The sequence below is a fragment of the Diadema antillarum genome, unplaced genomic scaffold (genome assembly GCF_040938485.1).
Source record: "Diadema antillarum isolate AM-2024a unplaced genomic scaffold, OU_Dant_1.0 seq00000563_RagTag, whole genome shotgun sequence".
In the NCBI taxonomy this organism is placed as follows: Eukaryota; Metazoa; Echinodermata; class Echinoidea; order Diadematoida; family Diadematidae; genus Diadema; species Diadema antillarum.
Window position 1 is genome coordinate 604,975 of NW_027271502.1, and position 72,089 is coordinate 677,063.

The following is a 72,089-nucleotide window of genomic DNA, read 5'->3' on the forward strand; positions in this document are numbered from 1 at the left end:
TTCTTGATCTATCAGCTTTTGCTTTTCTTGCCCGATTGTACAATCTCACTACGCACTTGGTATGGTACTTTGCATGAAGGGCTATCAGATCCCCAGAACTTAGTTTTGCAAGCAGTTCTGTATCTTCCAGAAGAGCAGCACATGTCCGTACTCGTTTGTCCATTTGCAATGTGGCTACATGGTGGAGACCACCACTACCTGAAGGCAATCCGCAGAAGAAACATTTGTCCGTTTCATCATTGGCGAGTACATTTTTTGATCGTGTGTGCTTGCTCTCAACGCTTTCGTGACATTCTCCATCAGTATACAGTGCTCTCTTCTCTGCTCTCTGTAGTTTTGTGTTGTTGTATTTCAGCTTGCAGGATTGATGATACTGAGCAGTATTGGCGGTTAGGGATTCTTCAATTCCATTACCATCATTTAGTCTCTCCAATCGGAATGGTAAATCCCCAAGCTCATGAAATCTAACCAAATTTTCTGCAAGTGTTGAATAGCCACAAGTAGAGTCTCTCCTTTTCGATTTTTGTGGACATGTCAATGGCTCTTCGGTCTCCTCTTGGCAAATAATGCACAAAGTCCAGTCAGTTTTACTTGAAAGAAGGAAATGCTGATATTGATCTTGTCCGGCTTCTCTGAGTCTGAAACTTTTTGACATTTTGTTTTTTATTACATTATTACTATCCCTGCATCTCTTTAGTTTTCAAACCTCACCGTGGCTGAAGACAACACTTTCATCCTCAAGGAGATCCTAAGAAAAAATCATAAGAATCTAAATTTGAATCAGATGTCTATACGTACACTACATGTGTATGTAATACAGTCAAACATGTCTTAGCAGCCACCTTTTCATATTTGCTACATGCTTAAAGCGGCTACTGAAAAATCCTCCTCAAAAATTGCGTATTACATACCGTTTATACATGAATATGGTGGTCATCTGCCTAACGCAGCCAGCGTCTGCTCATTTTGAATATCTAACTGCGTAAAGCGGCCACGAAAATAAAGCTGCACTGTTAAATCAGCCATGGATATGTTGCCTTTTATGCTCGCTCATTGTGTGAATTTTAATGAGTCCCAGATCAGTCACAATCATGCAGACATGATTGACAAACACCGCTCTTTGCCACAAAGTACCATATCACCACTAACTTGTATGCTTTAGTTATGCTACCCTGAATAGATGCTGTAAAGGCAAAGACAGCTCCTAATAACATTTGATTATTTTACCAAAAATGCCGACTAGTGGTTAATCCCTTCAAATATTAAACTGCAATGGGATACTTGTATGGGTTTGTGTTTGTAGCCTACGTCAGCTCCGCCGTTATTGATTCCCTCAAACTCGCTCTTGAACCTCATTCATGCAAAACTAATACCTCAGGCTCAGGCTTGGAAATGTTATTTTTACACAATCAAAACAATGGAAGTACATTGTAATTTAAAAGAAAATTTGATAGGAAGTATTTTAAAAAAAATCTGCATCTATTTGCTCTTCATGCAAACTTATTTCGCGGTTGTTGTTGTTGTTTTTTGTCTTAGAATAAGGTGCGGTATTTAATGCTATACAATGCAAAGTGTGTTGATATTCACCATTTGTTTACAGTCACCACCTGTCAATAGTGGCCATTTTTATCATTTTTCTTGAGTAGATGCTATAGACAGGCTTGACTGTATACTGCAACTAGTTGTATCTATTACTACGACAAACACTACCACAACCACAATTACTAACAAACACATGTGTATTAAATACTACACGCCTAATCCCGAATATACTATCATTACAATGTATCCATTTCCAATAGATTCAATAGATGATTTTTTTTTGACAAACGTTTCCATAATAGATGTATGACACACACACAAAAACCAAATCATTTTCAGTCTGTGTAAAGTAGAATTAATGAATAAGAGGTTTATTTATGAGTACAAGTCTGTGCAGGCGAGGTAAAAGTGAAAGAAACTGCAACAAATGTACTAAGTAATTTACTGACCGCGTGTTAACTGTTAAAATATCCTGGTCAGGTCTGAACTATATTTTGATGCAAGCTAGATCCATACTATAAGTTTACCTCAACTAGATAGACCTCGTGCCCTTGCCTTTGTTTTCACCACTTGTGACCAGTCCTAGCTAGTTTTTACACTGATCTAGAGTGCTTAGTCGAGACAAATAAATCCATGCTGCAACTAGAATCTTATTTCAAATGCTAACACTACACTAATGTATGTAGGCTACATGTCCATGTATGATGTAGATATCTCAAAACACCTGCATACAAACTGACACACACTCACGTGCACACACATACATGCACACACACATACACACACACACACATGCATGACAGAAAATAACAATTAACTTAGATGACTCACTTCAGTTTGATATTGACTGCAGATTTGTGCTGACGTAAAGACAATGCAATTCAATATCGATATACAGGGGCGGATCCAGGAATTCTGTAAAGGGGGGGGCGTGACTCATATTTCTGATCGCACTTCCGGGTTTCATTTCATTTTTTTTCTTTTTATTTCTTTTGTTTTTCACGAAAAAAACAAGGGGGGGGGGGGGCGTGCGCCGGTTGCGCCCCCCCCCTCGATCCGCCACTGATATAGACTAGTCTAACCAGTTAGTGGTTTCCGATAACTGATAAGCTTCAAGTTCTAGTTAATGTGAGATATTGAAAAGAATATATCGAGTATTGCCTGTGAATTCTTAAATAGATATAGATTTTTTCTTATTGACTTTAAGATAAGCCCTACACCAGGAAAGTATGTTAGCACTTAAATGCAGCTAGGCCTAGTTTGGCTACCAAAACAGTAATCCTACCTAGACAATGTGTGCTATGGATGGCTATGCATAAGATTTTCACACAAAATTACAAATATCAGAAGATATTTTAAGCTCAAATTTAAGCCATCCATAAGTTCACATTATCAAGGATGATTATCTTGACTTTTAAAACTATAACATTTTCTTGTAGACCTAGGCATGCTACGTATCCATTGCTTATAGAAATAAATCTAGATGACTTCAAATGTAGTGCCTACTCTATACAGACTGCTGAGCACCTCCATACACAGAATGCAATGTATGGGACTTATCTAGACTACTCTAACATCTTGTAGAGCAAATTGCTTTTAACAGGGCAAAAAAGCAGTCTTGAAGATAAATCTAACTAAATTTCTTGGAAAAGTTAGACTGTACATTGGAATTTAACTTACATGAGATGTTCTCATGTCCACAAAGGGGAAGAATGCAGTAGTACCAGACCGTATCAGTCCAATCCTGTCTAGCTTCATCTGAGTTAGATGTTGAAGTTCTCTATGTTCTCAAATTTCAACCACAGAGGGCGCTCTTTTATATATTTTTTTTTCTTATTTCAAAAGGGACATTCAGTTACTTTTTGGCATTTAAACACAAAAATCAATTAGAGAAATGCCTAAAACCTGAACAGAGGTAACAAGGACAAATTAGACAATGAGAAAAAGGAAATATAGTTGAAAATAATGCATGTATCTTAATATTATTCAGCATAAAAGGAGCATGTTTATTACCCCTGGTAAAAATTCTGGTCTCATATGGGCAAAAATCTATTAGAAATCAATGATTCTTCATTTCAAAAATTATGATTTTTGGTATTCAAAATAACCTGATATCCCATGAAAATAAAAAATAATGTTTGGACATTCAAGTTTCATAAAATATCACAGAATTGATCTAAAAGTGAAGGACAAAAAGTTCATATGGCGGCCATTTTGAAAATGGCTGCCACGGCCGTTGAGGGCGGTATTCGCGATGGCCCAATATCTGAATTTGTTCAGAATGACTTGGTCTACATGCATGCCAAATTTGGTGCTTTTATCATAAAATGCACAATTCTTTGGTTTTTTCAAGCTATGCCTCTCCACTATATTGGGAGAATCATGCATTATGGCGGAGGCATGCCAGTCGCCTTAGCGACATTTCTAGTTTAAATACTGAAATATTACTTAGATTTAGAACAGTTTACAGCAAACTACCTTAAATATTTCATACCATTAGCATTTCAATAATTTAGAATAAAACTGAAAATCAAGGTGCACATGTAATTGTACATACCAGGAGTTTGACAGTCCTGACAGTCCTGCTTGGCTTCCAAGCAGTCTAGCAGCCTTTCTTGGAGGCAACGATTCAGATTTCTGAGGCTCTTCACCTCGGTGCGCAGAGACACCAGTTCTATCTTGAGGCGCTTGTTCACCTTCACAAGTGGGTTAAGGGCATCCTGCTCAGCCTCAGGCACAGGTCGTACGGCTGCATGCAGCTGTTGGCATCACCACTGGAGCCCACTTCTCCATCTTCTTTGCCATGATCTTCTTAAGTTGGGTATTCCTTGTCACTCCGAGGGTGATGGTCTTCTCCTTCTTTTATAATCAAAGTCATATGGACAATGAAAACTTATATTTCGTCATTTAGCATGCTTGTATTTCGTCATTTAGCATGCTTGATCCGTTCAGGATCCAAGGGCACCTTCACAGGACTATCCTTGAATTGAGGGCAAACTTTGCCCTCTATGGAGCTGACCCTGAGCACCTCTGAACCAAAGAGGAGAACACCTAGCTCCTTCACAACAGAGAGTTCTTCTGTTCTGAAGAAACAAGGTGGAACTTGTCCTTATCCACTTCGATGTTGTTGCCAATTACCACCTGCACTATGACAAAATATGACAAGGCAAGGAGGATGAAATGTGCATGATACCTATCCTGTATATGCAGCATAAGACTTTATACATTCTTTTTTAAATACTGAAATATTACTTAGATTTTAGAACAGTTTACAGCAAACTACCTTAAATATTTCATACCATTAGCATTTCAATAATTTAGAATAAAAATGAAAATCAAGGTGCACGTGTAATTGTACATACCAGGAGTCTGACAGTCCTGCTTGGCTTCCAAGGGGTCTAGCAGCCTTTCTTGGAGGCAACGATTCAGATTTCTGAGGTTCTTCACCTCGGTGCACAGAGACGCCAGTTCTATCTTGTGGCACTTGTTCGCCTTCACAAGTGGGTTAGGGGCATCCTGCTCAGCCTCGGGCACAGGTCGTACGGCTGCATGCAGCTGTTGGCATCACCACTGGAACCCACTTCTCCATCTTCTTTGCCATGATCTTCTTAAGTTGGGTATTCCTTGCCACTCCGAGGGTGATGGTCTTCTCCTTCTTTTATAATCAAAGTCATATGGACAACGAAAACTTATATTTCATCATTTAGCATGCTTCATCCGTTCAAGATCCAAGGGCACCTTCACAGGACGATCCTTGAATCGAAGGCAAACTTTGCCTTTTATGGAGCTGGACCTTAACACCTCTGAACCGAAGAGGAGCACACCTAGCTCCTTCACGAACCGTGAGTTCTTCTGTTCTGAAGATACAAGGTGGAACTTGTCCTTATCCACTTCGATGTTGTTGCCAATTACCACATGCACTATGACAGAATATGACAAGGAAAGAAGGATGAAATGTGCATGATATCTATCCCGTATATGCAGCATAAGTTGTTATACATTTTTGTTAGAATATTGAAATATTTTCACCACTGGAGCCCACTTTCTCCATCTTCTTTGCCATGATCTTCTAAAGTTGGGTATTCCTCGCCACTCCGAGGGTGACGGTCTTCTCCTTCTTTTATAATCAACGTCATATGGACAATGAAAACTTATATTTCGTCATTTACCATGCTGTAATATAACTTCACATAAATTAGGTGTCAGTGTCACAGTGCCCTGTTGCCATGAAATTTGTAATTGAATATAAATTTGTCTGCTTCGATTCACTGTCGACCTAATTGCTCCTGCAATTTGAGGCAGGTGCTCATCCCAGCGGTTCTGGGTTTTGCCCACAAAGCATCTCACGGCATGCATCAATGTGCAATTGCACCGCTCCACCTGTCCATTGGAAGCAGGACGATAGGTAGTGGTCTTCGCCTTGTGGATATGGAGAATCTGACAGAAACTACTGAAAAGTCTCCTCTCAAAATTTCGTCCTTGATCCGTGAACACTTCCAAAGGGCAGCCGAACCCGCAGAAAAACTTGTTCATCGCTGCGCGAGCTGTGACTTCTGCGGTCTAGGACGGCAGCGGGACACACTCCACCCACTTAGAGAAATGGTTGATCATCACACATGCTCATTGCCCAATTTCGTCTTTGGCAAGGGTCCAGGGAAGTCCAAATGAACTCTTTCCATCGGTACTCCTGCTTGGAAATTCGTCATAGGGCAACGGGCATGCCGTGTAGGTCTCTTGTTTCGATTGCAAGTAGGACACTCGCATACGTACTGGCGGATGTCCCTCCCTCTATGGTACCAGAAATACCGGGGTTTGATTTTAGCCAGTGTGTGATCGATACCCACCTGATTGTGGTGGGAATATCGTGATTGAGCCGCAGCACCTCTGACACCAACAAGCTTGGGACCACCACCTGCATATTCTCTCCTTCCTGATGACAGATAACTCATCACGAAGGGAGAACCTGTCTTTGTTGATCCAATAGTACTTTTCAGCACTTCCCCACAGCATCTGCGTGCCCTCACACGGAGCAATTTTGGATTTCAGCCACTCCCTCAATGGAGCAAGCTGTTTGTCCGCCCTTTGCTCTCGGGCGAGAACCGCTGATGGTAATAGGATGGGATCCTCCGTGACCAGGTGTACCCACTCGACACTGGCCAATACCACTTCCGCAACCACTTGCAAGCCCGTGGATGTTACCATCAAGTCGACGTGCGTACTAGGACACTCAGAAACCATGCCCGTTGGAGGGGACTTCTGCGACACGCTCCTGATGGTAGTCTGGTTCTTGCTTACTCACCAGGGGTATCGCATCATCCACTTTCTCCACGAATGCAGCCCAATCCTTGTGCGCCTTCAGGCAATACCGGCACCCTCGGCATGGTAGATCCAATGGGGAGAAGTTCAGCTGGAAACTCCTACACCCATCTGGTTCGGGTGGGATGCAAGACAACGCGTCTGTGTTGGCATGCTTCCGGCCCGACCTGTGCTCTATCTGCATATCGTACTGGCTTAACTCCTCGATCCACCTAGCGATCTGGCCCTTTATGGTTTATGACGACTTCGGTGGGGAGCTGGTTCCAAGCCAGAGTTGGAGTTCCAATCCAAAGTTGTTTTCACAATCTCTTGGTAGACAACTTCGTTTAGACTAGAACTAGTACTACGAGTCCATACAAATGTTTAAAATGCTGTGTGGTTGTCAGCAGGTTATCTCTTTAAAAAACCCCAACAGAAAACAAAGAGAAAACAAATAAATAGAATTTGCCAATATTGCGTGTTTGAAGTAAATCTACATTGTATGCTTGATAAACACTCACTGCAAAAAGGCCAACAGACTATATACAATTCTAATACATGTATTTTGGTGACGTTAATTTTCCCCATTTTTGGTATAGTACACATGATATCTGTGTAGTGGAACCAGCTCAAAATACAATTAAGATCTAGATATGAAATTCTTAATACTTCCACAGAAACATATATAAAAAACATAACTAACAGAAACATTATAGGTACCTTCTTTTCCCCATTTTTGGTCTAGTACACATGATATCTGTGTAGTGGAACCAGCTCAAAATACAATTAAGATCTACATATGAAATTCTTGATACTTCCACAGAAACATATATAAAAAAACATAACTAACAGAAACATTATAGGTGCCTTCTCTTGGTGTCATGAACCCAGTCGTGTGACGGTCCTCCTCATCCATTGCTACTTGATATCCCGATAGCAAGTCTAGGGAGGGGAACCACCTAGTGATGTATCTCCGTGGAGAGCATCCATGGACTCATCGATCCTTGGAATTGGGTAAGCATCCTTTCTCAACTTTTGGTTCAGCTTGCGATAATCGATGCATAGTCGCAAGGTGCCGTCAGCTTTCCGAACCAAGGCGATAGGGGACGCCTAGGGGCTGGTAATTTCCTTTATTATTTTCTTCTCAAGCAGTTGTTGGATAAGCTCCCTCTCCTCCTCTAGCTGTGATGGGGGAATCCTTTGGTATGGGAGTCAGATTGGCTCGTCATCCACCATTTGAATTTTGTTGGTAACTATCTCTGTATATAAACCAAGATCATTGTCTGAACAAGCGAAGACATCAGCATTTTCTGTTCCTGGGTTAAGCCATCCCACATCATACCAGTAGTGTTGAGGATATGGTCCCCCGGGGAATTTCCCTGGTGAGCTGTCTGAACCTCCACTTGTTCACACATAATGCTATTATCATCGATCATGATGGCTTGTTGGATGCATCCGACGGGAGTTGAGCCGGTATGAAAATGTCCTCTGCAGTAGAATTAACCAACTGTACTGACATTCGACCTTTGGTAGAGAATGTTACCGTGGGGTTGAGAGTGAGGCCCTTTGGAGTTTGCACAATCCCGTCAATCACTATGGCCGTTTTATCCGGGCATGTAGGACCCGTCACCTCTATGACAGGTGAGGGCTGGAACTCATGCCTTTCCTATTCCAGCGACACGAACAAGGCCTAATATATGGCGGCTCCCTGGTAATACCTCTGCTTGGATTTGTGAGACACTGGAGCCTATTATAGCTGACAATGTCTCAGTCGGCAACTCTTGAAGGACATTCATTACGAGCAGTACTGGATACTTTGGACTGCGCGCTGTTTTGGTGACAAGAACTCCTCTCTTCTCTGCTTTACTGCTGGCTATCACCACATCGGTCTCAAAATATCCAGAATATGGGATTTCCATTCCATTGGCTGCACTGAGGGTAATAGCCAGTTGATTTTTTCCAAGGCTGACTGTGGAAAAGATTGCCGAAAGCACTCCGTTGTGACAGTGGTCACTTGTGATCCGGTATCTATCACAGCCAAGAGTTCTACTCCACCAAGTGTTATTCTTGCTGTGGGGCACTTTCCGACGATCTGCTCCGGTCCCTCATTTCTTGAGCCATCTTCCCTTCTCTCTGAATCCACACCCAGTGCTTGGCTCTCAGCCCTGGGCAAAGTTAGTTTCCCTGATGGGAAGGTTGATGGCGCCCTGGCAGGTTATAGCAATGGGCACTGCTGTTTTATCTACCAAATAAAATATATGCTCATAAATAGACCATACGTTACTTGGTCCCAATGCAGGAAGGGTATTATTAATTGTTGCTGTACATCATTCATGTTCAACGGTCTGGTGACACTTAGTTGAATTAAAAGGTGACATTTTCTTCCATAAACCAACATTTGAATTTTCCTGGCGATCTGACAGCGCAGATTTTATTCATTTTGACCATAAGGCATTTATAGAGCCGATACAAGTATTACCAGAGTGCGCAAAACACTTGACATCATCATTACTATACTACTCTGAATAACCCTTTTTAATGCCAGTTAAGTTGGGGGGGGGGGTGGGGACACATGTATGACAGAGCTCTCTGTGGATCTAAATGTTCATTTCAAGTCAAGTTTGAAAGAACCCTTTTTTTCAGAAGCGCACAAGGTAGTGCACTCAATTTGGCAGTTTATACAGATTAAGAAGTCTGTTTTCCCACAACCAGAAATAAATTTCTGATTCAAAAATTAACTCTTACAACAAGCATGTAATTTGCCTGGTTCACCCCCATTTTCTTGTCCTTTATTGTCATTCAAACAACTCAGAGTTATATGGACTCAACTAATGCGACAAACTATGTGTACATGCACCGGAAAGGTTGTGATCTGTTTAGGCTATATCTTCTTCTCTGCCCATCTCTTTTGAAAAAAAAAAAAATCGCATGTAGACTATGTATACATGTATTTGCTGATGTTAATTTTCCCCATTTTTGGTGTAGTACACATGATATCTGTGTTGTGCATCCAGCTCAAAATACAATAAAGATCTCGATATGAACATAACTAACAGAAACATTATAGGTACCTTCTCCTTTGCTGTGTTCTCAAGTGCTCTCTTGGTTCGGCTCTGAGCCCTCACTGCAGCGAGATTCTCGTCATCACTGGACTCCATGCTGATCCTGGGGTCTAAAATCTTAGGAATCTTGATGCGTCCCACCTTTCCTTCAATGTGCTTTTCCAGCTCTTCCTATAGGGCTTTGATTCTACAGAGTCCAAAATTCAGTAACAAAAGCAAGTGTACATGCAAATATCTTTAGTTACATAAACTAAGAGTTTAAAAAAGGGTCTTGGCTGTGGTAGAACCTCCACTCACTACAATCTCTCATTCGTAATCTAGATCTGGGTCTGGATCTAGGTGTAGCACAATGCAGGATCTTTCGGTAAAAGGCACCGGGTGAGAGAGGGCGTGTGGTACTTTAGTCGAATCGAAGATGACTTTTCTCAATTTTTGCTTTGAAAACTTCTTGTGATATGCAATCCATTTGCAAATTAACACAGGTTAGACTGTCTACTGAGATTCTCAGTGAGGAATAGAAGCAAAGTTAGAATTGTCTAGAGTTTATCTACTTACTTTTGCTCTGATCTGATTCTAACAATAGATCACATAATAAAATTTCACTGCTTACCTGAAAGAAGCGAAATCTGGGCCTTGTAAAACTGGTCGTCAACGTCCATCCCATCTTCCTCTCCACGATCAACACCTTCACCATCGCTTGATTTCTGGACCCATTTGGTCCAATATAGTTTGCTCGGATTATGTGTCACCTGACACCAATAATTGATAGCTTATGTCTTTCGTTTCCACAATCGCCAGTTCGTGGTCATCCCAAAATTTCACGTAGGCATAACGAAACTTCATGTTGTCGACGTCGGTCCTCAATGTGGCCGTGATGGCGAGAATGGATCAAAAATACCGGTAATGAATTGATCTGATCTGATGCTAATAATAGATCGCATTATGGAATCGCACTGCCTACCTGAAAGAAGCAAAATCTGGGCCTTGTAAAACTGGTCGTCAACGTCCATCCCATTTGCATCTCCGTGATCAACACCTTCACCATCGCTTGATTTCTGGACCCATTTGGTCCAATATTGCTTGCTCGGATTATGTGTCGCCTGACACCAATAATTGATTGCTTATGTCTTTCGTTTCCACAATCGCTAGTTCGTGGTCATCCCGAAATTTCACGTAGGCATAACGAAATTTCATGTTGTCGACGTCGGTCCTCTATGTGGCCGTGATGGCAAGAATGGATCAAAAATACCGGTAATGAAATTGTGCGAAAAGTGAACGAGACAGAATAGAAGATTGACAATTAAGGCAATAAAGAGAAGCTCGGTTGTAGACAGTCGATCAAGTATGCCTGTTCATTTAATCAATGTGTAAGCCAAAACGAATGAGCTTGCTTAAAATGTTGCTCTTTTAGCTGATCTTTTACTTCGTTGTGCAGGAGAATATCCTGAATTTGAGTGACAGGGTATCTCATGCATACACAGTCCATTCTGAGGTGGTAAATAGGTCGGAACAAGACTCTGACTTCTCCTCAATTCTCCACTATTCTTGTCTATCCACTCACGGAAATCTATAGCTTCATACATTCATTTCTTCCTCAAATTTTGTCTTGCATCCATAACATCGGCATATGAGACCCACCTTCCTAGCCACAGAAAATGGCTGGGCGGTACAAGGTGTTCTGATTACTTTTGTTACTCCACAACCGCTTGTATTATCAACACCCCTGCCTTTAGTTGCCTGTTTTCTCCCGCTGTTTGCACACTGCCTCTGCAAGGCCTTGTTTACAAGAAACAAGAAATTCTGCAAGAAGGCCTTTTGTTTCAGCTACTGCTCACTCGTTCTTACAAATTTTTAAAGGCAATAATAGATACCGTGACCACAACAAGTCTTACCACCATTAACCACGCCGCCTAAGTACGTTTGACAGTTTTTTATTGTTTGTTTTGGTACTTTTTTTTGTTTTGTTTTTTGGATTAGAAGCAAATGCAACACAATTTGATAAATGATTCAGCAAATTACATGGGACGTTTAGATCCCATGACTGACATAAATTTGCATAAATTGACATAATTAATTCAGAATTCTGTGTAGACGTTTAATAGCTCCTTCAATGCCCTATCAGATAAAACAAATAGAATGAAAATCCACTGTAAAATGTCTTGAAAAGTAGCATTTTCATATTTTTGGAGAAATTTTCATAAGGCCTAATGAATTTTAGAATTATGTAAAATTTGGTAGCTCCCAACAAGCCCTATCAGATAAAACAATCGATTAGAAGTAGCATTTGTGTGTGTGTGTGTGTGTGTTTGAAGAAATTGCCACACACGTGTCTGCGTACGGAGCCTGTTTCATATAGTCCCCTCACGAACTATGACGGGACAAAAAGTCTGGCCTCTAAGACTAGCTTACGTGTACATTGGAGACCAGCTTCCCCCAAATGGGTGCAGTAATCGAACATACTCCGCCCAAAGCGTAGTCCCAATACGGGACTCATTGTTTTTTTCTCACTCTCTCATACGCCCTCATTGGTGGTAGCGCGAAGTCTTCTCGATTGCGACACGCATCGCGCGAGTCCACAAACTGCTGCCCCCCGATGTGTTTTCATTTTCCATTAGCACCCCAAGGTTGACCTGGCATTTTAAAAAAAGAGCAAAGAGATTCCAAGAAAATACATGTCAATTTAGTTTTATTTTCACGCTAAATTATCAAAGAAAGTGAGGCTCTAATGTAGCATGTGTAGATCGCTGAAAAAAATAGATGGAAATTTACTCTGATATGAATCTTAAACAAATCGTTTTAATTCTTTGTGCAACAATTCCAGATATTCATGATAAAAGTGAAAAAAGATTTAAACACTGTTTACTATAGTATGATTTTCATGATTATTATAAATTCAAACTCTACTCTTTAAATAATTTAATCAAACATTTTTTGTGCAACTCCAGATATTCATGGCTTCCATGTTAAATGTTAACAAAATAATAATTATAAAAGCAATTTGACATTATAAAAGGCCAGGGTATGCAACTTATTTCCTGATATATAATTCATACAGTCAGGTCTACATTTCATTAATTCCATCTGTCACCACTTAACAAATAAAGACAAATTTTTACCACTTTTGATATTTCCTTCATCTCAGTCATGTGGTCATGAACTATAACTAGTGGCAGCAGATCCATCATGGACTTCAGAGATGGTATGTGCTCTGCAATCATTCTTGCTGATAAAACCATCCAGTCATGTTTCAACTGTGCATTGTCTTGCATGTTTGGTAACAAGTCTTTGTTATCGAATGAATCCAAAGTGGCAACTGGATGTGTATTGGGAAGATGCCATGCAGAAACTCGGTGCTGCACTGCCATCAGCTGAACCATGTGATAGTCTTTCCCATAGTTCTCTCTTGTAGGGTGTCTTGCTCTAACCACCATGTCAACATTATCCATCACAAGTTGGTAACAGCTTGTTCGGGTAGCATTCAACTCATCTATCTTTTCTGTGTCACACATTGTTTTGAAGACTCTATATTTTTTCACTGTCTTCATGAACCTCCAGAGTCCTCTGCTTACGGGGTACATCATAGTCTTTGCCGCATTCTGTTGGAATTCTAAGTGTTGTATCTTACGACGAGCTAATTCCTTTGGCATTCAATCTTCTGAAAGTAGATTTTTTTTGCAGCACCTTCCTTCAAAATCAGGGCATTCAGAGCTTGATGAGCATTCATGTTACGGCTTCTGCAATTCAGCAGTACACTCGCAGCAATTACCACTCTTGGCTGCAGGCTTTCTATGGTTTTTCTGACATTTCTCTCAGCAGTCTCTAAAGCTGCAAAAAATGTGGGTGCAGTCTCTTTTAATTCCTGCTCCCGCTCATTGTAATCAAATGAAAGCATATATCATCCACAGATGAGCCCCTAAATGCAGATTTTGTTGTTGCCCTACGCATCTCAGTCACCTCATTTTTAATTCTTACAGATATTGCATTGTCCACTTCTTTTTGTGCAACATCCATGGCAACCACCTATTTTATTGCTGACATTTCATCCTCATGTGCTTTTCGCGAACAAGAACTATGGGGCTTGCAAAGCTGCTTTTAGAAGGTCTGATTATTTTTCTGCTCTAACATCTCCTACAGCGTTTTCGTCCACCAGGGGATCACAGTTGGGTGTAATATGCGTTACGACAGGCTAATCAAAGCTCCGTCCTGGAGTGATACCACATCTGCCAACATCAAAATGTCCCCTTATAGATAAACTGTCTCATGCTTCTCTAGCAGCTGTCTTACTTTTTATTCCTCCAGTTGAGGAAATCCTTCCATTTATTGTATACCTGGTGGCAGGGGCAAACTTCCCATCACTGGCTTGGCCTCTTGTTCCTCATGAGGCAGCAACCTCTTTACTACAACTGTACCTCATGTTCCTCTTGGCAACTTTCACATAAGGACTCAATGATATTGTCCTCCTCTAAATCAAGCACTACCTCAGATTTTTCCTCCTGGGTGAAGCTTCAGCTACAGTCATCCCTGGTGTGATCTGCACCTCCTTTGTTGTATCATTGACTAACAGCTCATCCAACCATTCACCTGCTTTGAGTTGGTGCAACCCCTCGTACACTGTAATGTTTGCCTTCTGAGTTGCTGAAGTATAGCTGTAGTGTACAACAAAATCACTACTGGAGGGTAGAGCAGTATCATCAGCACTCCATTCCCAGACAATCCGTCTCACTGAGAAAGGCGGGTGTTATGTAAGCGTTAATACTTAGGTACAGATAAGAGAATAGTTGGACAACTTAATGACACATGTGCACGCCAAGAAGTACCTTTCCGAAGCTGCTGTCTTTTTTCGCAATGCGCATGTGCAGCATAAAAGACGTGTCAGTGCGTGGCACGTGATCTGTTCTTCATAATGTAACAGCGGGAGAACCTCATCATGCATTGGGTGAATTTTGATGGGGCCAACTTTAATACTGGCTTCCTCCAGTTCTCCATCTTTATTTGGCTCAGCAGTTGTGAAATCTCCGAGGATGGACACGTCCGTAAGATGTTTCAGAATATTACACCTGAGTAGAAGTGGGCAACTAGAATGCTGCGTAGAACATGCTTGGTTAATTGCTTGGTCCACCACCACCAAGAAGCTACCCTAAAGCTGTCTCTCCCAAACCAAAATGGGTCTCTCTTCACAGCCTGCTATTGGTATTTAGATACATTTGACAATGCCCACAACATTAAGAAAGAGGCCAGTGGTGTCCTTCAGCTCTTTAAGTTTGCACTTTCAGCTTTTGATGATACAGGTATGATGAGGCAGGAATGATAGATGCTTCAGCTCCCGTGTCTACAATGCAACCGACTTCCATCCCCCAATCAGTGCAGTACAAGGAAGGGCTCTTTGCCACGAGACGTTCAGCTCATTTCCTCGTAGATGCTATTTTCTCCGTCACCACACCTCCTGGGTTGGCTTCGGGACGAGTTGATGGTGTTGGTGTTCCAGAGGTGGCTCCCGTATCTTTCTTTGGACCTGTTTTGTTTGCATGCCTGCAGTACACTTTAGTGGCAAATCATTTCCTTTGTACACGTCAACCTTATGTGTCCCTTCTTCAGACAATTGCAGCAGGTAAGCTCTGGTCCATCTGTCCCAGCAGATGGTCTTGCACTGGAAGACTGAGCTTGGATCAAATCCTGATTACTTTTTGTCAGTTGGGCAACATCTTTCTTTAGATCTAACTCCTAGTTCCCTCTGGCAGTCCAGACCGTTCCTTTCCTGCTGCTGAGTAGGACCCATGTCAACTCGCTTTGAAAAGACTTCTTGTACACGAGGTCTGCAAACTGGTTCTTGATCTTCGAAGAAGTTCAAGACCTCCTTTCTCATTTCCAAGAAAGCTTTGTTCTTGAAGCTCATTTCGATGCTCCTCAATTCTCGTTGAACCCACTGTTGTCGGGCTCCTCGAACAAATCTCTCCTTCAGGGACCTATTCTTGACTGCGTCCTCTCTCGTCGATAACCAAAGGTTGCAATGCCCCATTAACTCCTCAGAAACTTGTTACTTCACAGCCCTTTCTCTCCCTCTTTGTGCTCAACATATATCATTCCAGCTTACACTAAGTGATCCCTCTCTCAGTCCACAACTTTTATACTCTGTATGTTGTAAGTCATATTCAATGAAACATTCACTTAAAATTATTGTTTCTTCAAAGATTTCAACAATTTACCAATTCTCACGGCACTACGTTTTACCCCCTCCCTGGTTTTACAGGGCGATGTAACATCATGTAGTTAGTCCTCCTCCATAGAGCAAGCAGAATCTGCCACATCATCAGGGGTGTGCCTACTCCTGACCTGCCACATCATCAGGAGTATGCACACTATTGACTTAACCCTTCCAGCTGGTCCCTATCAGTGCGACCTCCCTGCACTTCCCAGACATTGCTCAGACCTTTTTCTATGTTTATCTAAAGCATATCGTCAGTGATATCCACCGTAGAGCCCGGTCCATGTCTATGTATTCCACTCCCATTGTAAGGTGAATATCGAGAAATGGCCAAACTGAGGTCCCATATTGTTCAACTGATTAGAACAAAGACACAAACATTAAATTCTGTCCCCTGATATCAAGGAAAGTTCATTCACCTTTTAAACTTTGGCCTCCTCGGATTTACTCATATTCGAACGCGACCTGCACTTTTAGGTTGTGTACTTGTGGTGTGAGTTTGATAGTCCTTACAACTCAAACCAGTGGAAAGTTATTGAGAGTACACCACATTGTGGAAGATGCCGTCACCAATGAAGACGACGGAAAAGGACGCCTACGCAGGCGAGACATAATGACTTTGGAAAATGATAATGAAATAACGTAACATCGAATTGAATTTTATCACAATGTAACTATTAAAATAATCATAATCATGGCTTCAAAACATGGATATATACTTGAAATGACATACACTACATTATTAAAATTGTGTGAGCATAACAAAACACACATGATAAAGACGCAAGGAGAGTGATGGAGACATAAAAATATCCACTTTAATTCTGAATCGACGTATTTTGTATATCAAGATAAAAACGCACCAATTATCACATTTATGTGATCCTTTTAGCCTGCATATAAACACAAAACTAAGTTACCATATCTTACGATACCTCTCTTGAGTGCACATTTAAAGAGTTACATAAATATTGAGGGTGGTACTATAACATGTTGTGCAATAACGAAATTGAATGATGTACACTTTTGTTTCCAATATGTTGATTGTATTAAAAATAAGGTAATACTTAGGTACAATTTTAAAAAGCTGTTATATAATGTGTAGAACCTGTTCACATTTGAGATGATAAATGGTGAAGCACGTCTTGGTGCCCTGTATAAAAATATACATGTACATGTAGTTTGATTGGATTAAAAACCCATTAGAATACATACGACACACGTCTCTTCTCGTCTGTTTTCTTGTCTTGTCTGTGGCCATTGCTCCTGCTACAATGTTATAACTACATGTACAATGTTACTGTAGTACAATGTATATACATGCACTATATATATATAATATATATATACATATATATTATATTATATATATATAATATATTTATATATACTTTATGTACATATGTATATTATATATATATATATATATATATATATTCATGTTATATATATATATATACTACGATTATTTCCTTGATTTTCGACGTAGTGACCACGTGAATGAAAGAGCGACCAGCAAGCCTCCCAGAATGTCGATGACACCTAGCACACTGAAGGACACGTCGTGTGACTGAGTTGCATCGAATACAGACCCTGTAAAGGGGGAAGGGGATAAGAGCAATATTTTGCAGTACTGTAATAATGTTGAAACTCCGAGGAACTTAAAAAGAGGCAGGGAAAGACCAATTTTGTTGCCTTATCTTTTCAGTTGCATTCAACAAATCACTGACCCCAAGAATATAGAAATAATAATGATAATGATAATAATAACAAATAATAATGATAACAATAATAATGATAATAATAATGATAACAAATAATAATAATGATAATGATAATAATAATAATAATAATAATACGTGAAATTGGGTCTTGGTTACTTGTCATGGTGATAACAGAAACGTGGAGAGATACCAGGGTACCCTTTGCAGAGTAAGTAATGCCCTCGCAGATCGCTTGTCATGTACTATAACCCTAATATTTTTCAGATGTCAGTTTAGCAAAAAAAGCTGCTGAAAACTGCTTATCCAATGAAGGCGAGCCAATGAAGTAAAATGGAGTCAAAAGGGGCCTGAGCTTTCGATCCTAGCAGAATCTTCGTCAGAGGCAAAATGACAAACAGGCAGGGAAAGCAATCACATATAAGGACTTCACACAACAAGAACAGACAGGGACAGGCTGGGTACACAAAACAAAGAAAACAAAGGAGAGGGTGGGAAGTCATGGGCAAGGAGCCCAACAGGTAAAGGGAGGGGGATTAGAGCGAGCAGGAGGGTGGACAGACAAAAGGCAGAGGAGAGCGGACAGACAAAAGGCGGAGGAGGGTCAGTAATGATCATGAGGATCAAGGAGGCAACCATTGAAGGAAAGGATGAATAGGGAGGCAACATCAAAGAAGATAAGGAACACCAGAAGGATATGGAAAGGGAAAGAGTGAAAAAAGCAACAGCAAGGGAAGGGGGGGGGGGGGGGCTGAACCAACAGGGAGCCCTAAAGGTGTACCAGGAGGAGGCAACAAAAGGAAGTAATCAAACATATCAAAGTATATACACATATAGTAATGGCAAAAGTGACAATGGAATAACAGTAATGAAAAAAATAATTAATATATATATATATATACAGATAGATAGATAAAAGAAATAAAATAAAGCACATGTGAAAACTGTATACATGTATGTAGATAAGCAGGCAGGGCAAAATAAGCACAAGTATGTATAAACAAACAAACCTAGTGTGTGTATGTGTAGGCGGAAAAGGCTGTATAAAAAAGACTCGGGCTATAGGAAGGAATAAATTGGGGAAAAAAAGGATCTGCAAATGAAAAAAGCGCAATGAAAGAACAAAATGAAATTAAAAAATGAAAAAGAGAAAAATAATAATGGTGGTAATAATAATGGAAAAATAAAGGTGGTTAGTCATTTCCCTCCTGGATGTTGAGGCCATGGGGTTGGATGGTGTGAAGTCGTCTCATCCAGAGCTTCTCTCTGCTGGTTCTGACTGTGTCTGGACGAGTGCCTAAAGATTCAATGCCCTGTAGAGTCATATCAGTGATGGAATGATCGGGTAGATTGAAATGGTGGCCCACTGGAGTGTCGAGCTTGGGCTCCTTGCCCATGACTTCCCACCCTCTCCTTTGTTTTCTTTGTTTTGTGTACCCAGCCTGTCCCTGTCTGTTCTTGTTGTGTGAAGTCCTTATATGTGATTGCTTTCCCTGCCTGTTTGTCATTTTGCCTCTGACGAAGATTCTGCTAGGATCGAAAGCTCAGGCCCCTTTTGACTCCATTTTACTTCATTGGCTCGCCTTCATTGGATAAGCAGTTTTCAGCAGCTTTTTTTGCTACATTTAGTTCCTTTTCTGCTGTTGCATCACGCCCACGTGATCCTCCTTATCCTCTTTGTCTTCTCTGTTCTGTTTTAATTGTTTTATTGCTTTGTTCCAGTTCAGTCTCCTTCCTTGCCCTGTTTCCCTCCCACTTCTCGACTTGTAGTATCTTTGTTTCCACAGTGTTATATTTGTTTGTTTGTATCGTATTTGTTACTTTCTTTTCAGGTGTTTGTCTCCGTTCCTGGTACTTTTCTCTTCAGTTCCGTGCCTTTATCTCTGAGCTTGTCTCATTGCCCTTTATCATTTCTCTGCACTCACTTTTCTGCTTAGCACAGGTTGGCCTAGCTGTACATTGACCGACTGTACTTACCCTTTTCCCTTTGATTTATCCGCCTTACAGGTCAATCTTGCTCCCCTTTTTGAATTTCCCTCAATTCTGACAGGCTATGTATTTCTCCTTCCCTTGTTTGGCTATCATTGTTCTTCTCTGTCCCATGCTTACCATGGCTAACCATCTATCTCTTTTTCATCAACTGAGGAAAACCAAGCTCAAGGCCCTCAGATTCTCATTTCACCAGGATAATTACAGATTCTACTCCCTCAACCGCATGATACCCACAGGTCTCCAACTCCACTGCACTCCAGCTCTTGGAACACTCTCGCCTGAACTACGGAAACGCTGGAACCAGACTCTACATGGAGCTTCCATCCGTTTGATTAACATTCTCTCCGAACAGTGTGCTGCCTCTCTCACTTCCTTTTCAGCTGACATCGACAGATTGGAGACTGAACTTCGCTCTTGCTGCACCGACACCCAGTGGCTCAAATACAATGATGAAATTGAATCTTGTCTCTCAAAACATATGTCTGACCTCACTGCTCGCAGGAACAAGAAAATAGGCAACTTCACGAAGAAACGTCAAAGGTCCAACAGATTCAGGCGATACACCACATCCACTGATGCATCCTCCACTTCTGTCGTTAACCTTTCTTCTTCTCCCCTATCTCAAGCAGAAACGTCTCTTCTCACAAAAGGTCTCAAGTTTTGCCCCACTCCACCCAAGGTCGATCAGATAGCACTCAGCCAAGACCTCTCCACTTTCTACCGCAGGTTACGCCTCAAAGAGTTTTTTCTCGATGAACCCCCTTCTGCTCCTGAGCCCTTTCATCCTAAAAGCTCATGGATTCCCCCCAAGAACAGAGTTCCCTCCCTGGAAACGTACATCGAAGCTGTCTCATCTCAAGTCCACTCCGCAGATACGCTCGACATTGCATCACATGACAATCTCCCAAAGGAAGAACGCCAGGCTCTCTCATCTCTCAAAAACAGGCCTGACATCATCATCAAGCCCGCAGACAAAGGATCAGCTGTTGTAGTAATGGACCGCCAGCAGTACATCGATGAAGCCATGAAACATCTCCGCAATCCTTCCCACTACACACTTCTTGACTTTGATCCCACCGATAATTTCTCCCAACAGATCCAGTCGACACTCGATGACATGAAGGAACATGAACACCTCACCAAGAAGGCTCACAAATTTCTCTCCCCCGTTAATGCCAAACCTGCCCGATTCTATCTCCTCCCCAAGATCCACAAACCTGGCAATCCCGGTCGTCCCATCCTCTCTGGAAATGGTTCCCCAACAGAGAACATCTCCCTCTTTGTTGATCACCACATTAAACCTCTTGTCTCACTCGCACCCTCCTACATTCATGACACACCAGACTTTCTCAGGAAACTCGATGACATCAAGGACCAGATACCCGAGACAGCAATCATCGGTACTTTCGACGTCTCCTCTCTCTACACCAATATTCCCCACGATGAAGGTATTCTAGCCTCCTGTGAGGCTTTGACTTGCAGCGGCCATTCCAACCCCCCCATATCTGACATCAAATCCCTCATGTCACATGTACTGACGAAAAACAACTTCACATTCATGAACAAGCACTACTTACAGGTATCTGGCACAGCTATGGGTACCAGGATGGCTCCCTCCTTCGCCTGTCTCTTCATGACCAAGCTAGAGCAGCAGATGTTAGATTCAGCCCCCTGTCGTCCATGGATCTGGTGGCGCTACATCGATGACATTTTCTTCATCTGGACCAGGGAGGAAGAAAGCCTCCATACTTTCATTGACCACATCAATTCTTTCCACAGAACCATCAAATTCACTTCTGATTTCTCCCAAGAAAAGACCAACTTCCTCGATGTCACCGTTAGGAAGGAGTCTAACCATGTCACCACCACTCTCTACACTAAACCCACAGACACCCATCAGTACCTCCACTCAGCCAGCTGCCACCCCCGCCACTGCAAAACCAGTATCCCTTACAGTCAAGCCCTCAGACTTCGCCGTATCTGCTCTGAGGATTCTGAGTTTTCTTTCCATGCCAGGAACCTGAAGAGACATCTCGCAGCCAGGGGCTATGGTACCAGGAGAATTCAACAAGCCATCAACAAAGTTCGTTCTCTCCCCAGATCTGAAGTTCTCAAACCGAAAACCAACAAGCAGGACATCACTGACAGAATACCCCTTGTGACCACTTTCCATCCCAATCTACCCTCTCTCCACAATATCCTTCGTGATAATCACCATATCCTTCACACCTCTGATCGTCTCTTACAGGCCGTCCCAGATACTCCCATCCTGGCATACCGACGCCCCCACAACCTTAAGGATCTCATCGTCCGTGCTGAAGTACCCTCCCTCACTGACAATTCTTCTCCTTTACAGCATGGCACATTCAAATGTTCAGCCAGTAGGTGCATCATTTGTAGCATACACATCCATGAGAGTGACTCTTTCACCAGCAACTCTACCGGCCTCTCTCACCACACAAAGGGAAACATCACTTGTACTACCACTAATGTTGTGTATCTCATCACTTGCAGAGTTTGTAGAATCCAGTATGTTGGGGAAACCAAGACTACACTCAAAAGACGCTTCTATGGACACAGATCTACTGTCAACACAGCCAAGCTCGACACTCCAGTGGGCCACCATTTCAATCTACCCGATCATTCCATCACTGATATGACTCTACAGGGCATTGAATCTTTAGGCACTCGTCCAGACACAGTCAGAACCAGCAGAGAGAAGCTCTGGATGAGACGACTTCACACCATCCAACCCCATGGCCTCAACATCCAGGAGGGAAATGACTAACCACCTTTATTTTTCCATTATTATTACCACCATTATTATTTTTCTCTTTTTCATTTTTTAATTTCATTTTGTTCTTTCATTGCGCTTTTTTCATTTGCAGATCCTTTTTTCCCCAATTTATTCCTTCCTATAGCCCGAGTCTTTTTTATACAGCCTTTTCCGCCTACACATACACACACTAGGTTTGTTTGTTTATACATACTTGTGCTTATTTTGCCCTGCCTGCTTATCTACATACATGTATACAGTTTTCACATGTGCTTTATTTTATTTCTTTTATCTATCTATCTGTATATATATATATATATTAATTATTTTTTTCATTACTGTTATTCCATTGTCACTTTTGCCATTACTATATGTGTATATACTTTGATATGTTTGATTACTTCCTTTTGTTGCCTCCTCCTGGTACACCTTTAGGGCTCCCTGTTTGTTCAGCCCCCCCCCCCCCCTTCCCTTGCTGTTGCTTTTTTCACTCTTTCCCTTTCCATATCCTTCTGGTGTTCCTTATCTTCTTTGATGTTGCCTCCCTATTCATCCTTTCCTTCAATGGTTGCCTCCTTGATCCTCATGATCATTACTGACCCTCCTCCGCCTTTTGTCTGTCCGCTCTCCTCTGCCTTTTGTCTGTCCACCCTCCTGCTCGCTCTAATCCCCCTCCCTTTACCTGTTGGGCTCCTTGCCCATGACTTCCCACCCTCTCCTTTGTTTTCTTTGTTTTGTGTACCCAGCCTGTCCCTGTCTGTTCTTGTTGTGTGAAGTCCTTATATGTGATTGCTTTCCCTGCCTGTTTGTCATTTTGCCTCTGACGAAGATTCTGCTAGGATCGAAAGCTCAGGCCCCTTTTGACTCCAGATGTCAGTTTAGTCAGGTACGCAATAAAGTACAATATTCTTTTAACAATCAGGGTGATTATGATAATGATAATCATAATAATATTATCAAGCATATCGAATCTGCTTCGAATTTTTTCCATCTGCATAAAGAGATATCTTGAACATTCTGTACACCACATTCATTAGAATGTCTGTTGTTATTTCTTTTTTTTATTGCTTTGTTTTGTTTTTGTTTGTTTGTTTGTTTACTTTTCATTGATAGGTTCAACCGTGATCAACGAGTCTCTATGCAGGATTTAGGATTACCTGCATGTTTGTACTTGTCGGTTCTAGTCGAGCAGTAATTTGATTTACGTTGCTTTCATCTTTCATGTTTCATACACTTCAACAACTGATTTTAAACAACGTACGTAGCAGTTATGATAATGCCTGGACACTGCCCACGTGGCACAGGGTTACCAATGTCGACATTATTTGTAAAGCAAATTCTAGAATGATTCTAAAGTCCAGTGGACGCAGTTGGCAGGTACATGTACTTGTCAGCTGTTTGACAGCTTTTCCAGAAGTGATTAATATATATATACAATAAAACAATGAAATTAAGAATAAAGACAAGAAAAGGAGTACACAATGAATGAAATTACGTGCTCATGGACAGTATGATGTTTGATAGTTATGAAATAATTATGCTTTTTCGTATTGGCCAACGATAATAGAAGAGTGTGGAATTTACATCATAGGCCCATGTAGAAATTATTTAAACCTCTAATTTTGATGTATTTTTTCCTATTTTTTTCATTTTTTGAATGCAGATGGCACTGCCGATAGTTTTGATTCTCCTTATACAAAGCATGCACTGTAATTGCACAAAATAAATTCCGGCTTTATGTATTATGACATGCATGTACAACATGTCGTTGAATGACCTACCTACACTCACCTAGAATGGCTCCGCCGATTGGTGAGCCAATGCCCACAGTGAAATATATCAACGCTGCTGCGGCCTTGTAATGATCAATCCCCACAGCTTCTTTCAGAAGGATGAGTACAGAGGAGAGCTTACCTCCAAGGGTCAATCCGTTGACGAAGGCCAAGATTGTTAGGAGCCAAAACGACTCAGCCAAGAGATTGGCAAAGAAGGCACCAGCAGAAAGCAGGCAGAAGATCAAGTTAAGTTGTTCAATATGCATCCATCGCCGAGATGCGAGCAATCCAAACCCCACCCTCCCCAAAGCGTCCCCGATACCACCAGCAAGAGATACATAGACCGACTTTTCTCCCAGGCCCTTTGCCTGAACGTTTGGTATGGCGAACTGGATGAGGCCGTTATAGGTCATTCCGAAGAAGACTGAATAGATGCACAAGACAATAAGAAGGGGGTGCTTTCGGAATAGCTGCAGCTCAAATGTCTTGACAATAAAGGTGAAGACACGACAGAGGACAAATGTAGATGATTTGTCTTCATCTTGTTCGCTGTGTGAAGAGGTTCTCAAGTTGACGTCTTCTGTGCATTTACATTCTGATGGATCGTCAAGGCCTGGCCCGCACACTTCCTCTCTCATGCTTATACTATCGTCAGGAGTTTCCGACAAGTTACAGATATCAAAGACGTTTTGCTGCTTCTCACTCTGATCAGCATCAACCAGAGAGGGTTGGTTCTCCCTTATTATTTCTGCATTAGTCGCATTATTTTCTACTTGTTCGTCATCTTCGAACCCAATATTTGTGTGCTCCCTGTTGTCCTCCATTGTGTCGAAAGTTTCGTCATCTGTTGGCGTTGCAGTCTGACTCGAGGTGACATTTGATCCAGCTTCTGTATTTGGTTCGAAATCATTCGAATCCAGTTTCACTTCTGTTAAACTTTCCTCGGCCGCTTGGTTCGCGGGTCGAAGCAGGGCGCCGACCACGACCGAGTGCACGGTGAGCGCCCCGAGGAGGAGGACAGCTCCTCGCCAACCGAAGCTCTCGAAGAACACCTCGAAAAGGATAGGAAGAACCATCAAACCAACAGCTCCTCCGCATAGACTGATACCGGAAGCAAATTCGAACAGGTCAGGAAAGTAGTGGGCGGGGCTGGAGTTGGAAATCAGGATGACGTTACTGAAGCCAAGTCCTGCAAATTTTAAAGGAAATTCACACAGTTCCAAATAAAGATAGCAAAACAAGGAAAGTATTAATCTTTCGGGTATGATTTCAGTGTATTTCTGTTATCATTGTTATTAATTTTATACATTCATTACTAATTTTTGGACTTATTCATTGGTCAATATTGCCTTTTGGTTTTGGTCATGATGAGCCCATTTCAAGTAAAAAGGAGGAGACTATGAAGATGAAATGAGTTTGAGTTAACTTGCACTGTGTCTTTTTGTGTAACTGAAATTGACAATGAAACAACTGAAAAAATGATATGGCAAATTTTAAGTTTTGAGGATAAGTTGAATTTAGATTTAAAGAAAGCATACTGAATTACAAAAACAGCTCATCAAACGAACAAACAAGCAAAAACGGAAGTGGAAGCGACTGTACAGGTGACTAGTGAAGAGTATAATTTCTTCATTAAAGAAATCCTGTTCGATGATTGGTCTAAAGGGATGATTGGAATCAGGAAAGGATATGACAAGCGCGTAAATATGTTTGTGTTCTGTTATATTCAATCTTTTCTCAGACATGACAACTACAATTTCGGATTGTAATTGATTATTCATGACCCTATATATCGCCTCATTCTTACATACTCAAACTACTTTAACTATTTTCAGGTTCGCTGCTACTGACGTATTCTACCTGGCTTTCTGGCCTTCCAGAGTACAAAATGAAATGTAGAATCACAAGTCTACATTATGTCAGTTTACAGTATCGTCCCGTGAACATGAATAAATTTTCCTTTCAGGAAATTGGAAACTTCAGCTTAGTAAGTTTGTCGATCATTCAACTCACCGAACATGAAGATGGAAGCGCCAAATTGGGGTCCCGTGCGAGCGAAAGAAGAAAAGATTAACCCCAACGACGCCAAAACCCCGCCCGTCATGACCAGCTGTCTCGTGCTAAATCTCTTCAGTAGTGGTGTGTTGAATGGGGCTGTGATAGCAGAGTGTGTAATACACGAGAGTAGTGTACACTTTATCAAAGTTTAAACTCTGACGACTTGTTCAAAGTCGTTCTGGCGCCTTTCCAATGAAGGCAAGGAATCGTGAGAAGGTGACTTCACAAAACTCACGAGAGGTGACTTGGTGAGAACAAGTAGTAAAAAGTTCCGTCAACTTTTAATTGTTACAGTTCAGTTACAGTTTGACTACCTATCCATTTAAACTAATGCTATTTATAAAAAAAAAATGAGCTGTACTGAATTCGCTTGCATATGCAAATGTCACATTGTTATTTTTTGGAAATAAAATGACATGAAACGAAAGTTGCATTCACGCCTACTCATCTGAAAGAAGACACATCTGGACGAATCTGCTTCTTCTTGTTACGTCCAATTTCTAACAGAAATACACATTGTCTTCGATATAATGAGGTATTACTGATACATTATAATTAGATATACATGTACATCGTCATACATTTTTAATGTGCATGTATGAGACATTATGATGAAACCGCTTAACTTTGAGAACTTTCACTAAATCCTTCTTACCTAGCCAGTACACGGCCCCATGAGACAAGCTGATCATTGTGGCTACAAAAGTAGTGGAAGAATTAAGCTGAAAGGTGAGGTCATTCAAGATTAGACCCATCGATCGGATGACTCCGTTCTCAAGGAAAGAGTTGAGGGAGACTCCAGCAAGGATCAACCAGCGCTTCAGACCCTGACCGTGGACCTTGTCAGCTCGTTTCCCATGAGCCTTCTGCGAGTTGAACTCCCTTGAATGGTTGGCACCTCGCGATGACGACTTCTTCGAGCTCTCTGCTGATATCGATGAAAAGCGAAACATTTTTATTAAATCGTTAACATTCCGAAAGACAACAATACACTATATGATTTACCATTAATATGCCTACACGGGTCTCCCTCACAAAAGTAAATAAAGTAAATATATATGTTATCTCTGTCTTGTAACTTTTACGGTTGATGCTCTATCACTTTGAAGATTTTTTTTTTTTATATTCCAAACACACAACTTGTAAAACTGGTTTCTGTAGACCATGTAGTTTCTGTAGGTCCATTCTTTCTCCGGAAATGAAACAGTGGTCGTTTCTCCGAATATTAAACAGATTTTGTCATGTCCAAATAAAATAGGGTTTGTAAAATCGAAAAAAAATGAATCTTTAAAAATCGTTCATCAGAAAATAAATGGAAGCCCTTTAATTCAAAAATTTGAATGAGGTTCTTTGGTAACGATACATAATAGTTGAGATTTTACACGTGATTGTATAGTATGTTATATTCTTTTATTTTATTCATCCCCGTTTGCTATACGTAATGCGCCGTGGGTATAGATGGGGTATTATTCTCCCTCCCCCCCCCCCCCCCCTGTATTTGTCGTTCTAGTCCTCGCTAAGGTGAGCATGTAGCTACCAGACGCCGCCGTTGTCACGGCGTCTGGCAGTCTGGTCAGCCTAGACTACACGATATTTTCGTCGCGTCCCATTACGGACCGCCTTCAAGTTCTGCTACGGCCTGCTACGTGCCGTCGGTTTTGTTGTGTTCACCCTGTTTTATTACGCCTTCAAAGTTTCTCATTAGCACCGGGACTGCCGTGGCAAATTTTTGACAGTTTAAAAACCTGACACGGCATCCACGGCAATCACGGCCTGTCACACATGCCTTTTCCTTCCCATGCAGCGCGTTGTCTCATGTAAACCCCGTTTTGTCCACAATGGCCTGAAACGTGACTGCTGTGGCCGCCGGGAACAACACTTTAACTCAAGCTCACCAATGCAAAGCAAAAGTATGATGATACATTATTAGGAATATTTTGCAATCCACTGTGAATTTCCCTCTGCTATACTTCGAGAATGAGAATCTTTAAGGCTCTTTCAGTCTCTTGGGAAATTTTAGTTAAGGTGGAAGATGAGTCTGTTGCAACAATGCACCTATTAATACGACATTTTCTTTTCTCTGCTTAATGTCTGAATGCATTCCTTCAAAGTGAAATAAGATCTGCTACTCGGAGACAAAGAAAGAAAGTTGTGATCGTGACGCTAAGGTTGACAACTTGTTGTACATTATCAGACTTTGGCAATTTAGGGCTTGAAGCTGTCCTCAAGGAAGCAAGCAAGCAAGCAAGTAAACAAACGAACAAACCACCCTCACACTCTCAATTCTTACGACCGCATTGAAGAAATTATTCTGTGATCAGTTGCAATTTACGCTGCTATAATGCCTGCCCTGAAATGGGGGAAAATCCTAACTTAATTCAGTGTTTCTGTGGAGATTGGTTGTTATGAACTGTACTATTGTGATATATACCATATATAAACTTTCTTTTCAACCTGACCACTGAAACTAAAGCCTGATTACTGGATTATTTTCCACCCACTGACTTTGGTTTGCATGTACACATCTACCAGAATCACAATTCATGCAAGTTCATTTCATCGCAAAGTTCTTCATATTTTACAAACAAGGCCATTGATAAATCGTGTTATGATCACAATCAGTTTATCCGAAATATTGATACGACATATCAATTTGATGAAACATTTGATAATCAGGAAATCCATGATTAACGAATGGGCACAAATTTGAATCCAATTTTATTTTGACATACGAGGCGATAATTTATGTGCAATAATCATACCTGAATCCATGTTAACCTGTTAACAGCTGGTTAAAGTGAGTTAAAAATACTCGCCGTCGACTAGAAATTGACGTATACAGTAGACCTGCGGTGAATGGCTTGAGTACGTTCGCAATAGTCAAAATTCTGGGAGATGTCTGAATACATCTGGAAACATCAAGGCGTATATATTTTTCACTTGGAAACCAATCCTTTTTCACTTATTGTTGACGTACATGCCATTTGAACTATACTCTTTTATAGTCATTTTCCCGGACTCATCCAAATTAACACGGGTAAATCTTGCTTCCATCAGCGGTGCGCATCGATTACTGTTGTATATTCAGCGAGCGGTTACGCATGAGAGAAAAAAGGTTGTTGCACTGATGTCTGGAATGATTATTGTAGCATAGGTACCTCGGAAATGGTGATTCAAGTGTGCATTTTTGAAAGGGATCGCGTCCTAGTTAATCCTTTGTGCTACATCATTCAAAGAACTGGCAAGCATTATCTGGCAGAGTACGATTGTTTTTCACTATAAAATTCAGCTCCCGAGTAGAATGTGGAATTCGTGTTTGCAATTTGAATCCTGACTCTTGTTTGTGTGTACAGTACTACACAATCCCATGTCCCACAAAATCGGAATTTAACTGACCCCCACCCCCCCCCCCCCATAGAATCATACAATTTTTTCATTGACGAATTTTCTCTCATGAGCATATCCAATCTGGGGATATGCCATGTACAAAGTGTGGTTCTGTGTATAGGCCCTTGCCAAACGAGCTATGTTATACCAAGGAGGTTCAAGAGATGAGTTTCTGCTGACTATAATTATTCAATCAGCTGTCAGTTTTCTATGGATGGACAAAAGAATTCCACAGGTGCATTTGTGCCTTTGATGTTCCATGCTTGAAGCCGCCATCTTTCTAAGCAATCTGAAGATTCATTTTAAACGCTATCATAATATCGGGTATATGCTGCTCGTTTATGTATCAAATGCAATGAAATTTCACCTAATGATAAAGCATATAAAACAAAAGTCAATTCCGTTCGAAAATACATGTATGTGCAAAAGTGTAAATCTGAGCTGTATTTTGTGAAAGTATTTGAAATTTTACCCACATGGAAAGCCGGTTTTATCACTTTTCTCCTTATTTCCGCCAAATGAAACTAACAATATGGTATCATCTTCAAGTATAGTTATTTATAAATTAATATGTCAGATTAGCGTACAGACACGTACAGTCGAGTAATTTTGATATCTATTTCAGCAATATTTGAGTAATTTCTATTCGCGCACCCCCGTGCCTTTATCATTGTCTACCGCCCATCGTTTGTAAGTAGGGATAGCGAAAAGTAATTACCATCACAAAGACATTATATTCCTTGGAAAGTAGCTTGTGATTATACAATGAGACACGAGTCAATTGTCTTCGCATCTGAGCGGCATATCCAGTTTGACACATACTTCAAATATTTTTGAGTGGCGGCTTCGAGCATGGGATCAAAGCGAATAAGACTGTTGTGACTCCATTTCTCGAACCTCCTTGGTTATACCAGGGAGGTGCTAGAGAAGGAGAGACAACTACTGCTCTCCTTTGAAGTCATGCGCGGCACCGCCGAGAAGTTATGCGTTCAACTACAGGTGTTACCCATGTGCTTTGACAAAAGAGAGCATCAATAATCGGGACTAGTGCTGTCACATCTAGAAATACTTGCCCCTACTGCAATTCGCTCTCTCTTTCAATGTGATCGCAACAATGAATTTGTGTACCTTGAATTGGAGCAGCGAATCAAAATGCAGTGTAAAACTAACGATTTTAACAGCAAATAGTTTAAAAGCACGCTGGAACACGCTTTAGCGGAGTACTTTATTTTAGAGATCAAAATATCCCAGATTAAATTATAGAAAACTAACATGCAGAAATGTGCGCATTATTGAAAAATATTAGGTTTTTAAGAGGGCCTAATTTTCATTTCATTTCGATTTGCGCATTACGAAGAAACTAGAAATACATGTTTATAATATTGAATTCTTTCCTAAACTATGGATAGGGTGCATCGACAAATTGATTTTCCAGTGAATTTTGGTAATTGTTTGTCAAATCTATATTCTATTATTCGTTAATTTTAGGGGGAGATTTCAATGTAGTAATGAATAAAGATTTGGATTATATGGATGTAAGTACTAATTTGAGAATTGGTGTTAGGAAAGAATAAGAAGGGTTTAAAAATAAATTTGATTAACATATGGCGGAAACGGAACCAAGCGTTAAAGAGATTTCAGGCAAATTGCTCCGCTGGTTCAAAGTCGCTTATAGACTACTGGTTTATATCAAAGGAATGGGAAAGTTCAGTACGAACATGTGAGATTATATCATCAGTATAGCACCCTGATCATTCTGGGAACCTTCTACAACTGAAACCTATTCGACATAATGAAAGATATGGGAAGTCATATTGGAAATTTAATAATAGTTTGTGTTTTGCTAAGGAATGATTTGTACAGGGAATGAATGAAGAAATAAGAAGTATTGAATCACAGTGGTTGACGGAATTTGATACTAAATCTTCTTTGTGGGATTTTTTTAAAGATGAAAATAAATTTTCGCAATGAAATTTTCGAAGAAAAAATCAAAGGAGAGAAGATTAAATATACAGCAACTTGAATATGAAATAGTTAATTGGAGAAAGATCTTTTGTCGTCTCCTGATAATGGTGAAATTTTAAAGGATATATAGAGAGTGAAAAAAAAAGTGAATTGAAGAGATTGTATAAAGTGTATACGGATGGATCGAAAGTTAGGTCAAGAGTGGTTTGGTATAAAGAGGGTGAACAGAATGAAGGGTATTTCAAGCAGGGTTGCTTAAGTCAAATAAAGAGAAAACAGTTATACGGGAAATGTATGATGATAAGGGAGAAATGATGAAAGAGAAAATGTGATAATGCGATTGTTTCGAGATTTTTATGGAAATTTGTACTCAAAAAATGGATTAGTGTATGATAATTTTAGAGAAAGTGTATTTTGTAAGGATATTCCCAAATTAAGTGATGAAAGTAAGAGTTTTTGTGAAGGAAAAATTACTAAAGAAGAATGTTGGGAGTCGTTGATAAGTATGAAATAGATAAATCACCTGGAAAAATGGTTTTACCTTTGAATAGGAAGATAGGATAAAGATAAGAAATTCATTGGTGAAAGTTTTTAATGAAGATGTTCATTTTGGTGTTATGGGAAGGGACCCTAAGATAAAAATTATAATAAAATAACTATCATTTAGAAATATATAATTTTTAGGGGGAAATTGCTACTTTGGGGGAAATTTATAAGAGAATATTCAGATTTCGGGATGAAGAAAAAAAATTGCTTTAAAAAGAAATAAGTTGCGATTACATTTGCGAAAATGAGAGAATGTTTCTGAAACAAGGGCCTAAGCATTTTTTTCCCTTTAGTATTTACCATTGGTGAAGGCAATATTATGTGTTACTGGCCGCGCGCGCGGAGGGGTAAGCTGTTGCTTCTGCTGGCATAAAGGTTATATTAATTTTGTCAACAGCTTTGAGTCTGATGAGTTTGTTTGATGGATTTGTACACTTGTATTTGAATTCGGAGAGGGTGCTTGCGTGCGGGCGTATGCTGCTTTTATGCATACTGTCCATTATGTTTTATGTAACATTTGGAAGTTGCTTCATCAGGAAGGAAGGTAATATCGGTTCGGGTTTGTGTGTGTGTGTGTGTGTGTGTGTGTGTGTGTGTGTGTGTGTGTCAGTGTGTGTGTATGTGTGTATGTGGGTTAGTGGTTGTGGGTGTGGGTGTGCTTTTGGTTTTGGTGAATCGGGGGGTTGGTGGGATTGGGATTTGATTTGAAGAAGAATATTATAAATTGTATGAAAGATATTGATAGGATTTAATATTTAGGATAGATGTAGATTTGTTTTGGTTTGGAGGGGAAGGGGTGGTAAGTTGTTTTTTTTTAATGAATGATTTCATTGTAGATTTGTATAATGTATTTGTTATGCCTCCGCCACGAAGTGGTGCCGGAGGCATTATGTTTTCGGGTTGTCCGTCTGTCCTTCCGTCCGTCCTTCAGTTCGTCCGTAATGATTTTTGTGGACAGCGTAACTAAAAAACCTTTTGAGGTCTCCTAATAACACTTGGCATGTATGTGTATTAGGGGGTGAAGTTGTGCCTATCAACTTTTGGGTGCACATGCTCAAGGTCAAAGGTCAAAAGGTCAAGGTCAAATGCTTAGAATTTTTAGAATCCTAATAAAACTTGGCATGTATGTGTATTAAGGGGTGAAGTTGTGCCTATCAACTTTTGGGTGCACATGCTCAAGGTCAAAGGTCACAGGTCAAGGTCAAAATGCTTAGAATTTCACTATTTCCCCCATATCTATGCAATGCCTGAAGATATTTTCTTGAAACTTAGTGTATACATGTATTACCCAATTAAGATTCTCTTGTGAAAGTTTGGAGTCATTAGGTCAAAGGTCAAAGGTCAAAGTTCAAGGAGAAATGTTAAAATTTCACTTTTTTCTCCGTATCTTGGAAATTGTTCAAGGTATCTTCATGGAACATATTGCATGTACTGACTGGCAGTGGTTATCTAGGAAATTTGGGGTTCATGGGGTCAAAGGTCAAGGGCAATACTTCAAAATTTTACTATTTCCCTTTTGTATAATGCAATGCCAGCAGGATTTTTTTAACGTGGTATATGCATGTATAACCCAATAGAGATTCTCTGGGATTTTTTTTTTTTTGTTGTTGCCAAGAAGGTCAAAGGTCAAAAGGTCAAAGATCCAGTGAAAGTGCTGAACTTACTTCTTTCTCCATATCTCGGAAGCGGCTCAAGTTATGTTAAAATTTGTTTTGCCGGACAGTGATTCTCTTATAAATCTCAGGGTCAAAGGCCAGATGAAAATGACAACAATTTACTGTTCAATACAGAAATTGCACTTTTTTCTCCATGCCTTGAAATTACTCCATGCATAAACTTATGAAAGGGTCAAAGTCAAGTTAAAGTTCTTAAATCCCCAAATACATGCTCTCCTATCCATCCAATTAAACATAGGTCAAGGAAGGTGAACATTCAACACATTTGTGACAAACATGTCATTTTAAATATTTTGCCAATTTTGTGAAAATGTAATCACACATTGTCCACATGAACTATAGACCTATTAGGAGAATCATGCATCATGGCTGAGGCATGCCAGTCGCCATAGCGACATTTCTAGTTGTTGTTGTTTTATGAATATGCTCTTGTAAGTGAGAATGAGTTACATGATTCAATATATTGACGGGATATAGGTTTGGTATATATCAATACTTTCTCGTGAAGGAATTACCTGTTGGACTGATTCATAATCGAGTTATTGTCACCGCCGAACGAGTTCGAGCAGGGGACTATGAAACGGGCTCCGTACGTTTGTGTGTCCGTGTGTCCGTCCGTCCGTCTGTGCGTCCGTGTGTGATCAAAATGTTCAATTTGCTACTTCTCTATCATTTATGAGCCAATTTTGATTCTGTTTACGTTATATGATAGCACTACATGGGAGCTTTGAAACTTCTACACAGAATTTCAGTTGTGACCTTTGACCTTGACCTTTGACCTATATCGTACATTTTGCTTCAAAATGCTACTCCTTCGCCATTTCTAACCCGATTTCGCTTCCGTTTGCTTTATGTGATGGCACTAGGTGAGGGCTTCAAACCTTCTACACAGAATTTTGACCTTTGACTTCTTTGACCTTTGACCTTGATTTTTGACCTATATTGTACATTTTGCTACAAAATGCTACTCCTTCGCCATTTCTTACCCGATTTCGATTCCGTTTGCTTTATGTGATGGCACTAGGTGAGGGCTTCAAAACTTCTACACAGAATTTTGACCTTTGACTTCTTTGACCTTTGACCTTGATTTTTTACCTATATTGTACATTTTGCCACTAAATGCTACTTCCGGCGGGGACATATGTTACGCACCGCGTAATTTCTTCTTTTCCTTGTTTATGTGGAAGAGAGATTATTTGCAGTATAAATTGAAAAATGAATTTGTCTGTGTTTTGAATTGCATTTGTACTGTTTTTGTTCATGTTACACCCAGAATGGGTTGATTAATGAATGATTTGAATGAAATCAATAAATATCAAGGAAAAAATGTAGATATGGGTTTGTCTGTTTGCTGCCACATAATTGGTGAGAACTTATCCTTCATCTAAAAGAGCAACGTGAGCTTGACACTGTGGCTTCATCAACAACCCGTCAGTGCATCGCTTCATTTCCTGTGGTTCTGCTCTATAGTTATTCGCATAGTCAGATATTGTCAGTCAGGCGCAACATCCAATACATTATGCAGTGTGGCAATGTTGAAAAAACAAAATTCCGAGCCCCGAGGCCAGAGTTTCTGAATATTATTGTACACTTTTTTTTGGGGGGGGGGGGGGTATAAGATAAGAAAGTGATAAAAAAAGTGCAAATGCATTATTTACATGATAATCTAGTGTGATTTTCGAAGGCGTGAATAAAAGAGGTATTTTAGAAGCTGAAGTTGGAAACCATTCCTTCAGTATGTAATTCAAGTATAGTGGATCCCATAAGGTATATATTTATTTATTGATTGATTTATTTATTTTTATTCTTATTTCTTTCTCTTTTTTTGCAGACAGAAATTCAAAGCGTTAAAACGTCTAATTTGCATAAACTGGGGACCAGATCTTAGCTTCTTCTTTTTTTTAAACCCAAGGTGTGCTCAACAGAAATGCCAAATAGAATGATATCACGTTATCATTTGTAATCTGGGTTACAGACAACGTTTTAGCTAATTATTGGTTTACAACATTGTTTAAAATGTTGATTATTGCCAAAATATACCAGGGATACGGGTAGTCGCACTAGCAGTGTTATAGTTGGTGAGAATGTATGATTGTAGTTTGTTTGTTCATTTCCATGTTTTCATTTTCCCCCTGACGATAGCCCATAGTCACCTGCATCAGTGCATTACCTGGTCTTCCTAGGGCCCTAAATGCATTTACATACTACTAGTAACTTGCACGATGGGTTGAACCGAAGGTTGAACAACTTAAAATAGTAACATGCACCCTGGACTTTTCGATGCATGAACGAAGCGGGATTTTTCACGTGGGTGGATTGTGATTCTCTCACACACGGGACCTCCATTCTATGTCCTATCCAATAGGGACTCCGTGGTTTGCCTCTACTACGCTATATTAGAGTCTAGACTACTAGACTGACGTGAATGAGCAACGTATTGGTTGTGCTCATTCAGTGGTTTCATGTCTGGTCTTTGGTTTGTTCAACAACTTTTCTGTGTCTATATTTACAGTATTTCTTCCCGTGTTACATAAATAGTAATTATTTTTCTTTTTTATTTCAAACAATATTCTATTTCGATTGATTACAATAAATTGGACATTGAGTTATTGTTTGCTAGCCGAGTGACATCTCAAAATGTTACAAATAATTTCAATGGGACGGTCATTGACCCAAATGTGTAATTATTAGACATTACAAAAACAACACACAGTAATTGCATTCATATTACATGTATACTCATCCCCGCACTAATTATTGAATAATGGAATCAATCATTGACAATATGTCAACAAAACCTATCCCATAACTCAAATATAATACCCTTTAACTGCATTCATATACTCACCACAGCAGTAATCATTATATTGAATAATAGAATCAATTATTGATAAAGGGCCAACTAAAAACCTATAAGTCTATACATTCACACACACAAACACACACACACACACACATATATATATATATATATATATATATATATATATACACATATATACGAAAACTACTGGCTTAATGCTCATAATCAATGTCTTTGTAGGCCTACATGATCCATGCCTATTTAGAAAATTACCACTCCGACGTTCACCCGAATCCACCTCTTCAACATTTCCCACCGAGGCACACCCAGGGCATACCTCACTCAATATAAGCACAGATACAAGCACATAACCCCCCCCCCACACACACACACACACACACACACAGACACACACACAGACACACACACACAGACACAGACACAGATACACGCACACAGAAGCATTAAACACATAACCTGCTCACCAAACACAATAATCATTCATCGTCTGGCGTCCGTGGTTCGTCGTGCGACGTGCGTCTGTCTTTCTTTTCATCTGTTTTGTTTGTAACTGTGTGTGTATTATGTATGTACTGTATGACGACTGTAATAATATGCTCTGTATCTCAAATCTGTGTAGACCTGTCTTCATAACAGCCTTAGCTGACGAGGATGCTCCAACCCATGAACGGGAAATAAATACTGAAATGAATTGAATTGAAAGATCATGGACACAGCGTGTACATACTTCAGAAAAATACATACACCCACTTCCCCAAACACACACACACACACACACACACACACACACACACACACACACACTAACACTAACACTCTCCCATAACATTTAAAACTACTGCACATTCACTTATTTTGACACACACATGCACCCGCACCAAATCATATCATTTTAAATCTTTTATAGTCACTTATTTTGATACAATACTGTAGGCCTGCACACCTATACCCATGCACATCATAATTAGCACAATTTGACTCATTACAGCTCAATAGTTTTTTAATTGTCATGTATTTCATACGTTGATATCGATATCATTTCTTGTATTCCTATTAACATCTATACTACATACCTGTGTCTCTCACGTATGCATTTTACGTATGTACCGATAGGTTCTATGTATGCATGCAAACAAGAGAAATGGAAAATGAAATCGAATTAAATTGAATTGAATTGAAAGAGTATTCCAAATATTCTACTCGAATTGACAGAAACACATTATTCAATACACAACAACAACAATAATGAAAGTATCTTCCAAAATTTTACGAACCTGCCCAACTTCCAAATCACAGACTGTCAATGAGAAAAGCCAATTTAAACCATTCTCTATGTTTAAACCACAAAGTTTGTCTCAGACCAGAAACCGAAATCGACAGCTGCATGGAAATCACATAAGACTAGAAAAAAAAAATAAGTGTAACTATATCCACTAGACACAGCTGATTTATATATATTAGCTTCATACATTCATATCATGTGATAAAAAGACACTTCCATATGAATTTAACTTTCGGTATAGTAACAAGGTCAGGTTTACAAAACATAATCAAGGTAACGCATGGGAAAAGTTATGGGCAGGAAGTGATAGTTTTCACCCTATGCAAAATGCAATGAATATGAAGTTCACAAATATATTTCACGAATTTCATTGCATTCTCTGTCTCCCCCTACCCCTCCCCCGTCTCCCAGGAAAAAAAAAAACTGTTCTCTACACTGCAAAAAGTCCGGTGTTAAATATGAAACACCGAGCTGGTGTTAAATTTTCGGTGCTCATTTATGATGTTAGATTAACACCTCCGGGTGTCATTTCAAAATACAAAATTCTTTTTTGAAGAGTTTCTTAGTAACTGCACTCCTTGTTGATTTTTAATTTCAACAAGACGATCAAGAATTTTCCGATAAAGTACTTGATTTTTAATTTTCCGATAAAGTACTTGATTTTTGAAAAAAATGTGTAAACACATTTACACCACAGTAACACCAGTTGGTGTGGTCTCCTATTGGAGCTGGACAGGTGTCATACCATTGACATTAACACTGAGCAATATCAAATCAACACCATGCGGTGTAATTATTGAATTGACACCAGCAAAGTGTCAAAAATATCACCAGATAGTGTCAAATTAACACCACGAAGTGCCAAGTGAACATTTTTCAACACCATCACAATGCATTTTCTACACCCGTGGGTGTGGTCCTCTATTAACACTTGATCGGTGTTACATTTAAAACCCATGGTGTTAAATCTAACACCGATGTTTTTACAGTGTAACATTTAATGAATAATAATCCTGCTTTCTATCAAAACCCCGTTGAATTCAAATAGAGCATAAATTCGATTTGTTATATCACCAAGATATATTTTTGATATAGTCGGCATGGTGGTAAACAAATTCTTAGTCAGAGCATGATTCGGTGTTCTTTACATATTGTTTTCCGTTACAAACATTTTAGCTTGACAGACTGCCTGATCCAGTCCAGTACTTCATTCAAATGCATTATCATGGCTCCATATAGCAGGTCCACATTATATGTTCTTATTGTTATTATGTTATTAACTGTTATAAAAGGAAGGAGAGGTGTGATATAGACAGCAACCCCACAGAGATGCAAAAGATAGAAGGTGATAGATATTTTCGAAAGACGCGCGAATATAATTTTTCAGGAAAGACCTGAACTTGGTAACTGGAAGAAGGGTTAGATTATGGCTGAGCAGTCACTTGAATATTCGCAGTCTCCTAGCTAGCTATAGGCATACTTGTCTGTTGAAAACAGGTTTGGGCTAGTTGCTTTTAGAAACGTGTCACCCCCCCCCTTTTTTTTTTGGGGGGGGGGGGTGCTTGACATGTATAAGGAAGAGAAAGATACTGTTTCGATACAACTTAATTTACAACTAATTTAAAACAAATTTTACGTATCAAGTATGATGCTGGTTTTTTTTTTCTGTTATACTACCGTTTGAGTTGCATGAAACGTATTTCAGAAATCGAGGAATGGACAATGAACATACCTGAATATACGCGCATGATGAAGCAAAACACCTAACTTTATGTCTTCATTCTTAAATTGAACTTCTTGAAATTCTTTCTTGAAGTCTGCAGCAGCTTTATACAGACAAGGCATCAAATGCAGTGCTGGCATTCTGCCAACATGTTACCTATACAAACCATAGGTGTGCCAGAAATTTCAGTGGAAAAAGATAATGATTTCTAAACGACAAATGAAAAACTTGGTTTGTCGTGTTCTGCTCACGCGTAGTCATGTACCTCTTCATAGCAGACCACCAATGATACTGCCCTTTATTTCAGTTAACTGGTAGATTCAAGAAAGCATGGCTTTCACTTTCCGGCTCTAACCAGGGACGCAAACACGCTGTCCTCGTCATCCAACAGGTTGTTTGGGGTGTCGTACTCGATCACGTGACCGTCACTCAGGGTGAGGATATGGTCTCCATTCAAAATGGTGCCGACGCGATGCTGTCAGTACATGAAAGTGAAGATCAAACTGGTTAGTTATTTTCCGTTTGGATTGGGCGATGTCACACCAGTCCCAATGAATTTGTCTTATGCTGTCTTATGCTGTCTTATGAATTATTATACGGGCCCATCAAACAACACCAACAACAACAACAATATGTATATATACATTTATATATATATACTATATATATGTATATATATATATATATATATATATATATCATGTGAGTGTGTGTGTGTGTGTGTGTGTGTGTGTATCAATATCAATGTCTATATACACATATAAATCTTCACCTTGATCACTGTATCAATTTGATGAGGGGAATAATCTACCCCACAGATAATTATTAATTAATTGAATTGTCATTATAATTATCCCGGGGTTAAAAACCTTCATTAATATGTCGCTGAATAATAATACGTTTCCATCACCATCGATAAGTTTGTCAGTCTGGTTCAAATCTGCTTGAATTTCTTGCCAGTGGCGGATCCGGAGGGGGTGCAACCGGCACACAACCCCCCCCCCCCCTTTATTTTTCGTAAAAAGCAAAAGAAATAAAAAAGAAAAATGAAATTAAACCCGGAAGTGCCACCAGAAATATAGTTGCGCCCCCCTTTATAGAATTCCTTGATCCGTACCCTCCTTGCCGTAAGGATTCGACGAAGTATATTGCAAAGTAGCAGATGAATGGCACCTTAGGGGGATTTAATATTTTCTTTACATATTGATTACAGAATGAAGTTACTGTTTAAACTGTGTACCCACTTAATCATCCATGTGGAATGATAAGAGAGAGTTTTTGCGACTTACCGCTATCGTCAGGACGGTTCTATCTTCAAACACATCGGCTACGACGTCTTGCAGTATGCGATCCTAGCAGGAACAACGAAAAAAAAAAAATGTGAAGCCCAGAACACTTTTTCTTTTCTGTGTGATGACTTAGATAGTGCATTAGTATTATTTATTGGTAATCTGTCGAGGGTAACGAGACGTATAGGAGAGTATCATTCACGAGGTAATTAAAAGTATACCACTGTATGTTTCTACGCTATATACTGGTGGACATCTAACAGAGACTTTGATGATTCATAACATTTGTACGGCGCCATATACAGTATGTGTTTGAAAAAAAAATAGCGGCATTCCTATACCAGAATATGTCCACATCACCCCTTAGCATTTATGCTTGTATTTACAATTTGGCGGCATGAAAACTGAGAGATTGTCAGTGACACGAGTTTAAAAGATGCGTTGTCTTGATAATATCATCAGTTACAAACTAGCGTGCAAGAGGCAGTGACCAAGAAATTGGTTACCTAGTGGTGATGTGTGGAGAATGTGGAAAATTAAGAGTGTTATGCGCTTAGGCCATGTAGGACCCTATTACGGGGGAAAACAGAGTTATTTTCTTTCTGTCCTTTTTTATGACAGTATTAGCTTGGGTATAAGTCAACTTACAGTTTCGTGATCGATGGAAGCCGTAGCCTCGTCCATGACTACGATCTGTGAGTTCCTCAGGAAAGCTCGGGCGAGGCAAAAGAGCTGCCTCTGACCCACGCTGAGTTATCACCGCCTTCAGTGACTTGGTAGTCTTTGCACAAGAGTGATAGAAAGGTTTATCATCATTCATGTTAATTAAAACTTTACAACAGGGGACCTGAAAACAGGCAAACCCTTTCCCTCAGCCCTCTTACATTACAATAAAACTGAAATCTATTTACGTAATTAAGATTCAAGATTCAAAACTCAAATTTAGTTTCATTTCCATCAAATATACAGAGAAATTATATACAATGTATAACCAAGACATATTTGTAATGATTGCAAAAACGTAAATTCACAAAGGTTAACTAGATTATTGTGAAATATCCGAATGATTTAACGTGTTCTTATTTTCTTTTCTTGTCCTGAAGTAATCATGAATGTCTACCACAGATTCACGTCCGTAAAAGTGAAAATGAATTGACATGATAAAATCCTATGAGGCCTTACACTTAAAAGTATCAAGATTACACACAAGCAATCTAGAGAATACGAACTGACATTCAAAATAGAGAACCACAGAAACATTAACCACAGGATTTAAAGTCTTTTTCGATAGATACTTAACTCCCATTGGGCTGAGAAATGGATCAAGAGATTGGAGCATTTGGAAATTCTAATTTCCTAGATGATAACCTCCGTACTATGATGATATTATATACATCATTTTTGCTCACTCCACCGTAGTGTACGTAGGACAGGATTTATCAAATCTTTGCACTGTGATAATGAGAACTGTATGAAACATGTAAATTGAAATGAAGTATTTGCAAGGACTGATGAACGCACCAAGGCCTTCTTCTTGGCCGGAGACTATATCCTTGAGTTGAGCAATTTCCAACGCTTTCCATAGCTCCTCATCCCGTTTCGTGTCGGTAGGATCAAGGTTGCTTCTGCAGGTTTGAATATTAAATCAAATCAGGATAATATTTTAGACCATCATGTGCATTACCATCCTTTTCACAAGACAGAATATTTTTCCTTCGAAATTTGCTAGTGATGAGGAGGTAGGCAGGGCAAACAAATTGCCCAACAATTATAAGTAAACTAAAGTAAACTATAATCTCACATGGCCTTTCAAGTTCAGCCATCGCTCATGGCGCAAAGAGATATAATATTTCCAGTAAGGGCATGGACTGCTGTAGACAGGCTGTAATCGTGCAGTGAGATATACCTCGGGATATACATGTCACGGCAGTTTAAATAACGTTAAAGCTTGAGATTCCAGGACATTTACAACTTGCAGTAGAAAGTTTGGAGTGCACTACAATTTCAACCAACATTTCGACGCATAGAAACTGCAGATTCGCTTAATTATTAAAAAAAGGTCATGCTATACACGACAGACCGCGAGAAGAAACTCGAGAATCTTTAGAGTGGAGACTTTGCTTGACACAAACCTTATGTGCCCGTGAATAGAAAGGCATCTTGTGGAATGATGGAGAGACGTTGACGTAAAGTTCTCAGTGGAACAGTGGAGATGTCTATCCCATCGATCACAATTCGACCTGAAACACATTCCAAAAGGAAGTAAATCACATAGTGGACAAGTCAGTCAGTAAATGATAACACTGTCAGCTTCCAAACCTTTTCAAGAAAACATACCAAACTGTCGATCCGCAACACGCCGTCATGGTACAAGTGAAAAAGATATTACAAACGAGAACGAAAATCATTCATATTTAAGCAAGTCTTCTAATCTTCTTTTGTCGTTTTTGTATTGGATTAAAACAAGTGACAACGACATAATAACGACTCTTTTGTCATCCTTTGTTGTAGTTTTTTTTCTCGGTTGACCATGGACTTTGAATTCTATAAGACGTTTAGTCAGATTAGGAGTCAGCATATTGTAATTGCTCATAGCATGAACTTTCATCCGAATCCGGAAAAGAAATTGTTTAGTAATGGTCGTGGTAATGGTGATGTCCTAGGCAGATATGCGAAGTACGATTTAAATACATCATCCCTGTAGCATGGAAGCTTTAGTATTCTTTGTACCATGAAGCTATATGTAGCTCCGTGTTCATGCAATAGGCAGCCATGTCATTTGTTACCAGAAGTAACAAGATACCTTGGTATGTGTCGATCATTCGGAATAGCGCCAGCGTGAGGGATGACTTTCCACTTGCCGGTTCTGCCACATATTCCAAGCTAATGACGAAGAAACACAATAAATGATAATGCAGCATGATACCAAAATAATTTGTGAAAAAGTCTGGGGCAACATTATTTTCGGACATTGATATCCATGTACTCTTCTGTATCGTCTCCTTCGTAACATTTGAAGTTAAGTATAGTTTACGTTAGTCATCAGTCTTCACGTCAAACAGATTAACAATGCAGGGGAATGTAAACATTACGCTTATCAGACAGTGTAATGTGAGTTAGTCTCAGACAGCGATTGAGATACAATTTTACTAATCAGCACTATTTTTGTCTTGCATTAAAGACACTCGAAATTCAAACTCGGGCTGCGTTATACACAGGCACATTATTCCTGCTAGCCAAAAGGGACACCTAGAGTTCGTGCGTAGTGGAGGGCCTACCTTGTCTTGAGACGGGATGTTGATGTTGACGTCATTCAGCACGGCGTCCAAGTCGCGAGCGTACCGTACACAAATGTTTTCTATCTGGATCTCGCCTTTCTGTGGCCACGAGGGAGGAGGCTCAATGCCTAGATACCAAGAAAAATATCAGCATTTACTACTAGCGCCTAATGCTGTTCAGACAGAATCATTCATTCTGTCTCTCTGTCTCTAGCTTTGGAGGTGTGTATATTAATGTGTATATGTACAATGATATTAATGCTCACACCGTACTATCACGATGTCTTTCTCAGTCCAGTCAATCTTATGTTATAATCTGATCCAGCACTTTTAACAATAAGTCCACTCACCTAAATCGCAAGAAATTCGATAAACAAGGGAGGAAAAGAGATTCTGTAAACTAGCTAAATAACATACAAACAGTGCGCAAAAGTTTATCAGAATCTATAAGTACTAGGGCAATACTCTTGAGGCGGGTGGTCGATCCCAAAGGGTATACGAACACAATACCCCGAAAGCATACAACGTCCTGTAGGGTTAAACTATACTTTCGGCTCAATTCAACATTCCTGTATTTCATTTAAGAGGCTAAGGCAAGGTGGCCCAAGGGTAAAGGAAAATAATGATCGAAATTTCAACATGTTCCATTTAAAGTGATATGATGCATAATGCAGGAAAGTTCACCCACCTCCATAGTCCTCTCCTTCAATATCGGAGTAAAATTTGACCCTTTCTACGGCATTCATCTGCAGCTCCAATTCTGCCGCCGCTCGAACCGTCAGGGTCATGTACAGCGATATCTACACATAGAAAGTACACAGGAATCATGAAGCATTATCCTGCATATATAATTAATTGGCAACTTCTTCGTAGTTTTCGTACAGTATCACTTTTCTCCTGATACCCTGCCTCCGGAGAATATTTGTATTATATTTTATTTTCAGACAAACAGCGAGTTTATAATGAAGGTAAACATTCAGTGTGAAACAAAAAGATTAATGAAAAACAGTGGTTACCTCAAGTGAGCATGTATCACCTAGTGACGGAGTAAACACGATACAGTTCCTAATTTTGAAAGAGTAAGCAGTCAGTTTGTTTATTCATTTTTTTTCGTAAAGTCCTTCATTTAAATCAAATGGTCTCAAAGTAAGATATAGTTGGACGCTGCTATAGGCATGGGGGGGGGGGGCAAATCGATGTTCTGAAAGGTTTTTCTCAGATATACAGTGAACGAAATTGAATATTTAGAATGGAACAAGACGGTTATTGCAGAATTGGTGGTTACCTCGAGTGAGTATGTAACAGCCAGTCCAACGTAACTGGCTTCAATACCGAAGTAGAACGCTCCCAATAGACAAAATAGACTGGAGAATAAGACCACTGTGGCACCCAGCCATTCCTTGTGGAAAAGGACACAATAAGAAAAGCGGAATGATTACAATATTAGTCACTTTTTTCCTTTGTTTATGATATGCGATGTTCTCCTAGAGCTTTGCGTTTGTGTGTGTGTGTGTGTGTGTGTGTTTTTTTTTTTGTTTTACGGCGTTGTATTTCCACGCAAGGTACCATGTTGTTTAGTTCAACTTATTTTCACATTTCCGGGGTTTTTTTTCTCAAAGGAATAACCAATTAATTAATTGAAATTGATTCAACAAATAGGAATACCAAAATGCATACAACCATATCTTGTGATTGCCCCAAATAAAGAACGTAATAAACACAAAATAAATATCAATGGTCGTGTTAATAGTATGAAGGCGTCTCAAAGAAGTAACAGAAATATCATAGGGCGTACACAAGCTAGCTTGAAAAACTATAGGTCCCAAAATTCATGGGTGTGAAATTTATGAAGGACGGATATGAATGTCTTGACCAACTAGAATTATTCAAACAGTGATATCCATACGTAAGCAGCATGGTGTGCATTAATACATATAAACTATTATAATTCATATATGCTGCATTTATGCTGAGGTTCAAGATAACAAGAAAAGGCGTTTTGTTTGTTCTTTTTTTTGGAGGGGGGTTCCGTTTTCAATAGGGTCGGTTGTTTAAACAAATCTCCTTTTTATCAGCGTTGTGAAATGTTTTTCTTTGTTGAGTCAAACTACATATAATGCGATCAAGCATATTACACGGACTTAGGCTTTGCTCCCTCTATTCGAGTGGGAATAACGACGTCGGGTTATTTCGAACAGATATCAAAACTATCTGTATAAACATTGCATATACAACTTGGGATAGTTCAGGAAGTGTATGTTACAATGCTGAGTTTTTATCAGTGTTGTACCCTAAATATTGATTATTTCTTTTAACAAATGCTAATGCGGCCAGTTCCTGTAACAGAGGCTATTTCTACGTAAATATAATTTTGACAAAATATATACCAGACGAAAGCCGATCCAGCGCTGAGACATAATAAGGTAGGCATACACTCTGTTGTTGACCAATATTCTGTCGAGTGCAGTCTGAAAGAACCTCTTCTGGTCCCTGCACGCACACACAAGAATTATATACCATACAAACATGACAAAATAGAGACGTTTTCAGAAGAGAAACTTGGATGGTGATGTCGAAGAGAATGAAACATTACCTTGGAATGACAACGGGTTTGACACTTTAATGGCATTCTTTTTGAAGGGAAAATACACAAATAACGTGGATTTGGGTAAGTGGAGCAATAGCAGCTTCTCAGGTACAGTATACGCCATTCACTATGTCACATCTGACCAGTTTGACTCTCGAAACTACATGCAAATTTCCCTTTCTTCTCCTTTGTGCTCCATAATTGTTTGTCCCCTATGATGTCATCTTTTTTTTTAAGACACCGGTCATTGTCTACTAAAAATTTCGGTTTTTACTTCATTTCCTTGCATGCTCTTTTTTTTTTCTTTATTATGGGGTGAAGTAAACAAACGAATAAGTGTATTAAAGGAAACACATATGCAAAATAATGAAGTAAAAATTTGCCTATGAGAATCAATATAAACACACTTACCATCTTTGGCAATGAATCCGGAATTTGAAATGAATAAGCGCATTTTGAGAAGCTAAACTATACATTTATTTATGTCACTCAGCGTTGAGTAAAGTGTTCACAAACTGAATTATAATGACATTCAGATCTTAAGTACCCACTGCTTCGCGTGAGACCTTACAGCGAGGAATAGCCACGACATCTTATATGGACAGTATCTATGTATACATTCGAATGTTAAGCTCAACGAACCCAAACGATCGGATGGTCGGCAACCCGTTTAGAGTCTCTGAGAAGTGAGCGAAGACCGGTGAACGCGTCACACTTTCGCATCGTTGGAGCTCCCTGTATGAAACATCGAAAAAAAAAAATTAGATCAATGAATGCGGCGAGAAAGTTGTCGGACTTATGCTACTCTTTCAGTGTCTCATCAGAACTAGTTTGCCGGCAGATGTTGTTTTTTGAAATGATTACGCTCTTTTATGTCCTGCGAATTCGCTGCCGTTTGCAAAATACCTGGAAAAAATACAAAGTATATTTTTTTCTCTCTATACAAAATCACATTTGAGACAGACACTTGATCCTGATAATCAGCTGTTGTGAAATACCGCTCATCGTCTTTATTACTTGTGTATTGTTTATCTCACTTGTAAAGGGTCTATCATCTCCTAAGTTGGCTGACAAAAGCCAGTTAAGAGTGGTTTGACCTTTATCCGATCACAGGTGAAGAACAAATTGCACATAGATGTCCATTTCCAGCAGAGCAGAGTACTGCAATGATCTCCTAAATATGGTACAAAAGTTATCAACACTCTATCATGCAATACAATGCACGGAAATTTTAAAGCAGAAATTTATAGAGAATCTAGAAATATGACAAGTTTGATATCTACGGAAAGCTAAGAAGCTAGTTAACAAAAATGGATATCTTTTAGACGATGTAACTTTACCCCCAAGCTGTTTTTGAGATTGAAAAAACACACAATTTCCATGACCACGTAGCTCCGTTCGCTACAAGAAACATCGGATTTGAGCGACGTCACCAAATGTGTATGAGCTGATTTGCCACACGGCTATATGAGACCCGCTCTGGCAAAACCCGAAACTTCTCGGCAAATGTGATTTCGCGCTACAGCCCGAAAAAGGTCAAAAAATGACCTACCTCAGGGACCAAATTGACATTTTGGTATCACGTTGTAGGGGAAATTTTCTAGTTTCTGATTGATACCAACAACATTTCGAAATACAACCTACAAAATGTGGAATTTTGAAGAGAAAAGTGGGATGTCAATCTCAAAAGTTGGCCAAAATCTTACGTCTAAAGACCAAATCGCCTACGCTTACGGCGAAAATGACTGTTCTTTTGGCGATCGTGTCTTAGATATTCTGCGTTGAACCCTGACACATTTGGTACCTACAGAAAGCTCTACCTCTGCTTATTCCAAAATATGGTCATGGCATGATGTCATGCTACTCACTTTCATTCATAGATTCGTCTGAAACATGCGTAAGTTTATGTAAATCGTCTCCCAGACGCGTAAACAGCCTTGTTGCTTACCAAGACACGTGATCGAAATACGTGTTCACGATTGGCCAACTGCGCCGAGGACCCCCTTGTTTACAAGCAACCTACGTGTTATACTATGGGGATCGCTGCAGCAGCGGTGCATGCTTGCATGCAACACGTGTATCGTGACTGCTGCTCAGCACGGAAATGTTGCAGTTTCCCGCTTTGTTAGACTGTTTTTTTAGCAAGTTGAGGTAGAAATTAGAATTTAAACCAACACACAAGAGAAAAAGAAGGTCACATTTATCTAACAAACCTTCATCATGCCATTTCGAAGAAGAATCATGCTGAAATCACGGCATCAAGGAATACCTCTTCACTGCCGATTCTCCTGGTACTGTTGTGCGTACACCTGATCACGGCAATCGCGAATCTTGAGCTGATTACGGTAGGTTTTGTGCTTTTCAAACGTCGTATTTCCGTAAATTTATGGGTGTAAAAATGATTTCCAAACAATTACAGCTCTTTGACTTAGTTATCATCCTTCATGAGTATGTAAGATTACTTCAGCTATACGCAATTCCCCCACAATGATCGATTTGTTGTGTCAATAATAACAGCAAATTGTGGCTGTACGAAGGAACAGCTGATCACGGCAATCGTGAATCTTGAGCTGACGATGGGTTTTGTGCTATTAAAACTTTGTTTTTCCGTAAATTTATGGGTGTAAAAAATGATTCCAATGAACACAAACAAACAAACGATTTCACGACGTGAATATATAGTTTTGGCGGACGATTTATTCTAGATTGACAACAACTTATACACCAATTTCCTGAAAAGTGCACACAGTTTGCCTATAGATACGTAAATCCCACTGGGTTGCATACACATTTGGTGACGTCGCAGATTTGGCACTTTTCGTAGCCGCATCAAACTTTTTCCAGTGCTCAAATTTGGTAAAAATAAAGATGCTTATATTCAAAGCAGAGACAACTTTATTGCATGATTTATGTCAGAAATTAATCAAAATAACATTAAATGATGGAAAACAGTCAATTTATATATCATTTCCTATAAATTTCTTCTTTAAAAAAAAAGCACATTGTCCCAGGTATAACTCGTTGAAAACTGTCAACATCTCAAAGTTTTAGATAATCTTCCGTACCTACTTTATTGTTATCCTCCAAAGCATGCCTAGATGTTCTCAGTTATACTACTTATATCATATCTTATACTATGCGAGTGCACTTTCGTTTTGTATTTCTTTTTTCCTTCATTGAAATTAATCAAACTATGTGATTGTTTTAAGTATGCTTTGTATTACATATTTTGTTCATTCCTTCCTGGATGGGAAAAAAAAATGAAAACTGAACTGAACCGAACCGAACTGAAATGAGGGTAATAACGTGTAATGTCTTAATTCTCCCACTTTACCTAGACGTGGTCACGTAGTAGACGGCCAGTATGAAGAAGACGATGCCGACGGGGATGATGAAGAAGATGAAGAAGACTTCGACGGAGATGATGACAGCGAATACGCCAAGGACCATGGAACCGAGGTTGAGAAACATTCGAAGAGTCTGAATGAGACGCTGTAAAGAGGACGGTCGACAAAGACATTGAGACAGACATTCATCTCGTACTTGTATATTACTTTTTCATCCAAATGATATCGAAACCGGTTTCTTCCCCTATCGATTAGCTTACATTTTATTTTAAGCACATGTCACTCCATATCAATAGTCAGGATTACTTTGATTAATAGAGCAAAATCACACAATCAAATTTGTCAAACTTCCAATGGAACATGTCTTGTTAGAAAGTGACAAGATTGTCTAGTTTCACGTGTTTTGTACAAAGATAATAGTATCACTCGTAACAATACAACCAAATTAATGGAGTCGATAATCTCATCTTTCGGCAGGTCTTCCATCGACCTACTCATGAATTTTCACTACTTTACCTTCTTTGAAATGAGACCAAAAGTAATGGCATGTATAAGGTACCGATTTTTCGCATAAAAGTATTGTGTTGTAACAACCTAGCTCTGATTTCTTTACGCGATACGTCTACACCATGTTAACGGCGGTCTCGGCAGCCCCTATTATCCAAAATGTATAGTGCATCATGCGATTTTGTCTATTATTTTCTTCTCTCCGTATTCAACTTTGTTAGGTCTTGATCATTCTGCTCACGGCCCGTCTCAGTCTTCGGAAGAGTGACGTCACACTGTCCCGAACTTGATATAAGATGGCAGGTACGAATAATGATGGAGTTTTTAATTTCGTGGGAAGTTTGTCTCGAGCAGGGTCAAAAGCTAATCAACAGCAAAGAAAGTACAGAAGGTCACACAATGGCACCACATACGAAGGCTACATGATGATGTGAAACTTTATTGAAAAGTTTACCAGAACGAAACACAAAGAAAAGACAATGTGCGCAAGAAGAATTTGCCTCCGCTCACGAAATTGCTGCTGGAGCCTGAGAAGCTCCGCAGACCGGCGGTTGTACGATGGTTCAATGTTATGCCTTCATGCATGGCCCGATGTTTATACGATCGGAGCCTAATGTGGACATTTCCTTTGTCGTGTGTTTAATTTTTGCTTTATTTCAAGACAGTGTGAAAAGTAACTACCGGTACTAAGTCCCTGATGCATCCACGGCGCGATGTACACATTTCGGACATGACTGCCGTGGTCGCCAGGAACATGGTGTGAACGCAGCATTAGACTCTAGGGATACAGTAGGTCCGTGGTCTGCCTCGGGTACCAGTACGTCCCCTCCCCGAGGCGAGGTGATAATAATTATGTTCAAACGATACCTGGTCAATGAGTTGTGTGTCCGAGGAGAATCTGTTTAATACCCGTCCTGTTGGGGTCGTGTCGAAAAATCTGTGATGTGTGAAAGATTGGAAATATTAGATGATATACGTCTGTTTACATCTCGTTTGCATGACTGGATTATTCAGAGCAGAAAGCGAAATGTTGGATCTAACTTTACCACGATCTCCATTACACAACGCTGCATTAAAGACTTCATGATGAAACTTGGTAAGATAGCACCTGTCGTTGAAACAACCAATCAGCTATCAGGCACCACTACTTATGTCTGACATCATTTCAAAAGTTGTCGAAACGGCATCACCCTATGGAAACTTTAGTTGTTACCATGGTTTCTGTGTCTCTATGTATGTCTTTAGAATGGAACCTTGCAATGCTGTAATGCTGGCGGGGCCCTCAATTGAAGAACACAGCATACTATCACTGAAAAAGAATAACATTAATAAGTAAGACAATAACATTACATGACTGAAACATACCTCATTGGCGCTCTGATAATGTTGTCGAGCATCTCAAAGTGCAAATTCTTTGAAGCGTAGTACACACCAGCAGTGAGGAAGAGCACGGATACAATTTTGAAAAATACATTGCATCCCGAAAGTGCGGCGTAGATCGATATGTAATAGTTCGTGTCGTCGAGAACATCCTATAGGACACAGGGATTAATACAGAAAAAATATGAGCGTTAGGGGTTACGTCAGAGCCATAATTGTGACCTAGTCCGAAAATTGACATAAAAATGAGAATTTCCATATACTTCATACTGCCCGATGTACGTAGCAGTTGAATGGCAAATCGAATACCTGACGAGTGTCCTGGTAATGTTATACCAGGCCGGTAAATCATCCAAAACGTATGATTTTGACCAAAGTTTGACGTAGCATATGCGGATTAAACTCTACAAGACTTCGTTTAGTCAATTAACATTTCAAGAACAAAATTATGTAATCATGGGAAAACTTTTAATGTGTATGTGTATGTCTATGTGAGTATGTGTGTGAACGAGAGTGAGTGGTGTGTCTGTGTGTGTGTGCGTGTGTACGCTCTCGCGCGCGTGTATATAATGTATATCATAATTCATATTATCTGCTTGTACATGACATTGTGGGTGACCACCCATCAGGCAAACACTACATTTTGGCGTCTCATACTTACAATGTATCCTCTTTTACCTGAGTATTATTAGTCTCCAAACTAGCCTCGGACCACGTGGCCAGCCAAAAGTTAGTTCCGATTTCAAAGCCGCACCCTGCCAGCACAGTGAGCACCGCCGTGATGCCAACCACGTAATTCATGGCTTTCAGGTAGAAGAAGTAGATTTCGTAGGACACGGATCCGGTCTCCTGGTCCTCCTTGACCACCAGTTTGCCTCTTACGTCATCTACAGCAGTGAAATAGGAACATTTCGATACGGCTGTATCAATTAAGACTTAATTCTCGTTAATCACATTCAGATGCTTATCCTTAGCTTCAATGATAAGCTCATAGTCAAGAATGAGGTGCCAAGTGTCACATTGTTTTCGTCACGAAATCGGTCATTTCGTCACGAAATGACAGTCTCATCACGAAATGACATTTTTGGAACAAAATTGTTTGTTCGTTGACAAGCGTCAACGTCATCTTCGTCACGAAATTACAATTTTGACAACGAAATAACAATTTCGTCAAGAAATTGACGTCGTCACTTGTCAACGAAAAAAACAAAGCCAACGAAAAATGACTGATTTCGTGATATGAAAGGGACTATGTGACACTTGGCGCCCCATAACTACGAGCTTGAACTTGACTAGTATCGCCGTCTCCAAATTTAGCTCATCGTCAATAATTGAACTATTCAACCACCTAGAATCCTACTGATGTTCTCGTTCTTTCACAGTATAATTATGCTGTATTATCTATAATGGCACTGTTTTTTTTTTCACTGTTGCACCGCACTCAACCTCTGTGCGAAGAACACGGACTTATTAATATAAACTCATTTCTGCATAATGTAAATCCTAGTTTTATGTTCACTTGCCCTTTTCACAAGTCTGGTAATACGTTGCAATACATTAAAATTACAGTTTGTGGTGAGTGTGAGCTTAACAAAACTCATTGGAGCCGCAAAATTGAAACCTTTTCTACACAAGATTAAACATTTACATTAAATTATAACACCCAATTCATAACAAAAATTTGATAACTTACCACGTAGAAAAACCATGGGCCATTTATCTTACACTTAACATTGAATAATAATTAGTAATTGATTTAGGTCTTTTAGAATCACCTTAAACACAGCAAACACCGGAACATAACACCACAACTACATTTTTAGACTACTACTGCTGTTATTGTAGCCGTGGAAGCTCATTGCTACAGAAAGCTGCGCATTGACTGTGTTCATAGGAACAGCAGGAACCTCCACAAGTCCGCGCTAGCTTTTAAGTAGGGCTTATAGGTTGAGTCAATTCAGAGAAAGCAAATAAGACTCAAACATTCATCGAAATATCAATGTGACGATATTCAGGAAAGACCCTCCCCCCCCAAAAAAAAAATAAATAAATAAATAAACAAAACCGCACACACAAGCACACACACACACTCACAAAGACAACACCCCAATTAAATTAAAAGGACGTATGGCTACGAAATCATGTTCAAACCAGTTTAGAGTGAAACATTGCACATCCTCCAATCGTAATTCTTTATAGGCAATTACCTTCATCGATTTTATCATCTGCAGTTTTCATCGACGCAGAAAGCTGAGAGATCTGCTTCTTCAACGATCTCCTCTCCTCCAGGGTGGCTTGGGACTCGCCACCAGACAATTCGGCCTCCGATTCGGTCATCACTTTCAGTGCCCTCTGCGACTCGGCCATAATGGATGGGTCAGCCTGGTTTATATCGTCCGGATCTCCTTGGTGAAGAATTCGACCATCCTTCATGATGAGGATCTACAGATAAAAAGAAAGTACGATTTAGTGTGAGTTTCTTCAATTTGTCTCCCTCTACAAATGAAATTAAAGGGATGGTACAGTATTGGTGGAGATGAGAATTGGGCTTTTAACTTTTTTGCGAGATACCAAGAAAACATTTGTGAAATACTACAGAGCATACCATTTTAAGAGGAATTTAAAGTTTATTTGATGAAAATCAGATTTGGAATGGCTGAAACATCCAAAAACAAAGTAACACAAAGCTATTGTAATAAAAGGTGGGTCCCATATTTTATTAGGATTGCTCTGTTTTGGATGCAGCCATTTCAAAACCGATTTTCATCAAATAAACGTTGAATTCCTCATGGAATTACATGCTCTTTCATATTTCATAACTGTGAGGTTTCTCATTATCTCACCAAATATCAGAATATGAAGTTAGGTCTCAACCAAAACTATACGATCCCTTTAAGATCGCAACAGCTGATCTGTAAATTAACAAACGTGTCGGAAAAAGGAACCAGTAGGACTCGAACCTGTAATCTACTGCTTTCGGGGCAGCGACACTACCACTAGGCTGTCCCTTGTTGCCCGCAGTGACACGATGAACATGGAACAAATACCCAAGCTCCAAAATTCCGACTTCGTTATGTTTAAGTAGTCCAAGGCGGACAAGGCATATTAAATGAAAGCAAGATGTTATTCAGAGGAATGAAGGTTCAGGCGTGAGTTTCTTCAATTTGTCTCCCTATTTGAAACCGTCTTCTTGAATAAGCTTCAATAGTATAACATCGCAGCTATTATGAGGCTAACAATTACTATAGCCAAACCTCAATAGTAAAAAGTCAAACCTTATCAGCTTCCGGTAGGTATTGTAGCTGATGCGTGACGAGAATGATAGTCTGTTTGCGCTTCTTCAGTATTTTCAAGATTCCTCTCTCGAATAGATGACTTCCAACATGCATGTCAAGGGCAGACAGAGGGTCATCCTGTGAAAAAAGAAGAGGAAAGAAAAAATAAAAGAAACATAGGGGTAAAAGTAAACAAGTAAGGACATATTATAGAAAAACGGTGAAAATGTATACGATTATGTATAAGTTAGAAGAGACGGATAGGAAAGTAAAAGTGAAAAATAGTACAAAAGAAGTATGGGATGGGAGAGAAAGTATGGACGAGACAGGTAAAAAAGGAAGTAAGAACTAATGAGAGAAGGGAGGACGGTTCAAAAATAAGTGGTGCGATTAGTGGATGATGGTGAAATCAAAAGGATCTCGTAACTTGACAGAGAATCTATGAATTTAAAAGTTCATGATTACAGTACTCTCCGCATAATCGGGTCGGCTCGGGCAGAGCGTTTCTTACCCGATTAAGCGGAGTACCCGATTAACAGAAGAACACGTCTCATTCACGATTGACACACACAATGTGCATGTAGGCCTACATGCATTGTACACTGCACCAAACACCTACAATATATGCTTAACACGCGTGCTTGCACGGCACATTATACATAGCTTACACTTGTTCAGTCACGAGCAATGATTTACACTCTTTTTATGGACAAATATGTCTTCAGAAAACTTTGTCGCTTGACTACAGACTCCTCGCTAACACGCAGGTGTTTTCCGACGTGAACACGTCTCTAGTCACGTAGAACGTCGAGCTACTTTTCGAGAAGAGACTGGGGAAAAGCAAAATTATGGAGCTGGTGCATGGCGTGATTTTCGTTGCAAACTTCTCGTATTGTGAATGTTGTTGCGGAGCAAGGGTGGAGCGCAAGTGTGTACAACTCCTGTCTGTCTATGCATTTGTGAGTGTCAGCTACTGTATCGACTGTGTAATGTTCGTTTACATGTGGCAAGTCCGTACTGGTACATGTGTTTTCATGTTTAATCACTCCCCAAATGATCTGTCTTCTTTGCAATTTAAGCAGAGAATGCGATTAGCCGTGGAAAATTTGACATTCATGTTATATCTGCGATGAAATGTGGGTAGAAATTAGATAAGAAGAGAATTATTTACCCATTTATGCGGAGAGGCAACCCAATTATCAGGTAATTTTGATGTGCATTGGAACTGATTTGGGCATTACTACCCAATTAAACGGGGTACCCGTTTAAGCGATACCCGATTACGCGGAGAGTACTGTATGTGGTCGCTTGACGAACATTGAAGGGAAGAGGGTATAGGATGACGAAATAATTTTATAATTGAACAGTTTACACTTTACAATGACGTAAGAATAATTATTATTACCAATATGATAATGTCTCGTCCAGAGTACATCGTTCTCGCCACGCTGACGCGCTGCTTCTGTCCACCACTCAGATTGAGACCCTTCTCACCGATTTCGGTATTGTCTCCACCCGGAAGCATTTCGATGTCAGCCGTTAGTGCGCATGCGTCGATTACCTCTCGGTACCTATAGAAACGTGAAATGTAACCGTTAAACCGTCAAACGAAAGAGGAAGGGGAAGATTACACCTATGTCGCTAGCATGAAGACGGCCAGTTTGTAGAGAAAGCAATACAAAGGAAATCGGGAGATGCCAATAATGCAACATTTTCTTCAGACCGCCTAGTTCATTGCATTTTCTTAATATCCAATTGGGATGTAGCAAAAATCACAACCCAACGCACGCGCTCATTACATTTTGTTGAAAAAGTTACCCATGCGCTTGACAAATTTTCACATACAATAAAGCACTGAAGAATCGAAATGAATTGAAGCTGAGACGGCTTCAATTATTTCATCGTGACTATCCTTTACAAAAACGCAAAATGAACGAACTTTTGAATTAACTTATCCACTCCTTTTTCTCTCTTTTTTATTCCTATAAAGTCAGGCTTACCTGTCACTGTCATACGGCTCACCGAAAGTAACGTTGTCCCGGAGGGAACAATTCACCAGCCAAGCTTTTTGTTGACCAAGTGCTATTTTCGCTCCTTCCCTGCGAACAGATTGGTCAGGAACGTTTCATAAATTTATTAGACGGTGGTTCGACAAATATGAGCTCTAAAGAGCAGCACGATCCATCCCTCGCTTTACGAGCTACACGTGGACAGGAGGTCTGTGCCACGTTACCACCACCAGCGCCTCCCTCCGGCGATGCCGGTACGGCGCACGTACAGAAGAATGTGAGCATCGGTAAGACTAAGGCTCCAGATTCAGGGAAGAAGCCGATGAAGAAAATCCCTAAAAAAGCACCTCATACGGTATCAAAAGCCCCTTGCGAGGATCGGGCGTCTACCTCCGGGGATGTTAGTTCTCGTCTAGACAAACTTGAAAATCTCCTCGCCGAAGTGGTGAAACACCTTCCCCAATCGCATGATAAAACCACTAGCCGTGCTGCTGTGGTACATTCAGGCGCGTCTACATCTAGATCTACTGCGGAGGAATTTTCCCGCTTGCCTGCTGACGTCCGCCATTTTGTTGGGGACGATTTTGATACGTCCGACGACACAGAGCGTGATGGACCGTTCGATTTTGACGAAGGGGTGGAAGAGGTTCCCCCTGCTGCACAGCTACCCCCGTTGGCAGCCAAGTATGCTATCCCCATCGGAATAGGGGAGGCAGTTGACGAGGAAATCGCAAAATCGGTGAATTACTTCATTGGCAACAAACTGGAAGATAAAGCCATCGAGGAAACGGTTGGAAAATACCCCCCTCCGAGCAACTGCCCCCACCTCGATACACCTAAAGTGAACGCTCCCATTTGGGAACACTTGCAATCCGTCACGCGTAACCGTGATCTGAAACTACAGAGAGTGCAGAAATGTCTGACTCGCGGTATTGGGGCTCTTCTGCGCTCTCTCGACGCGCGAGATATCTCCGAGTCTCAGCAAGACGCACTTGCTCTTTTGAGTAATGCGCATTTCGAACTGAATTGCGTGCGGAAAGATCTGATTAAACCTGACATCAACTCGGAATACGTGCATCTCTGTAAGCCCTCAACACCAGTCACGCAGCTCTTGTTTGGTGATGATCTCACAAGACAGATGAAAGATCTAAAAGAACAACACAAGGCCTCTGCTGGGGTCATGAGGACCCAGCAGAAACACATTTCTCGCCCGAGCGGCTCTTTCCATCCGTACAGACGACCCTTCTACAGCGGAGCTCGCCGCGCAGGCTCGCGATGCGGGCTGGACGGGCGCACGTAGTGCTGCAGCCTCACGCTTCGTGCATGGAACGGCAAATCGTCCTTTTTTAGACCAGCGCTACCAGGGGAAGTCGCGACCTCCCCCACAGCAACGGCCGCAGAGCAGAGCTCATCCACAGGCCAGAAGCAAGGCTCCCCACAACAAGTAAACCAACAGCCCTCCTCTGAAGAGGTAGGAGACAATGATTCAACAGATTGCTCATTTGACATGTCAGTAACTGACCATGATGCATTTCTATCTTGTCTAGAAGAACAGTTTTCTAGATCTACTCCTCGATTTACTAGATCTATAGAATCTAGACCTACCACTTCATGTGTAAATGACCATCCAGTTGGAGGTCGACTGAGGCTTCATGCATGTAATTGGGAGAAGTTAACTTCAGATCCCACAATACTACAAGCTGTGAATGGCTATAAACTTGACTTCAAACCTGAATGTTTTCCACCTGAAAGGCTGAAACCTTTGGTTCAGTACAAAGTAAAGAATGAAGATTTGGCCAATATCCAAGCTGAAATTGATTCACTGGTAGCCAAGAATGTTATTGAACCTTGTTCACATGAAGCGGGAGAGTTCATCTCTAACATTTTTACCCGCCCCAAGAAGAATGGCAGCCTTCGGGTCATTCTTGACCTCTCAGAGTTGAACAAAAGCCTAGTCTACCAGCATTTTAAAATGGATTCCATCCATACAGCAATGCAATTCATTACACCAGATTGCTTTCTAGCCTCAGTCGACCTTCAGGATGCTTATTATTCAGTACCAGTTGATCTGCAGGATAGGAAATACCTGCGATTTGTGTGGCAGGGCCAACTTTGGCAATATCGTGCACTGCCAAACGGGCTTAGTACAGCACCGCGTCTGTTCACAAAGCTTCTCAAACCAGTTTTTGCTCATCTGAGAAGAGCAGGCCATATGGTAGTGGGATACCTTGATGATACTATCATTATTGGGAAGAATGAGGCTTGCACTCAAAGAGCAGTCGATGCTACGACTGATCTCTTCGAAGATTTGGGGTTTCTTGTCCATCAGTCTAAATCAGTGTTAAAACCCACTAAAGAAATCACTTTTTTGGGATTTGTCCTTAACTCTGTGAACATGAAAGTTACTCTCCCTGAATCTAAGAAGGAAGATATCACTGCTGAGTGCGTAGACCTGTTGAATGCCACAGAGTCCTCTATTCGAGAAGTGGCTAGAGTAATAGGGAAGCTTATTGCTACATTTCCCGCAGCCCAATATGGACCCCTCTACTACAAACTCTTGGAAAAAGAGAAGATTTTGGCATTAAAGGCCAATAAAGGTCACTTTGATAGGAAAATGAGCCTGTCTAATAGAGCCAAACAGGAACTTAAGTGGTGGATTGACCACATACAGTACACCTCTAATCCTATCGATAGACCTAGGCACACAATAGAATTGCGTACAGATGCGAGTGGGTCTGGTTGGGGAGCAACAGACATGTGCACAAACACAGGGGGACGATGGAATGAAGTGGAAAGAGAAAAGGCTGTTAACAATGAGATCAATTATCTAGAAACCCTTCCAGCAGGATTGGCATTGAAGTCCTTTTGTTCTAGCCTGAGAAATGTTCATGTTCTCATTAGACTGGATAATACTACTGCAGTCTCATATATCAACAATATGGGGGGCTTCAGATCACAGGACTGCAACAAATTGGCACATGACATTTGGGAATGGTGCATTGAAAGACAAATTTGGATCACAGCCGCCTACTTGCCAGGACGGCTCAATACCACAGCAGACTTCATGTCAAGGAAGTTTAACGATCGAACAGAGTGGATGCTTAACAAAGTTCAATTCACTGAAGTCGTAGAATATTTTGGCCTCCCTGAATTAGATCTTTTTGCTTCCAGACTTAATGCACAACTACCCAGGTATATCACTTGGCAGCCTGATCCTTCGGCAGAGAATGTAGATGCATTTACAGTGGATTGGGGTCCATTATGGTTCTATGCTTTCCCTCCTTTCTGCCTTATCCCTAAATGTCTGCAAAAGCTAGATAAGGGCAGATAAAGCCACAGGGTTGTTAGTAGTACCAAACTGGCCTACACAATCATGGTTCCCAGCACTTCAGGACATGCTGACTGAAAAACCACTTGTTCTACGTAGACAGGCATGCACAACTTCTTGTTCAACCTGTGTCTTTAATGCCCCACCCCTTACACAAACATTTGGATTTGCTCTGTTGCAGGCTTTCGGCCAACCCTTCAGGTCGCAGGGATTGAGTGCAGGGACCGTCAAGGTCATCGTAGCTTCTTGGAGGAAATCTACACGACAACAATATCATAGCTTCATCAGCAAATGGAAAGTTTTCTGCACTGCCAACAACATTAACTATCTCAAGACATCATCAGAATGGGCACTAGAATTTCTTTCAGACTTGTTTCACAAGGGAGCCAGCTACGGTACCATAAACTCTGCTAGAAGTGCACTGGCTTCTTTTCTGACTCTCACAGACAGTTCGCTTTCCATAAGCGCACATCCTCTAATAACTAGATTTGTGAAGGGAGTTTTTCACTTACGACCCCCCAGACCTCGCTACACGGAGGTGTGGGACGTTAGAACTGTCCTCAACTATTTGAGGAGGAAATCACCTGCAGGCGAATTGGGCTTGAAAGAGCTAACGTTGAAAGTGACAATGTTGTTAGCGCTTCTCTCAGCACAACGGGTACAGTCATTGAATGCTTTGAGAATAGACAAGATGATGTTCAAAGACAATTCCGTCAAATTCTACATTGATGACTTGTTAAAACATCACAGACCTGGTAATACAGGCCATGTCGTGAGTCTAAGAGCGTACCCTCCAGACAGACGAGTTTGCATTGTACGATACCTTCGAGAGTATCTGAGAAGGACTCAGATTATTAGGAAGGACCAAAAGTATATGTTAATAAGTTTTCGTAAACCTTATCACAGGGTTTCTACCCAAACTTTGTCTCGTTGGATTAAGACAGTTATGGCAGAAGCTGGGATTGACACCAGCTTGTTCTCGGCACACTCCACAAGAGCAGCTGCAGCGTCTGCTGCCCAGAGGAAAGATCTGCCTGTACATGAGATTTTGGCACAGGCAGGCTGGAGTAATGAGAAGACATTTCAAACTTATTACGCGAAACCCCTCAGGGATGAGAATGGGGGTTTCAGCCAAGCAGTGTTATCGTAAAAGGTAAAGCCTTACCCCTCAGTGGTAAAAACGGTCATTGGTACAGTTCTGTATGGCCAAAAAATGTGACTACGGGCTTTAAAGTCTCCTATTATTACTCATTATGCATCGTAGTCTCTTTCGAGACTTCCGAAATAAAATAGAAAATTTAAATGAGAACTTACCTGTTTGAAATTTAAATTGTATTTTATGAGGAAGGTGAAGGAAGAGACTACAGTCCCTCCTCTCCCACCCTTCTTCATAATTTCAGGTAGTTCTCAATAGCAGTAGGATGACTGTTTGATTGGTAGTCACATTTTTCGGAGCTACTAATATTGCTGGACGCGCGTGCGGGCTCTCCTATTATTACTCATTATGCATCGTAGTCTCTTCCTTCACCTTCCTCATAAAATACAATTTAAATTTCAAACAGGTAAGTTCTCATTTAAATTTTCTATTTATTATGATAATACCGAGAATACCATTTTAAGAGGAATTCAAAGTTTATTTGATGAAAATCGGGTTTTGAATGACTGAAACATCCAAAAACAGAGTAAAACAAAGAAACCGTAATAAAGTGTGGGTCCCACACCTTATTACATTTGCTCTTTTTTTTATATCTCAGCCATTTCAAAACCAATTTTCATCAAATAAGCGTTCAATTCCTTATAGAATTACATGCTCTTTCATATTTCATAGAGGTTTCTCATTATTTCACCAAAAAATGTTAGAAACCTGAAATTAGGTCTCAACCAAAACTGTACGATCCCTTTCATTGGTTTATATGAAGTAAAGCAAGAAGCGAGAAGGAAATACGCGAGATATCCTACGGTGACGTCGTTATTCTGACGATATCTCGTTAATCCACAAACACACGTGCTCTATTTACCCATGCAGTTAATTCGCAAATATAAAATGAAATGGGTCACCCCATGGGACGGACACCCACGAGTCATACAACCCAACACACAATTTCTACATTAAAAGAAAGGTCCATCATGAGTCGTATAGCCCATGAGTTTAAACCTAGGCAAAGAAGGCCCATGAATTCGACATTACAACACGTGGTTTGATATGTCCGTCTCGTAGGCCTTGTTTGCTTATAGTGCCTAACTCGTGGGCTGTATGACTCGTGGAGTGTACGACTCTTAGGACTTACGACTCATGGGTCGTATCACTTGCGGGCTGTATGATTCGAGGGTGTCAGTTTCGTGACGTGCATCCAAATGAAATGGGGTTTGCTAATTCGAACATTTGTGGCATTATTTCTAGGGTTTGTAAATCAGGAAATAAGATTCGCTATGACAAGGTTTATTCATCTGAATATGAATTTCGACGTTTGTTCTTTGTGAAGGTCTGTTTATCGGAAAATGGAGAAAAAAAGAAGGTTCGATATTCTGAGAATGAAAAGGTTTCGTGAAAAGGTGTTTGCAATCGAACCTTCTGATTAACAAATTTACGGAATATCAAACTTTTCTTTATTCTCTGATTGATAATGAATCTTCGGAATGACGACCCTATTTTCATTTTGGGATTAACCTTAAGAATAACGAACTATATCAAATTACCTTAAATTTTCGAGTCGATTTCGAAACGATGAACCTTCTGAATAACGATCTTCGTTTCCATTTTCATTTTCGGATAGGCGAATTTTCTGAATAACAAACATTATTTCATCATCAGATTACAGAACCTTATTTCATTTTTCTGAATTAAGAACTTTCGGATAAACAAACCTTTTGAATAGCGAATCTTCGAAAAGGTGGGCCTTCGGAACAAACCATTCTAACCGGGCCGTTACTTTTCATACAGTCGCTTTCAAACTAAACATTCGAAACAACTGTCTTTAATATAAAAAACATAGAATATAATTATGCATGATTTGCGTGTTTTCATTCCACAAAGAAATATAGAAGAAAAGTATTCCCTTATAAAGAAATCGTGAATAGAAATTTGCGTTTGTTTCCTGTGTCACACTCCATATCCGAGGAAAATTTCCTCTACAATAATTATGTTAATCCAAAAGAAAGTAAAGTTCGTTATTTCGAAGGTTCGTTATTCTCAAACACTTAAATTGTATATACCTAACGATGTTCCTTAATCCGACATGAAATACAATTAGTTATTACAGCATGGCTGGTGTTGTTGCTAAGATTCCTTATTCCTAAGGTCCATTCATTGGAAAATTAAATAACATACTCAGTCAATCCGAAAGTGAAAAAGAAATGTGAGTATAGGCCTACTAACATACACTCGAAATTAAAAACCTTATATCATTTTCGAATAACAAATATTCGGAATGACGAACATTTTTCATTTCCGGATTAATGACCTTTCGAAACAAACATTATTTCATTCAGCATCCAGCAATATTAGTAGCTCCGAAAAATGTGACTACCAATCAAACAGTCATCCTACTGCTATTGAGAACTACCTGAAATTATGAAGAAGGGTGGGAGAGGAGGGACTGTAGTCTCTTCCTTCACCTTCCTCATAAAATACAATTTAAATTTCAAACAGGTAAGTTCTCATTTAAATTTTCTATTTATTATGATAATACCGAGAATACCATTTTAAGAGGAATTCAAAGTTTATTTGATGAAAATCGGGTTTTGAATGACTGAAACATCCAAAAACAGAGTAAAACAAAGAAACCGTAATAAAGTGTGGGTCCCACACCTTATTACATTTGCTCTTTTTTTTATATCTCAGCCATTTCAAAACCAATTTTCATCAAATAAGCGTTCAATTCCTTATAGAATTACATGCTCTTTCATATTTCATAGAGGTTTCTCATTATTTCACCAAAAAATGTTAGAAACCTGAAATTAGGTCTCAACCAAAACTGTACGATCCCTTTCATTGGTTTATATGAAGTAAAGCAAGAAGCGAGAAGGAAATACGCGAGATATCCTACGGTGACGTCGTTATTCTGACGATATCTCGTTAATCCACAAACACACGTGCTCTATTTACCCATGCAGTTAATTCGCAAATATAAAATGAAATGGGTCACCCCATGGGACGGACACCCACGAGTCATACAACCCAACACACAATTTCTACATTAAAAGAAAGGTCCATCATGAGTCGTATAGCCCATGAGTTTAAACCTAGGCAAAGAAGGCCCATGAATTCGACATTACAACACGTGGTTTGATATGTCCGTCTCGTAGGCCTTGTTTGCTTATAGTGCCTAACTCGTGGGCTGTATGACTCGTGGAGTGTACGACTCTTAGGACTTACGACTCATGGGTCGTATCACTTGCGGGCTGTATGATTCGAGGGTGTCAGTTTCGTGACGTGCATCCAAATGAAATGGGGTTTGCTAATTCGAACATTTGTGGCATTATTTCTAGGGTTTGTAAATCAGGAAATAAGATTCGCTATGACAAGGTTTATTCATCTGAATATGAATTTCGACGTTTGTTCTTTGTGAAGGTCTGTTTATCGGAAAATGGAGAAAAAAAGAAGGTTCGATATTCTGAGAATGAAAAGGTTTCGTGAAAAGGTGTTTGCAATCGAACCTTCTGATTAACAAATTTACGGAATATCAAACTTTTCTTTATTCTCTGATTGATAATGAATCTTCGGAATGACGACCCTATTTTCATTTTGGGATTAACCTTAAGAATAACGAACTATATCAAATTACCTTAAATTTTCGAGTCGATTTCGAAACGATGAACCTTCTGAATAACGATCTTCGTTTCCATTTTCATTTTCGGATAGGCGAATTTTCTGAATAACAAACATTATTTCATCATCAGATTACAGAACCTTATTTCATTTTTCTGAATTAAGAACTTTCGGATAAACAAACCTTTTGAATAGCGAATCTTCGAAAAGGTGGGCCTTCGGAACAAACCATTCTAACCGGGCCGTTACTTTTCATACAGTCGCTTTCAAACTAAACATTCGAAACAACTGTCTTTAATATAAAAAACATAGAATATAATTATGCATGATTTGCGTGTTTTCATTCCACAAAGAAATATAGAAGAAAAGTATTCCCTTATAAAGAAATCGTGAATAGAAATTTGCGTTTGTTTCCTGTGTCACACTCCATATCCGAGGAAAATTTCCTCTACAATAATTATGTTAATCCAAAAGAAAGTAAAGTTCGTTATTTCGAAGGTTCGTTATTCTCAAACACTTAAATTGTATATACCTAACGATGTTCCTTAATCCGACATGAAATACAATTAGTTATTACAGCATGGCTGGTGTTGTTGCTAAGATTCCTTATTCCTAAGGTCCATTCATTGGAAAATTAAATAACATACTCAGTCAATCCGAAAGTGAAAAAGAAATGTGAGTATAGGCCTACTAACATACACTCGAAATTAAAAACCTTATGTCATTTTCGAATAACAAATATTCGGAATGACGAACATTTTTCATTTCCGGATTAATGACCTTTCGAAACAAACATTATTTCATTTTTTGTGAAATGAATCTTCCGAGTAACGTTTTTTTTTTTTTTTCCAGTTTCGGATTAACGAACCTTCGGATAAGTGCAAGATGTTTCTGGACATTTCTGATTAAAAAAAAAAAATAAAAAACCCTTCAAAATAACAAACGTTTTTATTAAACTTCAGATTAACGAACCTCTGGAATAACTAATCTTGGGAATAGCAAATCTTCGTGATATTACAGCAATTCTTTGAAAAAAAACACACGAACCTTTGAAATAACAAATCATCGGAATAACGGACACATGGAATAACTGTGACCGAGTCCTAAATCATCACTATTCATAGATGTATTTTCAAACAGAGCATGAAAGTACAAACAGCTTTATGATTGTTCAATAAATAACACATGACATTAGCAGCGTTTGCGTGTTTTCTTCATAATTATATTCTATTTGTTCGGTTACAACGAAGTTTTCATATAACGAAAGAAAACTGCCGATCACGAGGACAGGAGTGGTCTACATGTATTTATGGTCATTCTTATTCTTTTTCATTAACTTGTTCTATTTGCTTTAGCAAATTGACACTGTGTGGTGTCGGAAAGGTTGCATGTAGAAAGTTACGTACCTGTTCAATTATTCACACCATCTGAGTGAAACGACAGCCGAAGTGAAGAAAACCTTGGACATCTTCTGCGGACGTGATGACTTCCCCGACGTCGATATACCTCTTGGCTTGTAAACTGTTTTATTATTGCTAATTAACAATTGTCTAAATGCGCCCAGCATGTTTCTATAGGTTTATGAACTTTGCTTACTGTATATCATGATACATTGTAGTTTTCATCACGATCATCATTACAAAGTTTTGCTGATTATCAACACTATAGTTATTCTACATTTTTGCTTTTCGCCATTTTTCTCTCTCGTCCTAATTCCTTGCCTTCATAGCATTGATTGACTTTGGTTTGATTATTGATTGGTTTTACCGTTGACTATGTTAATATATCGATATGCGTGAATCTAGAAATAAATCAAATTCTACATTAGGTCTACTTTTTAGTTTCAGAGCAACTTGGCTACTACTTTATGAAATAAGGACGTTTCGCTACAAAACAGCATGAATGTGTTCTACGGATTGAAAATTAGTACATGTATAGTGACAAACGTTCAATAAGCTTTCGTAACTGTCTATTTGTAAGGAATGATGTAGTTTTGGTTGAGGTGAGGCTTATGGTTTCGAATTTTCTTTTTGAGATATCGAGAAACATTAAAGAGGATACAATTTTAAGAGGAATATAAAGTTTATTTGATGGAAATTTGTTTTGAAATGGATGAAATATCCCAAACAAAGTGATTCTGTTAATGTGGGACCCAAGTTTTATTAGGATCGCTTTGTTTTACTTTGTTTTTGGATATCTCAGCCTTTTCAGAACCTTTCCATCAAATTAAGCCTTTTCATGAAATAAAATCAAATTGTATAATTTCTTTTGATCTTATAAGTGGTTTTTATTTGTCTTGCAAAAAGTCAAAAGCTGAATCCCCATGTCAACCAAAACTAGACAATTCCTTTAATTTGCAGATATTGCAAAAAGTATGTTTCTAGGTAACGTTTTCAAAGTATTAAGGAATACTCTCGAATGTGGCTCCGACAAAATTCATTCGGGCCACAGTCGGATGTATTCGGATGGAATTCGGTTGGAATCGGGGACGCATTCGGAGCATTCTGGGCAGATTCGGGCCTATTCGTATCATTAGGGGTTAGTAACGGTCCGAATCGTTTAGCCAAATAGACCCGAATATCACGAATAAAGCCGAATATGCCTAGAATGCCCCGAATACCTACCCGAATCCATCAGAATCGTTAACCGAATACAGAGCAGAATACAGCCGAGTGAGCCAAATAGGCCAGGATAAGGACGAATAGCCACGCGAATATAGCCAGATTGGCTATACGCGTGAAGGGAGGCCTCGTATTCGGCGAATCTGGCCATATTCGTCCCAATTCGGGTCGTCATTTGACTCTTTTCGGTAATCGAGTATTCTGTAATCGGGGCAATAGGGCCACATCGGCTCGATTCTGGCCACATTTTTCTCGAGTCTGGCCACTATTTGGTTTGACATTCGGCTTTATTCGGGATGCCCAAAAATTGATTCGGGTCAATTTTTTGGCGATTCTGCTCTAACCTATTCGGAACCTATTAATTCGTCTCTGATTCGGGGAGCTCCCCAAATCAGAGACGAATAGGTTCCGAATCCACCGAATCCACCGAATCCATCCGATTCAGGCCGTATTCGGGCAGAATCGGTCCGAATTTATTCGTGAGAATTCGGTTCTGGTGTAACCCTGGCTTTACATACTTCCTATAGTCGTAGGCCTAAGGTCCGCGTTAAGCCAGGGTCACACCAGAGCCGAATTCTTCCGAATAAACTTGGACTGATTCTGCCCAAATATAGCCTGAATCGGATGGATTCGGTGGATTCGGAACTTATTTGTCTGTGATTTTGGGAGCTTCCCAAATCGGAGACGAATAGGTTCCGAACAGGTCCCAAATCAGAGCATAATCGCCGATCTGGCTATATTTGCGAGACTATTCGGGTCATTCTGGCCGCTCAATATGTTATCGACCTATTCGGCTGCTATTCGGCCGTATTCTTGCCTATTCGGTTCACTCGCCTGTATATCTGCTCTCTATCTGGTAACGATTCTGATAGAATCGGGGAGGTATTCTTTGGCAGATTCGGCTCTATTCTATCTGGCCTAAATTGGGCCGTTACTCCCGTACACTCTAAAAACAGATTGGTTAAAAAATCAACCAATTCGTTGGTCAACCAGTAACCAATGTAATTGGTTAGGCTATATTGGTTGTTTCAGCCATTATATTGGTTATAAACTAACCAATTCGTTGGTCAATCAGTAACCAATGTAATCGGTTAGGCTAGCTATTCGGGTATAGGGCCTGTAACCAATCCACATTGGTTGCCGCGCTCACAGTCATGCAGTTATCTTATTTCTTTATTATTTTTTTTGTTGTTGTAAGCGACATTTCCTGTTGTTTTGCAGAGTTTGTTTTAAATAGTTTAACCATAAGGCCGGTTTATGCCTCTCACAGTTAAAAAACAACAAAACAACAACAACACTCTCAGTAAGTTTTGCATAAAGCTTTGTCTCGCGGGAAGTGAGGAAGTGGGTCACCTGACTGGACCCATGCTGTCGGCCATTCCTGAATAACCTATACGAGCGCGATATCAAAAGATGCTTCATACTTGAACTACTTCGATTTTCTTACAGAAAATTGTAAGAAAGTTGTGAAAATAAGACGCTACTATTCAAAAATGGTTAAACATATCAACTTAATTGGAACTTAATTCATTCATACGAGAATTTAGTGCAGATGGATAATGAGACAATGCATTAGTTACATATTATGCATGATTGCATTGACAAAATACAATTATAGGCCGAAAATGAAATTAAATGAATAAAATGAACTTGTGTATGTGTGTGTGTGTGTGTGTGTGTGTGCGAGCATTTGTGTGCGGGAATAAAGGGCGTTTTTTTTTCAGTTTGAACATAATTTCTGTTGGTTCTTATATCGATCATGCATCTCCATTACGAGACCATGTAAAAATAACAAAATGTGATTCCAGTTGGAGCTTGATTGTTGTCGGGGTCTTTTTTATTATATCAATCATGCATTTTCATTTAGAGAGTATAATGTACAAAATAACTTAAACATCGAATATCAAAGCCTATTTTTTTTTCAACTTTCATGTTTCCATAAGACATAAATTTTGCTTGTCTAAATATGTGTGTTTTGGTCATAAAGACGTCTTTAAGACGCCATAAAGTCGTCAAAAGTCGACATACGTTTTGCTTCTATATCGATCATGAATATTCATGAGAGATGATCTGATATGCAAAAGCTATTGGCAAAAAGTAAATACATTAATCTATAAGGTATTCATATTGACTTCGATCTTAAATGTGTAGAAAAATTTTATACTTTATTGTGATATTCATTATTCAAATTTCAACTTGTGTTTCAGGAAATATTTTCATATTTCAGCTGGCCTGATAAGAATGGAATATAGTTCAGTAACCATGCCTTCAATCATTACAATTTTTCGAGGGTATATAAACCATGGGTTGCATTGTGATTGTAATTAGGAATAGGACATAGACATAGATTCTAGTGTACTAGGGTGTGTAGGATAGGTCATTTATATTCAATAGGCTAACATTACATTGGTTCATTGTGCACTATAGTCTAGACTAGTTAAAGAGTACGATATGAAATTAGCCGTAAATATGACGTGTGGCACTCACCAGGCGTATTTTTTATTCATGAAATGTGGTTAAATCCCAACCAATATCACTGGTCCCTTCAACCAATGTGGATTGGTTGCATCATATATAGCCCATACTAGATTAACCAATCTATGGTTAAACTAACCAATCCATGTTGGTTAAATGTGCAACCAATGTAGATTGGTTGATATTGAACCAAACGAGATTGGTTACTGTAACCAAGAGATTGGTTGGACACATATCTACCAACGAGATTGGTTAAATTTAACCAATTTATTGGTTATTCCAACCAATCTGTTTTTAGAGTGTAATGATACGAATGGGTCCGACTCTTCCCAGAATGCCCCGAATGCCTCCCCGAATCCAGGCGAATTCCATCCGAATACATCCCAAATGTGGCCCGAATGAAATTTGTCTTTTTCGGGGCCACATTCGGGAGTATTTTGGAGGATATTCGGCTGGTTTCAGGCCGTATTCGGGCAAAATGGTGCGACTTTACTAGGGAGAATTCGGTTCTGGTGTAACCCTGGTTTTACATACTGCACAGTCGTAGGCCTATAGGCCGCGTTAAACCTGAATCGAAATAGCCTAAATTCGAAGCCTAAATCTTCTAAGCGTAAATCGAAAAATTGAATGAAATTTGACGGGGCCACATTCGGGAGTATTTTGCAGGATATTCGGCTGGTTATGAACATTTCAAAACGAGCAAAATCCCTCCACGAATGTTTCACAATCCCTCCCGAATTTTTGCCCATTCGGGGAAGGAGAACAGAATACGTGTATTCGGGAGGATTCGCAGCTGATTCGGCTCCGATGTAACCAAGGCTTTATACAGCTCACATGTCATACAACCCACAAGCTAGACACTAGACATACATTGTGTAGTTTGTGGACTGTTTATGACTTATTGACATTTCTAGACATTTTATCGTCATTTTAGTTTCGGAGTTTTGATGATGGTCTAGAATATCGGGGAATAAACAGACTTACGTAAAAAGAAATCCTTGCTGGCAGCGTCCATCGTGTTACCACCATACACATCCCAGCTTAGCAGGTACTAGTATACTCCTGATGTATCACGTCGCAAAGTATACTTTTATGCAAAAGACTTTTAGTCACCTGTTTCAATACGCCCACGCACACGCTACAGACACAAATACACACAGATTAGCTGCAGCTTCCTCTGAATGTTATGAAATATATATATATATATATATATATATATATATATACATATATACATATAATATTCCTTTTGTTTATAAATTTACCTCAATATTTTCACGCAGTCTCTGGTTACATTTGCATTTCTTCTCTGTGCCGGTTCGAATAACTACAAGATGCACTGGTTGCCAAAGATTGATCAAAATCTCGTTGGAATAGATGGGTAGGTGCTATAATATGT

General features: G+C 39.7%; 2 pseudogenes; one reads left to right on the top strand and one right to left on the bottom strand.

The window, feature by feature from the left end:
- Positions 1 to 20,723: 20,723 nt before the first annotated feature.
- On the top strand, positions 20,724 to 22,597 carry LOC139735061 (uncharacterized; annotated as a pseudogene).
- A 16,782-nt stretch (positions 22,598 to 39,379) lies between these two features.
- Positions 39,380 to 57,611, bottom strand: LOC139735088 (ATP-binding cassette sub-family C member 9-like; annotated as a pseudogene).
- Positions 57,612 to 72,089: the final 14,478 nt, after the last annotated feature.